The sequence below is a fragment of the Gopherus evgoodei genome, chromosome 2, assembly GCF_007399415.2.
Source record: "Gopherus evgoodei ecotype Sinaloan lineage chromosome 2, rGopEvg1_v1.p, whole genome shotgun sequence".
Lineage (NCBI taxonomy): Eukaryota > Metazoa > Chordata > Testudines > Testudinidae > Gopherus > Gopherus evgoodei.
In genome coordinates, this window is record NC_044323.1 from 13,275,712 (window position 1) to 13,335,613 (window position 59,902).

Genomic DNA, 59,902 nt, shown 5'->3' on the forward strand with positions numbered 1-59,902 from the left:
AATTCGGTAAGGAGCTCAGTTGCTCTAATGATGGGAGGCATTTAGATGTGAATGAGTCTGACCCATGTCATGGCTGCGGTCATTCACTTTTCTATAAAATGAATACGAAGGGCCTGGTTTTCCACGGCCTTGCCCCTTATTTGGTCATCCAAGGTCCACTGGAAAGACTCTCATGGACTTAAAAGTGCTTTGGCTTGGCCCTTTCTGATTGGGCAGCATTTTGCACCCACACTGCACTCACTTCACACCACAAAGGGCAAGGCTCCACAAAGGGCAAGGCAGTGGAGAATCGGGCCCGACAACACCGTTATGGCAATACAGAGTGTACAATTATTTCCTTTACCCTGTCTTCAAAGAAAAGAGCTGACCTGGCTCCCCAATTACCCAGCATCCTTTCTCCAGTACTTTTCAGGCTCTCGGGCATTCCTGCAGGTGTTTCCTGCCAGCATTAACTTTTAAAAATATCCCCCCAATCCCTCCTTTGTTAATGGTTCCAGCAGTAAGTCTCAACGATTGTTCCTGTTAAAGTGGCCCTGCAAGAGCCTTGGAATGCAGTGTTTTCAGATGTGATTAGGGAAGGAAATTTGTCAGCTTCTTCCTTTCTAGCTCTGCTTTATTGCCATTTAACAGAAAAGCCATCTCTCCAGATAACCACTTGGTAAATTTATTTCCTTAACACAGCATAATAGGTATTTGCTTTAGAGCTTAGTTTGAATACAGTGCTAGAGACAGAGAAAGTAGCTCAGTGGGGCTGCAGCTAGTTTGAGGCCTTAACACAATGGTTGGGGAGTGGGTGTTATTTTCACTAACAAGTCCCAGGGAAAGAACACTTTTATTTTGTTTAGCACCCAGAGCTTGCCTGGTGCTGTTGTCAATTGCTGCTATCAGTTGTTGACCAATACTCAGAAGCTGGGGAGTAGAGCACAGCTGTGCTCCACTGGTTCTTAGGTGGCAGCTTTAACTTAGGCGGGGCCAGGAGTGGTGTAGCTCAACCCAGAGAAGTAGGAAGCTAGGACCCTGACAGCCGCCGTGACTGACATACTCCCTCTCCTGTGCTGTGCAGATCTTGGTGCAGGAGAGAATTGTCGTCACTGTTTTAAATTTGCAAGGCTTGTGGATGGAACAAATGGGGTGAACTACCCTAAGTGGGAGGATCAGGTGCATCCTCTATACTTCTTTCCATCCTTCTTCTATCAGCCACATTATCCTCTAATGGAACAAATTAGCAAGGGATGCGGTGGGTTCGCCATTGCTTGGCGTCATTAAATCCAGATTGGATACCTTCCCAGAACATACACTGTATTTCAACCACAAGTTGTTGGGCTTGCTGCAGGAACAGTGGGTGAAATTCAGTGGCCTCTGTTATGCAGGTGGTCAGTCGAGATGATGGGTTTGTACATAACTGTGTCATGGTCTGCTAGTGGGACTACTAGCCACTACTGTAATACAAATGAAAAATAATACATCGGCCCTTCTGAAATCAACCAAACACATACAGAAGAGACTAATTTGTACGGTCAATGATTCTGTCTCTCTAACCAAAAAGTTAGTGACTACGTTAACAAAGTCACTCCAACTTTCTTGCTGTTTTCTTCTTCAACTTGTACCTTGTGGACTGGGAAGGGTGTGACCTACCAACAGGAGCGGCGCCAGGGTTTCTGGCGCCCTAGGCAGAATTCGGGGGGCGGCATTTTGTGTGCTCCCCCGGGGCGTGCGGGAGCTTCTGGTTCCGCTCCCATCGCTCCGCCAAAGAAGGACCCTCCGCCGAAATGCCGCAGGTGACAGTGGCAGTCATTGAGCTGCTCAATTGCCTGCCGCTGTTTTCCGCGGCACGTTGGCAGAAGGTCCTTCTTCGGCGGCGCGACAGGAGCGGAACCAGAAGCTCCTGTGCGCTCCATGGGGAGGGCACAAAATGCTGCCCCCCTGAATCCTGGCACCCTAGGCAACTGCCTCGGGTTGCCTAATGGAAGCGCCAGCCCTGCCTACCAAACCATTCATGAGAACTGGCCAGTAATATACATGCACCTGACCTCCTTCAGGAATGTCATTGATCTCACCCCACTAGTCGGGCCCGAGGACATTGGGGAAGCATCCTCAGGTTTGATGTAAGGTGATGAGTCATCCCTGACCTAGAGCCTGATTAAGCCACATGCGGTGATGAGTCATCCCTGTGCCAGGCTCCAGCCAATTCACAAGCCAGGAGCTGGTGTGGTGCCTATCAGCACAGGTATGTGAGCCCCATAGGAGAAACAGCAGCCCGGTCTGCCCAGTGGCACTTCAGGGCTCAGAACTCTCCCCTGTCTGACAGTGATGACAGACTCCACAGGCCTTGTCCTGGTCCAGCCCAGCCTGGACTTCAGCCTTGTTCCCGGTCCTGCTGCAGAACTGCTCTTCCACCAACTTAGCTCCCAGCCCTATTCTTGGCTTATTTACTCCTGACTCTGGCTCATATTCTGATTTTGGTTCCTGGCCCGGCTGCCACTGCACCAACCACTAGGCCTGACCCTCCACGTCTCGGTCTCTGATAGAACTCCCACTGGAGTCAAGGGGTCTGCTGTCTGCCTGAGGGGGAGTTACATGAGTGCATAGGTGTGCATGTGGCGGTCTTGCCATTGCAACCTGTGTAAAAGTGATGCTCTCTGATCTCCATGGCCTTCGTGTCCCTCAGTGCAAACAGGTAATGTGCTTCAGGAAGTTTGAGACCATCCTGCTGCATCTTCTCATCCTGCTGATGACGCGGTGCTGTCCTGCCCTGCCCTCTTCTTCCCGCTGTCAGTCCGATGTTTAGCCTGCGTTAGATTTCCCTTTAAGATTTCATAACGTCCAGCTGTATTTGAGGTGAAAATATGTTGTCTAAAAAAAGTAATTCACTGAGAGGCACTGGCAGGAAATCATTTTCTGAACCACCACACAGTTTTAATCAGAGGACCATGCTGTATCCAATCAAGGGAGGATTTAGGAAGGAGGGAGGGAGGAGGGGTTCTAGTGTGGCATTCCCAAGGGAGCTGTAAATCCAAGCTCTGCTGCAGGAAGACAGGATATCATGGGCTTCACATTCTACCCAAACCTAATTTGCACTAGAATTACATGGGCATTACTAATGTATCCAGTAACTCAAATTGATTAGCTTGCTATTAGTAAGAGCAATGTGCTCATTTGGTAGCTGTGGTTTCCTTTAGAGCAGGCGTATAGTAGGCTTAGATATAATATAGTAGGGACTGGTGCCTTGTTTAAAATATGCATGTTGTAATAAAGAGGGCCACATTCTGAGAGCTGAAGGACCATGCAATGGGAGCTGCCAACACCCTGCTACTTTTAGCACATTAGCCTGAACTGTGTGTGTTACCTCCAGTGCAAAAAATTGACCTGAGTGGCCCAGTCCTGCTCGTGTTGAAGTTTTACTACAGACTGCAGTGGCAGCGGAATCAGGCCCAAAGTCTGTTTTCATTAATGACTGTTATTACTTGAACCTCCTGCCATCTAGCCATTTGCTATTACTAGGCTGTGCACCATGGACACTCAGAGCTTGTGCCTTGGCTATATTAGACCATGGAGAACATTTTCAGAAATGCCTAATTTTCAAAAATGCTGTGGAAAACATTTTCAAAAAAGCCCAAGTCCCATTTTCAGAAGTGGCTTTGGCAATTTGAAAGGCAATAAAAGAGAGGCTCCTAAGGCCCACCAGATCCCCAAAGGCATAGGGGTGTCTGACTTCCGTTGATTTCAATGTGAACTGCAGGCTGAAATACCTTGCAGATCTGGGCCTAAGTCACTTTGGACAATGGAACATAGGCTATGTCTACACTGCAAGTGGTACAGTGGTGCAGCTCTAGCTTCATAGTGAACATGCTTCCTACAGCAACGGAAGGAGTTTTTCCATGACTGTAGTAAATCTGCCTCCTTGGGAGGCAGTAGTTGGGTGACAGAAGAATTCTTCTATCGACCTAGCGGTGTGTAAACTGGGGCTTAGGTCAGTTTAACGACGTCTCTATGGGGCGTGAACTTTTCACGCACACCCCCGAGTGACATAACTTAAGTTTTCGGTGTAAACCAGGCCTCAGGCTCCTAAGTCAATTAGATGCTTTTGGAAACGTTATCTTTTGGATATGTTTGGAATCAGCCCCAATTCCAGCACTTGTGGCCCTTGCACCCTGCAGGTATAGACAAGGAAAGCTGCTGGTCCCAACAGGTCTGATAACTGCTTGGAGTCAGGGTAAGCACATCGCTAAGGCTAAGATTTTGTCACAGTATCTTTAGTAAAAGTCAGGGACAGGTCATGGGCAATAAAGAAAAATTCATGGAAGCCGTGACCTGTCCCTGACTTTTACTGAAAATATCCATGACAAAATGGAGAGCTGCTGGGCAGCTGCTGGGGCCAGCTGGGAACTCTGGGAGCCCCCAGTGCCTGGGGGGCTTGGAGGTCCAGGGTCCCTCTCCACCCACAGCTCAGAGCTGCAGGGTGTCCCGCTGCCCAAGGTGGCAGGGAGCTGCAGGGGGCCTAGCTAGGAGCTGTGAGGTGTCGTCGTCCATCTCCGCAGTGGCTCAGAGCCCCCTACTGCCCGTGGTGGTTGGGAGCTATGGGGTACCTCCTGCCGCTGCGGTGTCCCTCCAACCCGTGGCATCCAGGAACTAAGGGGTCTCCCCCCCACCCCCGCCCGCAGTGGCTCAGAACTCAGGCGGGCTCCCAGTTGCAGCTCCCAGCTGCCACAGGCTGACGTCACGGAGGTCTTTGGAAGTTACGGATTCCCACATCAGGGAGCTCCACCTATAACTCAAAGCTCATGTGCGTGTGGGTCATCAGCAGAGATTAAACCTTGGAGCTGTGGATCTTAAAGTATGTTGCTCTGCTGACTGAACAGAAACCTAGCTTTGTTAGCCATATGCTGTAGCAGATTCAGGCCTGTAAGGGGACGTGATCTACGGGTAAGATGATATTTTACGCCAGCTGAGGAGCTGGCCTCTGAACTTTACACCTTGAGCTATTCGTGAGTCAGGTATAAAGTTGTGTCCTCACTAACACAAGTATGTTACTGACAAATGTGCTTTGCTAGGAACTGGACAGGTTAAGAGTTCCTCCAAGCGTGAAATTACATGTCCACAGCTCTTAAGATGAGCCAGGGAACAACATCAGTGCCCTCAATCCTCAATCTTCTACATGGAGACAAGATACTGGACTACATGGGCCTCTGCTCTGATCCATAAGGCAATTTTTATGGTGCCTGCCCATCCATAACCTGTCCCTTCCTGCTGACATTTGGGGCAGGTACAGAGGACCCTCCAATGGTGCACAGGGAATGAAGAGACACCTCCCACCTGCCTGACTACTCTGCCCACTGACTGCCATGGGCCCCCTGTGAAAGCGCTAAGGGTTGCAGAAGGTCCTTGAGCTGGCTCTGACGTAGGTTGCGTTTTAGTCTAACAGAACAGCTGATGGTGGAGGGACACAGTTTGGCTGCCTGGACTCTAGCACTGCCATGGGCTAGGTCAGATTTTTGCCTAGCTTTCACTACTTCACATTTCATGCTTTTAGCCTGGTTTGCACTTTGCAATTTTTTTGTGTAATCAAAAGTTTCAACCTATTTATATAGTCAACTTGTTCAGTTTCAGCTTGGGTTGCATTTCATTACACTTTAATTTTACTGGTGTAAATCAGGAAATGGATTTGCAGCCACTTTATGGTATGAGCACGTCTAACTTTTCTGTAGCACATGCTAGCCAGAGATTTCTAATAGCTTCTCAAAGGAAGGAAAGTATCTTTTTATTTGTATTTATTTATTTATTTGTATATTGTGAGCAGTGAAGTGATTTGCTCAAGATCACACACAGCAAGTCCCTGGCAGAGCTCAAGTCTCCTGCCACTGCACCACACTGCTTTTGGATCCATACAGAGTTTGGGCCAGTGCCTCAGCTGAATAGCTGGTATAAATGGGAGCTTCAGTAGAGTTATGCTACTTCATACCAGCTTATGATCTGGCCTAATGAATGGAGCCTCCCACTGCTCCTGGGAAGCAGAGAAGTCTTCTGCTCCCCATCCCCACAGTTCTCACTACCTGTTTGTGTTTTGGGATGGCTTGGTGTGTCTGAGCTGCAGGCTTTGGCTTCATTTGACCTGGCTAGGTGAGTGGAAGACGGAGGCAGGCTGGCAGGTGCTGGTCAGATTCTATAAGGTATTTTACTCCAGATGGATGCATCTGCACACAGTGAGTGAGGATTCAAGACTGTTAGCAGTACGGCAGAGGACCCAGGGCAAGACCAAGTGCTCTAGCACAGGCCTGCACAACTCATAAAGCGTTGAGGGCCATATTACTCCAAAGAAAACAGCTGAGGGCCAAAACCCCCTCTGGCCCCACCGAAACCGTCCCCCTGTGCCGCCCAGCCCCCCCAAAATACAACACCTCCCCCCAATGCCACCTACCCCATGGAAACATCCCCCTCCCCAGTGCTGCCTGCGCCGCAGAAACAAACACTCCTTCCCCAGCGCTGCCCAACCAAAACAGCGGTATTGACCCTTGGTAATATGTTATTGTGAGCCCCTAAGGTAGTATAATTAAGGTAAAAGAAAAATGTCTTTTTGCTAGAAATAGAGTAAGATCTTCCCCCCACTTTGTAATCAATTGCCCTGTTCAATGAATGAGGTGTGAATGAGGAAGGAGTGGAAGGCAGGCACCTCCAGACAGCTGCAACCTTTGGAGCGGGGCTGGGAGCCAGACCAGATCAGTAGAACAGGTCAGCCACCAATTTGCCACTTGCCTCCTCAGCCCCCTTCCCCCGGCTTGCCCACTCACCCCTCGCCACTGCCCACTGACTCGCCTCCTCAGCCCCCATCCCACCAGCTCACCTACTCACCCCCTGCCACTGCCCGCCCGCTCGCCTCCTCAGCCCCCCTTCCTCACCTGCCGCTTGCCTACTCACCCCCCGCGGGCCACAGTGAGCCCATGCAGGCCACATGTTGTGCAGGCCTGCTCTAGCAGGTTGACTGGCTTGTTTGACTTTCTCCCAGCTCTCTAGCTACAATGAAGCCCAAGTTTGCTGCACATTACAACTTGCTGAAAGAGGCATTAGCAGGAATTTGGAATGGCCTTTACTCCCTCCTGCTTTGGAAATGATTTGTACAATAGTTCCTCTCTATGTTTGGCTAACAGTCCATGTCCCATTTCTTAAATAACATTAGACACGCATCATTCAAGATCCTTTTGCTGCTTTGCTCCTTGTCTGTGGAAGGCACGGTCAGTGAAAGGGCGAATGCCAGCCGTTGTGCCTCTCCAACTAGCGTGTACAAAGCCGTTTCATTCAGCTTTTTGAAGTGATTATTTTGGGACTATTATGTGGCCATAGCTGCTGCTTTTACACTCGGTGGGTGGGAAAATGCCCATACAAGGCGGCATGAAGGGCATAATGCAACATGTGTTTGAGTTGCTGCCCTATTTCACTATATGGGAACGCAGGGTTTTACTTATATATACAGTGAACACCAACGCTATATACTTAACCCAGAGCATCAAAATACACACTTCAGATATTTTTAGGTATGTACTCTGAGCCACTGTTTGAATCCAACGTATGGCAACAGCAGATAGTCCATTAATTGCACGGGCCATTAGTGAACAAATGAGACCTGGCTCCTCCAGAACTGTGTAGGTGGGGCTGATTGGACAGACCTGAAGCACAGAAATGAACATTTCCTACATTCCTGCTGATTACTGATCTGCATGGCTGTGTGACTGCAGAAGCCCATTCAAAAATAACAGCAAAATTGCTCCTCACTTCCCCACTGAGTTAGGTCACCCGCAGAGCACTTTGGGGTTTATATATAATTCCTATACAGCTCCACTGCCAGGCAACAAACACTGGGGCAGATAGACAGAACTGACACTTCTGGTTTTTTAAACACACAGGCTTAAATGGGGCAAATCACTTCACTTTTCTGCGCTTTTGGTTCCTCTCCCAGCTTTTGTCTGCCTTATCTTCAGGCCAGGGACTGTCCCTTACCATGTATTTGCATAGCACATAGCTCAGTGGGACTGATCTCAACTGGTCTCTTGTCACTACTGTAATACAAATCTCAGCTGGGATATGGACTATCACCACAGTCAGCTAATGCCTAGAAAAATAAAAAACAGTTTTAAAAACATCTCCCAGTACATTGCACGGACAGATACAAATTAACAGCATTACAAAGTATTCACATAGTATAGAACATCCTCATCTGCAATTACACTCATAAAGAAGCAGAATCTGGACTTGGCTTAGAGCCAGACATACAAAATGAAGACATCAACCCCACTGGTAAATCTAGTACAGGTATGTCATTTCCACAACCCTTTTCATCTGGGAAGGTCACGGGTTTGCACTGTGCACAGCTGTCTAGTGTAATAAATGAAATCATAATTCTTTAAAAAGGGGTTCTAGTAGCATTACAAGCAGCAACGGCAGTTGTTAGCATGGGGGAAACAAAGCCCAAGTGTCTTTGTTGTTATTTACAGCTATTTCAGTTGAATCCTCCATAAAACATTCAGCCCCTTAAAGTTTACATGCAACTGGAACAGACAGAAGCCAAATATCTATTATAGAGTTCAACTGCCCCCTAAAGGCCAAATATCAGAACTGCATTTACATTTCATACCACTGACAAAATGAACACAAATGAAAGTGAAATGATGGTGGATTGCGGTTCATGCCAGTAAGTAGCACTGAATCCAAAAGGAGAAGGTACAGCACCGAGAGGACCACTTGAGAACAAGAGTTTCTCCTTTTACTAGTCTCTGCATATTAGCAAATGAAAACACATTGTTTACCAACTCGCACACTCTGAATCAACGCCAGAGAATGCAGGAGAACAGCAGGTCAGGATCAGGAAATGATTGTATCAGATTGCAAATGGTGTAGAATCTAGATGTCACCACTCTACAACTCTCTTACTTTAGCCTTAGAGGCCAAAACACTGGGACACCCAAAGCAAACCAATGCTAGCACTTTTCACCCCCGGTTTCTATCACAATTAGCCATTTTATAACCTCTCCAATGAGAACTGGGCATTTTGGTAGACCTGGATGATGGCGAAGGCTGGAAAACAAATCTGTATTGTACAGAAACTCTAGTTAAGACATCAGCATTTAACAGTCTAATCATGAGGAATTTTGCCACTAACTCTGCTGTACATGGCCCAGAGCATATCAGGTAGTTATTTATGCTTAGAAATAAACAAGCCAGGAGATGTCATCATTTGTGCTGTATTTTCTTTTTCACTTGGAAATCCCTATGACAGTGAGAGACTATAAATAAGCTTTGTTACAGTGGCCAAAGTTATTACCTCAATTTGGGAAACAAGCAAAGTAAATGCCTATGATTGTATTCTTTGGTTTGTACCAGACAGGGATGTGTTTTTGCTCGGCCAGAACTAGCTATTTACCCAGGGCCTTATGGTCCCCTGTCCTGCATGCTTCAGTGGGGAATCTAAGAGCAGCAACTGCACTCAGATGGAGTTGAAAATCCTAGGAGCAGATTCCACATGGTGAGCCCTTTGACCAGAAAAGTGCTAAGTGGGCCCTGCAGAAATTCAAGGGGGTATGTAAGACCAGGAGTAAGTGCTGAAATAGAGTGGATGCTCTGTGCAGCTTGCTCCCATAAGAAAGTATGTGCTACAGCTATGCTACTTGTTAGGAATGAAATTAAACCACACTCTGTCCCTGAATTCGTACTTCCACTTCACACACCCGCCAGGTAGGGGTGAATAATAATGAATAGGAGCCTGGATCCACAAAAATAACAGACACCTCCTGCTACTAGTAGGTGCTTCTCTATTACCCATTAGATAGGGTAAGTGCAGATTTACATTTATACTGAAACAAAAATGAGTGAGCGGCCTATCCTGACGGGTGGAGCAAACTGCTTCCTCCAGAAAGAACCCTCCTTTACACACAGCTGTGAGGCCTCTGCCTTTCCTGTGGCTCTATTTTGATGGTAAGACCCATCCTGAACCCTGATCACCGCAGTTCAGGTAGGTCTGTCTAGCTACTCCCCTTATCAATGGAATCCAATATCCTGCTGGGCTGTGTGTTTCCAAGGCCCCTAAGGGGATTCCAGGCCAGGCACTCTGCTGCCTCTTGGACCTGGAGAGGTGAGGTGTGGTAGCTTGTTGTGTTGTGAGGCACTATGCATTTCGTTATACTTAACAAAATGAATGGGAGAAATTTTGGCCTCACTGAAGTCAGTGAGAGATTTACTGATTAGTAAAAGAAAAAATTCACATCAGCATTTCTTTAATTAAAAAAACAAAACAAAAAAACCCCACCTCACAGTAACACCATTTATTCTACAGCTTTGTATTAAAATACATGTGTAGGGTCAGTTACATTTAGACAGATTCCAGTTATACTCCCAAGGTGTCCACTGTCTATTTTTATAATATTCCTAGAAGGGATTCCATGCAGACCCCAATTCTGACGTCTGGTTTAGAAAATAGTACAAAGCCTTTTTCAGAGGCCCTATAATCCAGTCATGCCAGGAAAGGGTCATTTTCATTTCCCACACAGTACTGTAGCAAATCATACATACATCATGTTACAAGAGAATGAACGTTACCCTGAAGGCAAACTTCTAACTGTTTCCACATTTTTTTTTAAATGGCCAAATCATGAAATCCAAACGGAGTGTGCGCACGTGCCTCCTTTCTGAGAGTATAACATTCCAAATATATTTTCTCAACCAGCTCTCCCTTCTCTAGCTTCCATTTGCTTTTGCTGCACTAGTTCTTCCTCCTTCTTCTTGTAAAGCTTCATTAGATATTCATCAGGCTCAATTCCTGTCTCCCTTAACTCTGACATGACCTTTTCCAGCCTGTGCAGTGTTCTGGCACTGTGAACTTTCCGGGCGGTGATGTACAACGTGAACTCATCAAACCCTATCAGTTTACAGGTGTCTACATCACAGATATTTTTAACATCTTTGGTTTTGTCCACTTGGGGGAAGAAAACCAATCCTGACATTTTCTCCAGGTCTTCAATATGCACTTGAAATTCAGGTAGTTGGTGACTGAAGCCTATGGGATCGTTGGGCACCACAAAAGCGCCCAGCACCAGGGGCTCCGAGGACATTCTGCTTCGCCTGGCGAGAATCACCTTGTAGAGATGTGATGGCACAGCCACATCGCCCTGGCCGATTACCTAACAACAAAACAGTTACATTAGAGATACACGTCTGAATCAGAAATTAGGCCTAATCCTACTACATCTGAAAACGAGCTACGATCAGCACACAATGCATAGCTAAGCACCAAGGAGATCATGAAAGCTATACTGGACTACAGTATGCTCCCTCTGTATCAATTGCTTTGTAACTCTCAACACAGCCCCATCCTCACTGGTGAGCAGAGACACAGAAACATGGCAGAGAACACACTGGAGGAAGCTACACGGACATTTGGTTGTTTGAAGATTTTTTCCAGAACATTGTATTGGTCCCTCTCATCCTGACATCCCAATGCAAACCCTGTACAACTGATTTTCCATTACACTTAAAAACAAAGAGGATTCTAACTTGTATAGGACTGCAGAGGCAACAAACATCTACAGAAGCTGATGATCTGTATTCCCGACTGTGCAGATTATTTCCTTTTTACCATCAGCCATGCTGAGTGGATTATTTTTAAAGTGAGGATTGGATCTCATATACTGTATATGAAACATCAAAAATCTAGGATACAGCATTAGTAAGTACCCCATTTATACAACAATACAATTCAATTAATGTAACACAAGCCAGCAAAGCAAAAGGAGAAAGGATCAAATCAGGACTTACATTTCCACTCGCCAGAACTATCTGGTATGCCTGGAATAGTTTCTTTGCTTTCATGCAGCACTGCTGCTGAGCTCTGTCATGCCCCTTTGCCAACATTCTCCATACGATCTGCTCATAGACGTCGATGTTTCTACAGCTGTTCCTTAGGTGTGCTTGCACAACCTCTTCTCCCCATAGGCCAGAGGTGGGCAAACTACGGCCCGCAGGCCACATCCAGCCCGCGGGACCATCCTGCCTGGCCCATGAGCTCCTAGATGCGGAGGCTAGTCCCCAGCCCATCCTGCTGTCCCCCTCCCCAGCAGCTTCAGCTTGCTGTGCTGCCAGCACTCTGGGCAGCAGGGATGCGAGCTCCTGCTGGGGGGGTTGAATACGGGGGGGTTGAATAAGGGGCAGGAGGTCCCGGGGGGCAGTCAGGGGACAGGGAGCAGTTGGACTGTCAGAGGGCGGGGGTTTGGATTAGGATTGGGGCAGTCAGGGGACAGGGGGATTGGATGGGGAGTTAGATAGGAGATAGGGTCCTCGGGGGGCAGTTGGGGTGGGGGTCCCAGGACAGGGCAGTCAGGGGACAAGGAGCAGGGTAGGTTCTGAGGGCGGCAGTCAGGGGGCGGGAAGAGGGAGGGGGCGGATGAGGGAAGGGGCCAGGCTGCTTAGGGAGGCACAGCCTTCCCTACCCAGCCCTCCATACAGTTTGGGAACCCAGTATGGCCCTCGGGCCAAAAAGTTGGGCCACCCCTGCCATAGTCCCAGGAGAGCCAATACTTCTTGCCTGCTCCAGGCAGAAGTGTGTCTAGTAGCTCTCCGCTCATACAGCCAGCACGGCGGTACAGCCAAATGCAAATAGCAAAGGTGTGCGCGGAGGTGGGCTCACTAAGGTGAGCAATCAGGAAAACGCATTTCAAAAAACACGTGGGGAGTTTTAAAGAGCGCCGGGGTGAGCTTCTGCTGTCTGTGACCTCAGGGCTCTGAATTCATTTGAAGCCTGTAACATGTTCACACACATCCATACACAGAGGGCTACCCTTACAGCTGAGAGCCCTTCCTGTGCCACATATCCAGCTGGCAGGAGACGCAGTCAGTGAGGGACTGAATGTTCCCATTGCCAGGAAAATGAACTATTCAAATAAATTACGTTCAGGTGGGCATTTTACTAGGACCCTTTTCTTTGCTATGATGTTTATCTGGCATGTGGACAGAACACACAGTCAGTCAAGAAAGTACAGCATGGCTTATGTCTAGCAGATTTGAGTTCTGTTTAACCCTTTGTATATCATTATATTTTAAAAATACAATTACAATGGCAAACAAGAAAATGAGGTAGATTATTTAACATGAACTATGAAGATGTCTGTGTGTATGCACAAAATCCAGAAGTGAAACACTGTATTCTTGGTTTACAATATTTGCAAAAACAAAGACACTGGCAGTACATTTTCATTTCTTTATATCTTTGTGGCATGGCTGATTTTTTTTGGGTCATATTTTATCTATCTATCTATTTCACTCCTGTGATTGATCCAATTAATTACAAGCATTTTTAAGTCGAGGTAATGGCTGAAATATACTTTGGCTTGGCGGATATTCAGTATAATTCAGTTACAGAATAATCATCATCTCAATATATTTTAGTGGGATAATATTGAGCACTTTTGCGCAAGATAATACATTTTTAAAACCCAAACTTGCCAATGGCTACTGAAGTAGTCAAAGTTCAGTTCAGTCTGTTCCAATATTTAACTCATTTAGGTTTTTGCTAGCACTATGGTGGTGGATTCTTTTAGTGTTTGAAACAGTTCTTCACATCCTGTTGTAATAATTAAAACCCTTAAAGCCCAGTGAGTTAGAAAGAAACCACCCTGCCCTTAGGAGAAAGGAAATGGAAATCATAACTACAGAGTTTTCCTTTTGGGTGCAGTTACTTGGCAACAACTTCATGGCTCCTCTCTCTGTATCTCTCCATACAGATCGTGATCTCAATTTTCTTTAGTTTACATTATCAATATTATCATAACAGCAAGCATTCCTCTCCTCTTTAGAGGGTTTCCTAATGGTAACAACTTAGCAGCAGGTGAAGACATACTGCAGTCTACAAGTAATCTTCCCTTTGCCCCCAACCCTTTCCCAAATAAAACCCGCCCTATGCAGATAACTCAGGAAGACAGCGCCAGGAAAAGCAATCCCCAAAATACCTTACACTAAATTCCCTTTCAATGAGGACAGATGTCTTGATCCTAGAGAGTCGGAGCTCTTAAGCTTCAAATCGCTTTGCATTTAGCATTTAGAGTCCGTGAAGCCAGACTGACACCTCCCAGGCATGAAGAGCTTAATCAAAAGTGATTGATGTGCAGGTAATTTTAAAATCTACATTAAAAATTACCACTACCCCCAACCCCAGTGCTTTATCTGATAGATTCAAATTGAACTGTAAAATGAACAGTGTTGTTCATTCTAGGTGAAATTCAATCCTCTGCAGGAAGTGACCGGCATGAGGCCTATGCACTGCTTTGTGGGTTCCACGGAAACTGAAGTGGTACACAGACTATGTGCTAGCCCTGTGCATCGGTGTGAATTTCACCCACCGTGAATAAAACACTGTTCCAATGCTTTTTTCCCCATGACAGGTTTCAGCACAGTCCAAAACAGTCCTCTTATGCTATCCAGAATAGGTGTAAAGCTTCTATCCCAGTCCCTTCCAGCAGTTTGTAAGCACTCTTTTTTAGGGACACTTGTGGGGAGGGGATGCATGTCTTTGCAAATATGTTTCTTTATAAGAAAAGTCTTGTGGAGAATAAAGCCTATACTGACCATACACTCTTGTATTGCAGGTACTACTGGCAGCAAAAGTGACCCAACAGTGAATGCTACAATGACAGAGTGTGACTCTTGGAGTGAGCCATAATGGCAATGTTAATACACGGGTTTAATTCAACATGCACACAATACATGACTTTTCATGATGGCTGATACTAGTGGTATTTGCTCGTAAAATGCTGCGCACGTATACTGCATTGTATAATAAAAATGATCTGTTGAAAAACATAGCCACAAGAAGAATCTTACCTATCTCCATCATTACCCGGTTCTGCACAAGTACCTGCCCTGTCATACACACTATTACTTGCCTTTATATGAAAGAGGCTGTAAAAGAATACTGTGTATGATTCTATAGGTTGCCCAATACACATACGCACAGCTGAATAGTCAGCAAGTGGGGTAAAGTATGGTTCTGCAGAGAGAGTAAAGTTTGAACAGGAATAACAGAAAAGCACATGATCAGTTCATTTTCTATTGCCACCCTGTGGAGTGTCTTGTGTAACTGCGGCAACAGTCAGAAGCACAAGGCAAGTCTACACTACAAAGTTAAGTCGATTTAATGTAAGTCGACATCAAGCCTCCACATTAAGTCAATCATGTGTGTCCACACCACGCTCACTGTCTCAGTGGAGTACGTACTCACTAGCAGCGCTTGCATCGATGCGCAGAGCAGTGCACTGTGGGTAGCAATGGGGTTTGAGGAAGGGCTTGCAAAGCCTCATGGAACCAAAACATTGTTGCGGAGGGTGAGGGGGGAATGACAACATGGCTTTGGCCTCCCATGATGCACTTTCCTCCCTCCCCTGATATCAATGGCAAATGACGCATGGTTTTTTTGCACCTTTTTTCAAAGGTTTTAGCAGCACATACGCAATAGCCTGAGAAGCACGGACCCTGCTCAGCTGTGTGCTCTTGTGAGCATTATAAACACCTCGCACCTTATCCTCAGTATTTCCAGAGCCAAGACAGGTGACGCAGCGTGGAACATTGCAATGTCACGCACGCAGCCGTGCTGCAAGCCATAGAACAAAACAATTCCCACGTGCTACTGGCAGGTGTGCATCAACTGAACACGGTGAAGCGCCGTTTCTGGTCCAGAAAACAAGCAGTGACTGGTGGGATGATGAGCAGTGGCTGCAGAACTTTTGAATGTGGAAGGCCACCTTCCAGGAACTTTGCGCAGAGCTTTCTGCAGCCCCAAAGTGCAACAACACTAAAATGAGAGCTGCTCTGACAGTGAAGAAGCGAGTGGCGATCGCTCTATGGAAGCTTGCGATGCCAGACTGTTACCGGTCTGTGGTGAATCAATTCAGAGTTGGTAAATCCACTGTAGGAGCTGCTGTGATCCAAGTGTACGGGGCCATTAATCAACTTCTGCTAGGAAGGGTAGTGACTCTGGGCAATGTACAGGACACAGATGATGGTTTTGCTGCGATGGGGTTTCCTAACTGCAGTGGGGCAACAGATGGCACATATATACCTATCTTGGCACCAGACCAGCGCTCCAAAGAGTACATAAACTTTTCAATTATGTTGCAAGTGCTGGTGGATCACAGGGGGTGTTTCAGCAACATTAATGCGAGATGGTCAGGAAAGATGCATGAGAGCATCTTTAAGAAAACAGGTTTGTTCAGAAAGCTGCAAGCAGGGACTTTTTTTCCAGACCACAAAATAACCATTGATGACACTGAAATACCAGTCGTGATCCCGGGAAACCAAGCCTGCCCCATGCTCCCATGGCTCATGAGGTCGTACATTGGTCATCTGGACAGCAGTAAGGAGTGGTTCAACAATAGTGTGAGCAAGTGCAGAATGGTGGTGGAATGCGCCTTTGAATGTTTAAAGGGTCGCTGGTGCAGTTTGCTTACCAGGTTAGACCACAGTGAAAGCAATATCCCCATTGTTATTGTGCATGCTGTGTGCTCCAAAATATCTATGAGACAAAGGGAAAAAAGTTCTGCTGGGGTCGAGGCAGATAGGTTGGCAGCTAATTCTGAGCAGCAAGATACCAGGACAATAAGAGCACATCAAGGGGCTCTGCACACCCATTTCAGTAAAGAGCCACGGTAATGTGTGCCGCTTATCTGCATTGTGCCTTCCCAAACCATCCCCTCCATTACATGGGTTTCCCTGTAACCCCCCATTCCCCATGACTGGAATCAGTAAAGAACATTTCTTTCTTGAAATGTTTACTTTTATTTTACACACACAAAAACTGAAATAACAGAAAAATAAGTGAACCTTGGGCAAATGGGCTTATAAAATTGGGAGGGGAGAAAAAAAGTCAGCTTGATTTTGAAAGCACGGTCTTCTTGACCACCAAAGGTCTCAGAATGGGTGCCTTCTGCTTCTTGTACCCACCCACAGGGTTGAGTGGAAGGGATACTGAACTTCCTGCTTTCTCCCCCACTCCCCAGAATGTTTGGGGGAGCAGGGCGATTCTTGCAGGCAGTTCTGCAGGGGTTGCAGAGGAAGTCTAGCTTCAAGCTGCTTTTCTTGAAGCTCAAATCAGACGCCTCAATATGTCTGACTGGTCCTTCATAATCTTCAGCATCTCCTCCTGCATGGCACGCTCATGCTCCTGGGATGCTCTCCTGCTCTCCACATCTATGTCCAGTTTCTCAGAGAGTGAAATCCTCCATTCTCCAGGCTCCTTCTCAGCTGTCCTGGAGGTATTCATTATCTCGCTGAGCATGTCATCCCATGTACTCTTTTTCTGCCTTTTAATCTCTGAAAGCCTCTCTCCCGGTGTGGAGGATGTGCTGAAGGACAAGATTTCCTTTGTAAAGCATGCAAAGCACAAGGCAACCATTGTCAGCGCATACCCTCAGTCTAGTGCAAAGTTGCTATTTAAAGAAAACCCTCCCCTTATTACACTTCAGTGCAAGCCAGAACATAATCAGAAGTCCTGGCTATTCAATGAGTCAGTTTGCTTTTCCAGCCATGGTGAGTATAGCCCTGTGGCATGGGCGACAGGCCTTGTGCTGCAACTTCTGACATACCCACATTGGGAGCACAGCTGGACAATGCCCCCTTCCCCAGCAACAGGGACCACCATTAAGACTCCCAAATTGCTGTCTTTTTTCCAGGCAGATGTAAGGGGGTGCATCCCCCCCTTCCCTTAACACTGCTGGTACGACACTCCAATCCATGTCAACCAAAGCCATGGCACTTTAGGGAAAGCGTGGAAGAGGGACCCAGAATTCCCTGGGGGGAGGTGTGGGGGTGGATCAAATACTCTACTGTTTGCACTATGACCACTTGTAATGAGAACTTCCCCCGTTTCCCCTAGGTGACCCTATGTGATATCAGTCTCCTAAGGGTAACAGAGGCGGTAAGGGAGCAGATGCTGCAAGCACCTGGGTACAGAACTAGTCCTTATGCTGCGTACCACAGTGATGCCAGCAATGACACCACTGTAGTGGTGGGGGAAAGTGATCTACCATGGTGGAAGAAATAAGCCAGCCCTTCCCAGAAACCTTCTGTTAAGTTTCCTAGAGATCTCCATGGAGGATTCCAGGGCCATCTCTGTGCATGTCAACAGGCTTTTCTGGGGAGCGCACTCTGCGTAGCTGGAGTAGCCACCGGGAAGCAGATACCCACTGCACCTCATTTTTTGTTCAGATTAAACATAAAATATAATAGCATGTAACCCCTACACTTTGATTGGAAATGTGTACTCACCAGAGGTGCCTTCCCAGCATCATGCTCGGCCACTACTCTGTCCTGTGACTCGCTGGGCCCGGGGCTAAAAACAGCTCCTGGCTGTCGGGGAGAATGGATTCATCACTCGCCTGTCTCCCATTCTCCTCCTCTTCCAGAATGTCCTCCTCATTGTTGCCTGCAGTGGCCCAATACTCAGACTCCTGGAAGGTGTCCACGCTGCATTGGGGGTAGTGTTGGGGTTGCTGTTCAGAATTGCATGCAGCTCATTGTAAAAGTGGCATGTCTGTAGGGCAGACCCAGAACTGTTCGCCTCTCTTGTCTTCTGATATGCTTGCCAAAGTTCTTTTATTTTTATGCTGCACTGCTGCGTGTCCCTGGTGTAGCCCTTCTCCCCCATGCCCTGTGCGATCTTTGCATAGACGTCAGCATTTCTTTTGCAGCATTTCTGTGCAGATTCTTTTCCCCACACAGCAATAAGATCAACCACCTCCTGTGTACTCCAGGCTGGAGCACATCTGGGGCATTGAGTTTCCATGATCAGCTGTTCTGGACAGCACTCCACGCTCATCAAACAGGAAATGGGAATTCAAAAGTTCCTGGGCTTTACCAGGGGAGGGGCTGTTTCATGTGTACCTGGCTGCTGTGCAGTGGAGCTGAAAACGATCTCCAGAGCGGTCACAGCAGAGCATTTTGAGGCACCTCCTTGAGGCCAATTAAGTTGAATTACACAATGTTGTATCTACACTGCCTCTCTGTTGATACATCAAGATTGACTCAAGCACTATGCCACTCATGGAGGTCGAGTACAGAAGTCGATGTTACAGGTGACTTAGATCTGTGGCAGGAACCTGGTAGTGTAGACTCATACATTATTAAGTCAACTTAAGGTATCTTCTGTCGACCTAAGTTTGTAGTGTAGACCAGGCCACAGTGATCTACAATATTTTAACTTGTCACATTCCTCTACTTGCATCCCTGAGTCAGATAGCATATTCCCCGATTGTAACTCAACAGAAAACAGTTTAAGATTATCCATGTGTACATGTCTTCTTTGATTTATGCTAGTCTTTCCACAGGCAGAGGATGATCTTTTAACAATCACCATTTGCAACAGCGATCTGTCCTGGATGGAAAACAGCAGTAGCTCTTTTATGGTATTTGTGACTAATAATAATTCAGAACTAATACAAATCAGGAAACACAGCAGTGTTTTGAGTGTCTGTTTCTGTTCACATGCTTCCACACCTTATGGGGTCCTGTTAAGATTAAAGAACTGAACAGCGCATGAGATTGCCTCAGCCTTGAACGCTTACAGGTCTCATCTTCTCCAAAAGTTGATCCAAGAAGCTTGTGAATCACAGTTTGTTTTTTTTAATCAACTCTCATAACCAAAAATGCTGTTGTATATATCCGACTAAAATTCTCTTTTTTAAACCTTCACAGTATTCACGTTTCCCTCATTATTGGGAATAGCAATCTCAAATTTCCCATCTCATTTCTCTTTGTTGCTCCTATTAGTTTTGCTATCAACACTGATTAATAAAAATGTTCACTGACCCATGGCACTCTTTGGAGTTTCCTATCACATTCACTTTTGCCCTGGATTTTCAATATTCTTGCTGTTTCACCAGCAAAAGATTAGTTGGTATGACTGAGATGGCACTGTCCCACGCTGATGCATTATTAGACCTGTTTTCAACACAAAGGCTTGTTGTTTTCACAAGACTTTGAAATTCCTAACAGCTACAATCACTGGAGTACCATATTTGGATTCCACAAATGACTGTGCAAAACTTACATTTGTATGATAACTAAGGCTGGACATTTGTCACGACTGTCATGAATATCCTAGTTTTTAAAATGCCAGTGACTCTTGACATTTGGGCATATTCACATACAAACAAGTGAATGTGCCAGTGAACAGTTTTACAGACTTAATGAAGAGAGCACAGGAGACGAGTAAAAATCAGGGGATCAGTACCCATACTTCTTCACAAAAAGGAGCAGAATGGGACTCAGCCTGTCTACTTCGATAGGAAGGATGGTCCTGTGATCCAGTCACTGCATTGGGACTTAGTAGACCTGGGTGTTGTTCCTGAGTTCTGCTTTTGGTGTGATCTTGGCCAAGTTACGTAATCATTCAGTGCCTCATTTTCCCATTTGTAATAATTCAGGTGTCTTGTGAAGCTAAATTCATTCATATTTCTCAGATGTTCAGACACTAGGCTGAAGAGGGCCATAGAAAACTTATAAATAAGTTAAATGTATCTGTCTTCGGTATCTGATACTGATAGGGTTAACAAAAAGAAATCTGCACTTTTATGAGGAGGATAAGGGGAGTTGAATAGGTGTAGTAGTGAAGTACCCAAGAGGTTATTATGAAGAATATTTAAGAGACCTGATTCTGCTAACTGCTACAAAGCATGTCCATGACTTAATCACCGTTTTTGCTGCGATTTCCATGACTTGTCACATGGTTACAATATCAGAGGGGTAGCCGTGTTAGCCTGGATCTGTAAAAGCAGCAAAGAGTCCTGTGGCACCTTATAGACTAACAGATGTTTTGGAGCATGAACTCCAAATGCCTCCGATGAAGTGAGTATTCACCCACGAAAGCTCATGCTCCAAAATGTCTGTTAGTCTATAAGGTGCCACAGGACTCTCTGCTGCTTTTATGGTTACCATGATACCTTGGTGACTTTCACCCTCACTTACTACGACAAACCTGCAGCCTGAGACAAATGAGTAGGATCCTGCCTTAAAATTTTATCAGGTCAGAGCAGGGCCGGCCCACAACATTTTGGCATCTGAGGTGGGGAGCTCAAACGACACTCCCATCCCCCCTCGCTTGGGCCAAAGCTGTGAAAGGTCTCAATTCTACCTTCTTCCTGTTCTACTCCTCTCATGGTACTGCTCTGCTGCCTACCCCAATAAAGGAGAACTAACAACTTAAAATGCCTTGTTCAAAAAATTTAAGTAACACTTAACTTTCAAACGTCTGAACAGTAAATGTAACTTTTCTTGTCTGCATAGTAAACACTGGCATTTTTATCTGTTTGAATAATCCAAGTGATGCTTTCCGTGCCTTCTTGGTTGCAAAGATTTGAACTGCTTCCTGAAGATCCACAGTCTGGGCCACCTCATGCTCTATCGAGATAGTTGCAAAGCCGACCAGCTTCTCCTGTGTCATTGTGGCTGCAGATGTTTTTTTATTAACTTCAGCTTGGAGAAGCTGTGTTCTCCACTGGCAACTGTTACAGGAAGTGTTAGAAGTATGTGCAGAGCAACAAAAGCATTTGGAAAGAGGGTGGTCATCTTATTTGTGCACATATATTTCAGAACAGCCTTTGGAGTTGATCTTGCTGAAATGTATCTTGAAAGGGCTTTCAGTTCATCACCTAAATCACTCGCATCAAAGTCGTGCACATCATCATGTGTTAACACTGTCTCTAGTGCCCTGCATTGCTGGTGTAGGTCATCTTCAGGTATAGTAAGGAGTTTTGGAACATCATACAACATCCCAAATATATTGCTGTGTTCCTTGAGCTGCATGAAACTTTCTTCAACTGACTGTATTGCACGATCTAGCACCTGGTTAAAGAATTCAACTTTGAATTGTTGTTTGGGGGTCTCTTATGGGATTATCCTGTGCCTCGTAATCAAAATGTCATCTTCTTCGGTGACTCTTGTATTCTTGAATGGGTGGGAAAATAGCTTCAGTGTGAAGTTCCTCTGCCAACTTCTGTGCCCTCTTCAGAACATTCTGAAATCCCTCATCTGACCGGTAACACTGTAGGTATGACTTTGCTTTGTCCAGTTGTTCCATTGCTCTAGATATAGCAAGATCAACACCTTGGAGTCTCTTGCTTACAACATTTATTTCAAACAGTATGTCATGCCACTGCACTAAGCCACACAGAAATTTGAAGTTATGTATGTTTCTGGTGATTCCATTTCCCATTGCCATTGTTCTCCCGCGAAAAGTTCCTGTCATAGCATTATCCTCCATAATGGCAACTATGGCATCATCTATCTTTCCTATTTGGTGTTTGATAGGCTTTGTCGTCTCGACTCGACTTTCCCATCGTGTGGCACTCAGTGGTTTCAGTGTCAGAGAGGATGTTCCCAGATGCTGCTTCAAAATTTGCCATTGATGAGTGGATGCTGAGAAAAATACATAGATGCTTTGAATTACAATAAAATATTCAGCAGCCTCACTAGAAGCTGATGCTGCATCACTGACCATCAAGTTCAATTAATGAGAACTGCATGGGACAAAAAAAGCTTGAGGGTTTAACTCTCAGATCCGTGTCTGCAATCCTCTGTTCTTTCCTCTCATGGTGGCACCATTATCATAGCCCTGATCTCTCATGTCAGCTATTGCAATTCCCATATCTTCCAGCTTTTTAAGAAGCACATTTGTCATATCAGCTCCTGTAGTATCATCAATGTCAATAAATTCTAGGAAATGCTCTCTGACAGTCACCACTGCAGGGACATTTTCACTAGGTTCTGTTGTTGTTACAAAATGCACTATTGAAGTCATTTGTTCCATATGGCTGATGTCAGGTGTGCAGTCCAGAATAACAGAATAATATCTTGTTGACTTCAGATCTGCCACAATCTCCTGTTTGACTTTTGTTGCCAGTAACTGTATGATCTCATTTTGAATTGTTTTTCCAAGGTAGTAGTGCGTGTACATTTCTTGAGTGGTGACTCTTCTTAGATGCTCCTGGAGTGCAGCATCAAACTCAGCCATCAGCTCCACAGTTTTAAGGAAATTTCCACTGTTTGGCACATACAGCTGATCTGAAGTGCCACACAGTGCTAGGTTTTGGGTAGCAAGCATTCTCATAATAGCAATGAGCCTTTTCAGAACATTTTGCCAGTAAAGAGACTCTGATGCAATCTTCTCTTGATGCTGATCATCTATGATGGCCTTTAACCTCAGTTTCATCTCATGCTCTTTCCACCTATGAAAAGCTCTCTGGTGATTTGCTGTCTTCTCATGGCATACCAGATTTCTAGTCAGATTTGTCCAGTCCTTTGTTCCTGTAGAACCCAATGTGGCTGGAATATTAGACTGGAAGAGTTTGCAACAAAAACAGTATGCAGCATTCTGGGGTTTTGAGTACATAAGCCATGGCCTCTCCACTTTTGCACCATTGGGGATTTCACACCAGTAATGTGATGGATAGAAACTTCTATTTTCATTGTCTTTGGGAAACGACGTTTTTCACTTGCTGTGGCGCATGAAGTACATGGAGGTCCCTCAGGCTACTGCTCAAGTGGGTCCACAGTCCTGGATCATCTACACTTGAGGAACTAAACTCAGAAGCAGCTGTTTCTTGTGCCTCCATCACACTCTGATCTACACTTTTCTTCAGGAATGTGCATGGTTACATCCATTTGAGATGGAGATATGGATGCTGCAGTAGCTGTCAGGTCACCTGCACTCTGACTAACCGGAAGATCAGGCATCTCCTCACCACTCACATCCTCACTGGGGCTGGAAGGCTCACCATGAACGTTTGTGTCTATGTATCTCAGGAGAGCTCCTTCCTGCTTAGATAGAAAAGCTTCCTTTGCCCTTTCTTTTTCTGAATGTTGCCCCAGAAGGGTGTTTTCTTCTTTCACTCATGACTGCTGTTCTGTGCCAGCTATAGTGGCTCTCAATACTCAATTGAAGGGGACAAATAAGTAGGCTGGTAGCAGGGCCTGAGTGAGGGAAGATATCAGCGTCTCAAGGGCCTAACCGGCTCCTACTACTTCAGTTGACTGCCTGTTCTACTCAAGTGGGTTCAGGGAAGCAGCAGGAAACAGGAAGCTCCCTGAGAAGCTGGTGTTAATCAGTCCAGGCTCCTGGGGGTGTTAGTGAGGTACATAAGGAGGCTCCTCCTCCCTCTCCCTGCAGCTCCTGCTGGTTTCTGTTATTGCCTCTCACCTTTTCTCCTGCCTGCCTGTTATGTCTCTTGTGCCTTCCTTTCTCCAGCACAGCACTCCACAATCTCTGTGCATCTAGAGCAGAGAGAATATATATGCACCAGCAGCAGACACAATTTTCTACACTCTGGGTCCTAGTGGCATCCACCCCTACAGTCTGGCACCTGAAGCGGCCGCCTCAGTTCGCCTCATGGTAAGGCCAGCCCTGGGTCAGAGTTAGAACAGGAGGCAAGAAAAGGGATTCTCTCCCAAGATATAAGCTGCCCCTTTCTTTCTTAAGAGTACTCAAACAGGTTTATCCATTTTGCGCTCATGTCAATGCAGAGGGTTTGTGTTACTTACTACTTTTATTTGTTTCAGGAGAACTAGGATGAAGCTGAACCTTTAACGTCCAACTACTCTACAGAACACAGGTATTCCAACATACAGGTACACCAGCAAGCACTTATTGCATTTCAATTCTGAGTTTAAATTTCTCTCAACCATTACAGATTGCTTTATTGCTGCAAGGTCTAGGGAGCATGGTGATTTATGAGCCTCTCCACAAGTCCATAATAACATGAGCTGAAAAGCAACAAGAATACGCAGCTCCACTATGGTTCTTTAAAATGACTATGTCTACACTACAAAGATAAGTCAACCTATGTTAGGTTGACTTACAGCCACTGCATTAATTACTGCAGTGGCTGATGTCCACATTACTCTCCTTCTCTCAGTGGTGTGTGCCCTCACCAGGAGTGCTTCCACTGGCTGAAGAGAGGCAGTGTGGGGGACTGAGAGTCAGGGATCTCAGCTGTTCCCTGGGGCTTCTTGCTTCCCCACTCCCAGCCAGGTGGGGCTCCTCATCCCTGCACTCCCAGCCAGGAATGGGGTGGCAGCCACATGTCGATTCTTGTCTCTGCACTCCCTGCTGGGAGCGGGGAAGCCATCCAAGGCTTCTCGCATCCAGCAAGGAGATCCGCACCCAGAGTCCAGTCAGCTGCTGTGCTCCTAGTGGGGAGTGGGGAGATAGGACACCAGGGGACAGCAGGGCTCCCAGTGAGGAGCCTGGGTGGCAGCCTGGCTTGGAGCAGAGACTGGGCAGCAGTGTGGCTCTAGAGCCGACTTTTTAGTCAATTTCACGGCTCCACTGGAGCATTTCTGGAGCCGTGAAACTGACAAGGAGAGCCAATGGTTGATGTAGGGAATGCAGTGTCTACACTAACTCTGCTTTGCCCTAACTACACTGACATAAGCCCTACACCTCTCACTGAGGTGGTTTTATGTCAGCATAGCAGGGGAGTTATATCAGCGGGAGGAGCATTTCAATGTGTACACCTCCAGCGTTTTGTCAAAAAAAGCTGACTTTTGTCAACAAAAGTGAGTAATGCAGACAAGGCCTTAGTCTTCTCTTTTCACAATGCTGTCAACTCTTTCCCATGTTCCACTATCATTTGGGTGTGTATACCAGACTCTGCCTCTTCTTGAACACATTATTTGGCCACACCCCTGTACATGGAAGCCTCTGTTCTCAGCAGCACAGTATGTTGGCAATTAGCACAACAGAGCCCTCTTAGCCCAAATCCTTTTATGGTTGCAGCTCGTTTTAAAGTGTGTACCTGTTTTCCCTAGCGTGGCACTGGAATGACATCATCTTATTTCCCCTTGCTCTCACATCGACCATCTTCTCTCTGTGCTTTTTTAAATAAATGATGGGTAAGGTTTCACCTACTTTTCTTTGAAGTCCTATAAGCTTTTCCCCAAGGCCACAAGAGCTTACCAATGCTCATGCTAAAACCATTCCAAATTTTAGAATGGATTCAAACAGGACAGAGAGAGGCAGGGACAGGAGTTAAACTAAAAAGATAAAGAAAATATATACCTTGCATTTCCCAAATAACAACAGCTTATGAATTTCTCAACATACAATGGAAAAAATCATTCTTGTACTGTGTAAGCAAGATTACCCAACTCCTGCATAGGTGCATCAGGACCTGCCCAATGTGAGGACTGGGTGCAAATCAGGAAACAAAAGGGAGGGTCCTGGGTAACCCTGCCTCGTCTCAGCAGCAGCCAGCAGACACTGTACCCACTGCATTTCTGAGGGTATTTGCATTTGTTTCAGGAACAATCCTCTCAGGACTCCCACAGGCATGAAGCACCTCCACACCAGCCCCAATACAGGACACAGGAGAACCCTCTGCAAGCTTTTTAAAAGGATACGTACTTGCAGTTTTAAACACAAGCTTTACTGTATTTTTATTCTATATCTAACTCAATTAAAAGGGCTATTGCTGCCCAGTGAATTCAAGAACAGAAAGCAAGTCTCCTCCAATAAGGTAGTAATATATTTGCATGAAAAGCAATGATGATGTTTGAAAAGTTGCACTGTGCCATCTAGTGACAAGAAAATGCAAAACCACTCTAAACAAAATTAGCAAAAGGCAGTGGGCTTTCATTACAGGGACCTCCAGCTCTGAGGTCGCAATTACCTGAGATTTCTGCAGGACATGGTCAATAGAAATCAAATTCCATCAGGACTTAGCTGCCAGTACACATTAACCAGTCCTGCACACTTTCTCTGCCTCAGGCAATATTGTCAAATACATTAAAACAATATCTACAGACATTTCCTCTACACTACAGTAACCCTTTCCTCTCTGTGTGTGTTTTGAAGCTCTCTCCATATAACAACTATGGGGCAGCAGGAAATCCATAATCCAGTATCTCTTGGAAACAGAGTTAACTCTGCTGCTACTTAAGTCTACACTCCCATCAAGGTCCAGGAATAGCAAAATTAAGAGGTCAGTTAAATCTCCAGGTCATCTGCAATGCTGTCCCTTGAATCTTCAGACACATCCTCCCTCTTGCTCTAGATTCAGCCTGTGGCCTGCTCTGGTCCAGTGCCTCAGAGAAGACACTTGATCTGCTTTACTGATAACTTCAGGGACAATGCTGACCAGGCCCATTAGACGTCTTGCTTTAGATAACATCATTCCTATTGATATTACCGCAGGATTAACTCAGTAGAGCTTTATTATAATTTGATCCAGGATTCCTTATAGAAACAGGCTTTCTGGAATCCTCCTTGCTGTTAGTGCACTTTTTCCTGGCCTTGATTTTCCTGAACATCGCTTCTGCTCTTCATTCCAGTCCCACTGTCCTTCTGCATTTGTGTTGCTATTGGCCCTGTTAGAGCATTAATTCTGTTCTTACAGCCCAAGTTTCCCTGGTTGACAGGGCTCTGTCACATGCCACTATGAGGGAGTGAGGAGTCTGAATACAGTCCTGTTCCAAGGGCTCTTTTTATTTTACTTGTAACGTATTCAGCATTTGTTTTTCCTGAGGATGTGAACAGTAATACAGAAAAGATACACATGCAGAAAAACTATGCTAAAGAAATGTTACAGTTAAGGGGGAGAGAAACCCACCTTGGAATAGCCAATAGCTTGATTCAGAGTAGGAACCTGGGTCTCCTACATCCCAATCTCTTTCTCAATCTCTCCAGCTGGAGTGGTTCCACTTGGTATAAATAACTGAATAAGCATTGAGTCACAGAGAGAGAGGGGGACCAACACTATAGCTTGGTTTTGACGAAACATTTTCCAATGAAAAAATGTGTTGCTGAAAATTTCGGAATCAGCTCCACATAATTCAGCCTCCTTGAACATATATAGTATAATACAGGCTTTAATAAATGATCGCATACTATTTTTTCCACAGAAATTGTGCCTCATTCGGTGTTAGGCAATCTAAATATAGTCGTCACTACAACTTCCCCTATAACAACTTTAATATGTTTAAAAAAAAATAAAATACAGAAAGCCTTCCAGATGTGTGCATTGCTAAATGAAAGCAACAATAGGAGCCTATCTTGTAACCTCTGTCTTCCTTTTTACCTCCCCAGTGTTTAAATTATTTTCATTAGTACATCATATCCAAATTTAGGGGCTGAGGGAACTATGCACATTTACACCAGCTGAGATCCTGGCCCTTAGATCATAGGGGTAAGAACTGTGTCTGCTACTTGTCTCTATAGTACTGAGCATATCTAGAGTGCGAATAATGGTACCAAAGTTTGCTTCCTTCTGTATTGCAGGTTCTTTTCCCTTGTAATGCCTAGATTAAAAGAGATTGAAGAACTTCTCAAAGGTTTTTATTAAACATCTTTACATCACCATCACACACTTGAAGAGGTGCTGTTAGGGTTTTAACCACCCACTTCTCAGTTGCTGGTGTGGATGACAGCTGTGCACCCCATCTCATATTGTTGATTTCTGCCTCGTGTTAAGAAAATGTATTAATTCCATTAAATCAACATCTTTAAACATTAAACAAAAGAGAAATACTTCCAGTAATTATTACATACTTTGTTAAAAAAAGCATCAAGCAAAATGTCTTCTCTGAAACAAACAAGATCTCAATTGTGCTTTCTCTGGACAATTGCTGGAAAAATTTGTTATGAGTTAGTATGATTTCATTGTGAGCAAAGGGTGGAGAGACGAGTGTGATGCAATAAAATTATTGTACAAGTCATATTTAAAACTAACAATCTGCCAACCGAGGAAAACCACTAAACTGACATTCAATGGAAAATAGCAATATATAAAACAAGACAATGTCATTTTGATTTGCTCTGGACAAAGATGAAAAACCTGCATCTGCCTCTCCAGTGACACAGAACAGATTCTTCCTGTTGGCATTCTATTTTACATTTATATATATACACACTCTGCAAATGTATCTCTCAAATACCAAGCACAATCATCAATCTATCCTTTGCGATAAAAGTGTCCACTGGAGGCAGATGAGCTGACAGAACTTATCTTGGGATACAGCAAGTTCAGCCAATAGATAGAACAACATCGGCATATAAGGAGTTTGAGGTTAATTCCCTTTCTGGAATTAAACAACAAATGGTACAGCAGTCCAAGCAGGAACTGGGAACAATGCCATGACTGCTGCTCTGACTTTCCTCTAGAGCAGGGGTTCCCAAACTTGGTTAGCAGCTTGTTCAGGGTAAGCCCCAGGCAGGCCACAAGATGCTTTGTCTACCTGGAGCGTCAGCAGGTACGGCCGCTTGCAGCTCCCAGTGGCCATGGTTCACTGTTCCTGGCCAATGGGCGTGGCGGGAAGTGATGGCCTGGCCTGCACTGCTTCCTGCAGCTCCCATTGGCTGGGAACGGTAAACTGCAGCCACTGGGAGCTGTGAGGGGACATACCCGCGGATGCTCAGGTAAACAAGGCATCTCGCAGCCCGCCAGGGGCTTACCCTGAACAAGCCAAAGTTTGGGAACCACTGCTCTATAGTAATCAAAAATAATGTTTTGGGAATATCCATGATGAGAAAATCACCAGCCTTGCCACCAGTGGGTCTATATTTCGCTATTTGAATAGCCAAGAACAAGAAAACACAGACTGAAGAGTGGATCAGGAAATAGATTAATGCATACATGTAAATTTTAATACTTACACATCTTTTGTTTCACAAAAGAAAACACTAGAGGAGCATAAAGATATGAGTAGTCCAGCCACAGCATTTACATTGTTAGATCCTCAGTACGTAATTTCACTGCTTGAGTCTACAGTACAGTGTGTCTCTTTAAACAACAACTTCAAAAGAATGACACTTTCCCACGTCATCCGCATCAAACAAACAATGAGATTAGAGGCTGGTTGTGGATTACAGAACCTTCCATTTCTAGGTCACTGGTCTGAACACAATGCAGGGTACTCACCAGTAGCAAATTCTTTGGGTTCCTGGTTTTAGAGGTGAAATCTTGGCCTATGAAGTCAATGGCAAAACTCCCATTGACTTCCCAGGGGCCAGATTTCACTCCAGATATTTATTTTAATGAACTTTTATGTGTGATTTGGCAAATTACGCCCCCTGTTTTAGGAGAGAGAATTAGTTTTTACTGGTGAACAAAAAATTCCTACGCTCCAAAGTCTTGCTCCCCAAGGGACAAACTCCTAGTTAGAACAGAAGAGTGTCTACTGCAAACAATATACAAAATGACAAAAACTCAGGAATTTTAGATATTTTCAGTGTATATTTTATATACAGTAAGGGAATGAATCCTTTAAAAGAACCTGAACACAAGTGACTTTGCCCATATGCTACAAAGCACATTTGCAAATAGCAAGTTCTTCCTAGTAAGAGTCTATGAGTCCTTTCTCAAATTTCAAAGAGAATCAGGCGCCAACAAGCACCTAACATTCATGCTACTGCAAATAACCAAACAAATACACAGCTGAGTGGTTGCAAGTTGAAAAGACTACACGTTCCTTTAAACAACCTTGAGAAGCAGCAGAACTACAGCCACATTGTAACCACATTAGGTTGAAATTTAGCTTGTTTTCTGTTATATTCTACCCCCTTTCATTTTCATGAAATTTAATAGTGATTCTTTCTAAAATTCACAAACACATTCAAAACGCCAGCTAAAATAAACTATCATCCATATACATAATTAAAGATTTAAAGTTGAAATAACTCAAATAGTAAAACTAATTAAATTATTCCCATCCTTGAACTAAATATACACGAGTTTGGGAATATAATACAGAAATTCATGACAAAGTGTTAAATTGCAAAGGAATCTATCCACTCTGTCTCATTCTGGAAAAAGGTAATTTACTAAACAGGGTTTATAAATGCGACCATCACTTTGCCATTTCCTATCCCAGACTCTCATAAGATCGAACTTCACCTCATAGCTTGTAGTAAGACCAAAACTGATACAACATTCAAGAAAGATGTGAGTTGTCATCAAAACCCAGGGATGATGAAGATGTCTTGGCACCAGACTAGAACAAAATGATATGGCAATCAAAGCCGCAGGGACACATTGCGCTACTGTGTTATTCAATAATAGTATGCTGGTATCAAGTTACTTTTAATAAAGGCAGTAAGATACAGAGACTGGTCTTATTTTTACCTGTGGAGTGCTAAAATTAATGTTTCAAAACTGATACCCAGAGTTAGAGTGATTTGTTTTTTTTAAATATACCCTTCCTTTTCAACTGGGAGGAGACACTGTTCCTCCAAAGACACAATTTAGAAAATGCTGACTAAAATTCAACATAGTGGAAACAACTGCTAGACTCTGAACAATTCTACAGCTTGCTGGAAAATCATTGTCATTTTAAAAATATTCTCAGGGTCCATCCTCTGGTTCTTCTTCGAGTGATTGCTCACATCCATTCCAGTTAGGTATGCGCGCCGCGCATGCACGTTCGTCGGAAACTTTTTACCCTAGCAACTCCAGTGGGCCGGCAGGTTGCCCCCTAGAGTGGCGCCGCCATGGCACCTGATATATACCCCTGCCGGCCCACCCGCTCCTCAGTTCCTTCTTACCGCCGTGTCGGTCGTTGGAACTGTGGAGCGCGGCATTGCTGTCCTCCACGTCCCTAGCTCTCCTTGTTCTACGGTTGATAGTTAGTAGTTAAGTGTAGTTAGTTATATAGTTAATAGTGTAAATAATATTGTAGATATTCGTTAGCCGGTTTGGGCCGTAGCCCTTCCCGGCACCCGGCACCGGGCTCATGCCTGGTTCGCCGGGCTTCAAGCAATGTGCGGCCTGTAAGAAGCCGATGCCGACCAGCGACCCTCACGACACGTGTCTAAAGTGCCTGGGGGAATCACACAGGTCGGACAAGTGCCGCATTTGCAAGGCTTTTAAGCCTAGAACAAAGAAGGAGAGAGACCAGAGACTTAGGACTCTCCTCATGGAAGCGGCACTCGACCCGGCAGCTTCGCAGGCCGTCATCTCGACACCGGCACCGGATCGCGTCGGCACCGGAAAGACTCCCCGGTACCGACCTTCCCCGGCACCGGGTGCAGAAGCAAGACCCTCGAAGTCTGCAACTCAATCCAGGCAGACTCGAGTGGAGCGCCCGGCACCGACATCTGCCGCGGCGCTACCGGCACCGTCGACTCCGGGCCCGGAGGGTCCATCGAGTCCGGTCCCACCGAGCTCCCCCATAAGATCTGGGGTTGAGCTGTTGGTCCCATCGACGCCAGAGACCTTCGCCTCGGCACGGGACCTCATTGCCCTGACTTGAGTCAACTCAGCCTCCACCCCCGGTACCTCCGGTGCGGGTAGCGTCCAGGGGCAAACCTATGATGACGGCGCCGTCTCGGGACTCACGCTCGCTGTCGAGGTCCCGACACCATGGTCGCTCAAGATCCCGCTGCCGCTCGCAGTCCCAGCACCGCTCCCCTCGGCGGTACCGGTCGTACTCGCGGCACCGATCGGCCTCCAGACGGTCACGGGCTGGTTCCAGCCGCCAATACCGGCACGAGGACTCTAGGAGCCAGTCCCGCCATAGATCAGCGCACCGGTCGACCTCCCGGCACCGAGCTGGTGGCAGGTCCCGGTCGACCTCCCGACACCGCGTCGGTGGAAGGTCCTGGTCCCGATCCCGGCACCGAGGCAGCGGCCGGTACCGGTCCCGATCCCGGCACCGAGGCAGCGGCCGGTACCGGTCCCGATCCCGGCACCGAGTCCAAGACAGACCCCGGTCCCGATCCCGGCACCAGTATGACTCCTGGTACCGGTCCCCGGCACCGAGAACATCTTCGGCGCCAGGACGCAGAGACTCTTACCAGCTGCGGTCGGCCCCTCCATGGCCTTCCAGACAGCCGTCAGTGTCATCGCAGGCGGACAGTGTATACGCGCTGGGCACTGACAGACAAGCGTCCCTTTTTCAAGACCCTCCGCAACAAGACCAGGGTCCCCAGCAGTGGGGGTTCTGGACACCCTGGGCGTACCATCAAGCCCAGGGCCCCCAACAGCTTCCTCCTAGGCCTGCAACGGCAGAGCACAGGGCACCGGAGGTGTCGTTGTCTCGCCCCCCTCCCTTCCCGGACGGGGAGGACGGGTCAAAGCAACAGGACCCTGATCTCCCTCCTGAGCCAGAGGTGAGGGCTGAGGCGGACCCCCCACTGGACACTCTCTTGCCAGGGGTCTCCTCATCGTCTTCTCCCGATGAGGCGGTGGCTGGCACTTCCTCTAATAGCCCTCCTCCGCTAGATCTCAGGGCACATCAGGACCTCCTCAGGCGCGTAGCACAGAATCTGAGCCTGCAAGCTGAGGAGGTCTCTGAGATCGAGGACCCCGTTGTCAGCATCCTCTCCTCCGATGCTCCCACCAGGGTCGCCCTACCCTTCATTCGGACGATCCAGGCCAACGCCAATACGATCTGGCAATCGCTGGCCTCCATCCCCCTACTGCACGGGGCGTTGAAAGGAAGTACATGGCCCCCTCCAAGGGCTATGAGTACCTTCATATTCACCCGACACCATGTTCCCTGGTGGTACAGTCGGTGAACGAGAGGGAGCGTCACGGACAGGAAGCCCCCAAATCCAAGGAGGCCAGGCGTATGGACCTCCTCGGCCGCAAGGTTTATTCGGCTGGGGCCCTTCAGCTCAGGGTTTCCAATCAGCAAGCCCTTCTTAGCCGCTACACATTTAACTCTTGGGTGGCAGCGGATAAGTTCAAAGAGCTGCTGCCACAAGAGGCGCGTCAAGAATTTGCGGCGATTCTTGACGAGGGCAAGAAGGTTGCACGAACCTCGTTGCAGGCCTCCTTGGACGCTGCAGACTCGGCTGCCCGTACCCTCGCCTCGGGGGTGACGATGCGCCGCATCTCCTGGCTTCAGGTTTCTGGCCTTCCACCGGAGCTCCAATACACCATCCAGGACCTACCGTTCGAAGGCCAGGGCCTGTTCTCGGAGAAGACAGACCCCAAACTGAAAAGTCTTAAGGACAATCGGGTCATTATGCGCTCCCTTGGTATGCACACGCCTGGGACACAACGCAGACCCTTCCGGCCGCAGCAACAGCAGCAGCGTCGGCCACAGCGGCAGGACCTTAATAGGCGCCGTGGCAGAAATGGCAGGCGCAGGCCGTCGGGCAATCAAGGGGGGCAAAACCAAAACTCCTCTAAAGCCCCACCTGGACCCAAACCTTCGTTTTGAAGATGCGCCCGAGGGCGTAATACCAGTATCCCCCATGGATCCTTCCCCCCCGTTTTCCAACCGCCTTTCGTTTTTCCTCCAGGCGTGGTCCCGGATAACATCCGACCGCTGGGTCCTACGCACGGTGCAGACGGAATACCGTCTGCAGTTTGTATTATTTCCTCCCTCCCGCCCCCCATCCTCGTCCCTCTTCAGGGACCCCTCTCACGAGCAATTCCTCCGCCAGGAGGTACAGACGCTCCTCAACAAAGGAGCTATAGAGGCGGTTCCGGAGAACGAGAAGGGCAAGGGGTTTTATTCCCGCTACTTTCTGATCCCCAAGGCCAAGGGAGGCCTCAGGCCTATCCTCGACCTGCGAGAGCTCAACAAATATCTAGTGAAGCTGAAGTTCCGCATGGTATCCCTGGGGACCATTATCCCATCCCTGGATCCTGGAGACTGGTATGCCGCCCTCGACATGCAGGACGCTTATTTTCATATTGCCATATGGCCACACCACAGACGTTTCCTTCGGTTCGTGGTCGGCCGCCTTCACTACCAATTTGCGGTCCTCCCATTTGGCCTTTCTACGGCTCCGAGAGTATTCACAAAATGCATGGCCGTCGTTGTGGCACATCTTCGGCGCAGTCGCATTCACGTGTTCCCTTACCTCGACGATTGGTTATTTCGGGGCACGTCGGAGCTGCAGGTCTGCAGCCATGTCCGCAGGATCACCGGCCTGTTTGCTACCTTGGGCCTCATGATCAACGTGGACAAGTCCACCCTGCTCCCCTCGCAGAGGGTGGAGTTCATTGGGGCCGTCCTGGACTCCACCGTGGCCAGGGCCCTTCTGCCGTTGCCGAGGTTCCAGTCGTTGTCGGCGATCGTTCAGCGCTTGCTGGCAGCCCCCCTGACATCGATACGGACATGTCTAACCCTGTTAGGCCATATGGCAGCCTGCACATTTGTGACCGGGTATGCACAGCTCCGCATGAGGCCCCTCCAGTCTTGGCTCATTGCGCATTACTGGCCGGCAAGGCAGTCACTAGACATGCTGATCACAATCCCCCAGGGGGTGTTGGATTCTCTCAGTTGGTGGCTAGACCAGTCCGTCATGTGTGCGGGGCTCCTATTCCACCCACCCCAGCCCTCGGTGTCCCTAACGACGGATGCCTCAGATCTCGGCTGGGGGGCCCACCTCGGAACCCTGAGGACACAGGGCCTGTGGTCCCCACAGGAGGTGGAGCTACACATCAACAGGCGGGAGTTGAGAGCGGTCCGCCTTGCTTGTCAAACGTTCTGTCACCAGCTTCGGGGTCGTTGTGTCGCGGTATTTACCGACAACACGACGACCATGTACTATATCAACAAGCAGGGTGGCACCAGATCCTCTCTCCTATGTCACAAGGCGATGCGACTCTGGGACTTTTGTATAGCCCACTCCATTCACTTCACGGCTTCCTTCCTCCCCGGAGTACGGAACACGCTGGCGGACCGCCTGAGCAGATCCTTCCTCGCGCACGAATGGTCCCTCCGCCCGCACGTCGCCCTCTCGATTTTCCAGAGGTGGGGTTGTCCCGCGTGGACCTCTTCGCGTCCAGGGGGAACAGGAAATGCCAGGCGTTCTGCTCCTTTCAGGACCGGGAACCCGGGTCTATAGCGGACGCCTTCCTTATTCCGTGGACGACCCACTTGTTCTACACGTTCCCCCCGTTCCCGTTGGTCCACAGGGTCCTTCTGAAGGTGCACAGGGACAGGGCCCGCGTGATCATGGTAGCCCCGGCGTGGCCCAGGCAACATTGGTACCCCATGTTGCTGGACCTGGCCATAGCCGACCCAGTTCCCCTGCCCCTTCACCCGGACCTGATCACCCAGGACCATGGAACTCTCTGTCACCCGGACCTCCAGTCGCTGCACCTAGCAGCATGGCTCCTGCGTGGCTGACCAGTTCTGAGTTGCGGTGCTCCACCCCAGTACGTGAGGTACTCTTGGGCAGCAGGAAGCCTTCCACTAGAGCGACATACTCAGCCAAGTGGAAGCGTTTCTCCGGTTGGTGCGTGGAGAAGGGTCTCCTCCCGATGGAAGTTTCGGTGGCCAATATTATGGACTATATTTGGTCCCTTAAGCAACAGGGCCTGGCGATATCGTCCCTGCGGGTCCACCTGGCGGCTATCTCCACCTTTCACCCGGGTGGGGATGGCCGCTCCGTTTTCTCTCACCCGATGGTGACTAGATTCCTTAAGGGGCTGGAACGTCTATACCCTAACGTCCGACCCCCTGCCCCTACCTGGGATCTTAACCTGGTGTTGTCTCGGCTCATGGGGCCCCCCTTTGAGCCGTTAGCTACTTGCTCCCTGCTCTATCTTTCTTGGAAGACTGCCTTTTTAGTAGCTATTACCTCAGCTAGACGGGTGTCGGAACTCCGGGCTCTCATGGTAGATCCCCCGTATACAGTCTTCCATAAAGATAAGGTACAGCTGAGACCGCACCCTGCCTTTCTCCCCAAGGTGGTCTCAGCCTTCCACGTCAACCAGGAGATCTTCCTCCCAGTTTTTTCCCGAAACCTCATTCTTCACGCAGGGAGCAACAACTCCACTCGCTTGATGTCCGTCGGGCTCTCGCGTTTTATGTGGAGAGGACCAAACCGTTCCGCAAATCCCCCCAGCTTTTCGTGGCAGTAGCGGACCGCATTAAGGGGCTTCCCATTTCCTCGCAGAGGTTATCCTCGTGGGTAACGTCCTGTATCAGGACCTGCTATGACTTGGCTCACGTTCCTACGGGCCGTGTGACTGCGCACTCGACCAGGGCGCAGGCGTCGTCGCTGGCTTTCCTTGCCCGTGTGCCCATCCAGGAAATCTGTCGGGCAGCGACCTGGTCATCGGTCCACACCTTTGCTTCCCACTACGCTCTGGTCCAGCAGTCCAGAGAGGATGCGGCCTTCGGATCTGCAGTGCTCCATGCCGCTACTTCTCACTCCGACCCCACCGCCTAGGTATGACTTGGGATTCACCTAACTGGAATGGATGTGAGCAATCACTCGAAGAAGAAAAGACGGTTACTCATCTTTGTAACTGTTGTTCTTCGAGATGTGTTGCTCACATCCATTCCACACCCGCCCTCCTTCCCCACTGTCGGAGTAGCCGGCAAGAAGGAACTGAGGAGCGGGTGGGCCGGCAGGGGTATATATCAGGTGCCATGGCGGCGCCACTCTAGGGGGCGACCTGCCGGCCCATTGGAGTTGCTAGGGTAAAAAGTTTCCGACGAACGTGCACGCGCGGCGCGCACACCTAACTGGAATGGATGTGAGCAACACATCTCGAAGAACAACAGTTACAAAGGTGAGTAACCGTCTTATCCCAGTTGATTGCTAATTCTTTGTAATCCAAGATAATAATCTTTTTTAAAGGATAAACAATTGAAACTAAACTATCATGATAATCAAAGTGAAGCAAAGTCTAGTGGGCTATGCACAAGCCTGGACTCCAGAATATTCTAATCCTAGCTTTGCTGCTGACTTGCTGCGTGGCCTTGGTCAAGTCCCTTAACCACTCTCAGTTTCTCCATTTGTAAAATGAGGACAGCAATTACCTACCTCACAAGGGTATTGCAATGATTAAAGGTTGTACATCTTTATCTCTGACAATGAAAATTATGAATTATTATTATTTATTTGCATTATGCTAGCACCCAAAGACCTTAGGCAGGATTAAGGCCTCATCATGCTGGTGCTGTACAGTCAAAGATAGTCCCTGCTCTGAATTTACACATGTACTTACCTTTAAGAATAAGAGCAGGTTGGTCAAGCAAAGGGGTGGGGGGGCTACCAGTCAACTCAGTAGCATTTCTCAGTCTCTTGGCTTGTAATGCAATAACTTCTGAAGACCTTGTCCAAAACTTCAATGAACATTTTATGCATCAATTGGTGTAATAAAAAATAAGTGGTGACAGGGAGGGAGGACACAGATTACAGTGATAAGGCTGCATCCAAAGCCTATTGAATTTAACTGCAGCCTGTCAGCTGATTTCACTGATTTTTAGATCAAGCTTTAGGGCTGAGATTTTAAATGCTGGTGAAGGGATTTAGACAACTAATTGCTGTTAAAATTAATGGGAACAGGGCACCCAAAACCGTTCCGTGGCTTTGAAACCCCCACACTGTGTTAGCATTGTGATGGTTCAGAGATGTGTAATTTTAAAGACTATATAAATAAATGATTAAATAGATACATATACAGCAGCAAACCCCACTGGCCCTCTACCTAGCAGTTATCTTGCATTATAGAAGCACTAAGTACAGTTTTAATACAGCTTTACAAAGAAGCATTTAAATACCCTCTATTTCCTGAACAAAATGAAGGATTTTATAACAGGATTCATTGCAGCACGACTTCAGAGCGTAGGCAAGCTACAACAGTGCTAATGTCTATTCCAACATTTTGCAAGTGCTACAAAGGAGTTTAACTTTGTTTTAACCAAACTGCAAGACAATTATATTTATTTGTTTCTGTTTTATGTAAAGATACTGTTAACAGTGACATTCAATTTAGTGTGTAACAACAGCACAGGTACCTACCTGATAGGTAACTCTTTTCTTTCCATCATCCCCTGTCTGAGGCAAGGTCAAAGGTCCAGAAACTATCCAAACATCCTCAAATCTCTCTGTCAGCTCCCGACAATACATTTCCATTCTGCGAAGATATCCCTCAGGTCAGGAAATGCCAGTGGGGGAAACTTTCATTTTTTTTTTTTTTTTTAAATTATGCCTAGATCATAGAGGGCAAGACAAACTACTCTCAAACAGTTTTGGGCGCATTTTCAAAAATATGGGCCCAAGCTGCATGCCAAAAAATGAGTAAATGTATGCATAAGTTGAAGCTGTCGTCCCATCTCCTTCATTCAACCCCCATTGGTTAATTTACAATTGGTCATGCATTTTCTGCACACATTTGAGACCTTAGATCGGCAGTTTTATCACATTCCCTCAAAACTCAAATTCTCCATTCCTTTCCATTACTGAGTTCTTGATCACTTTGAATAAATAAGAATTTTTGGGGGGCTGCATCCTCTCTCATTTCAAAAGGGTTTTTTTTTATATTATTTTTTGTTTGCTCCTCCATATGTTAGAGGAATTATAGTCCTTCAACATACCGCCAAATATTTTTGTAAAACATATAATTAGAGATTTTTGTAATCTGCATTCAGAATCTTAAATGTCAAATTGCAAGTGTTCCAGGCATTTTCTCACATGCATTGATGCCTATTGCAGTCTACAAGCCCCTTCTTGCTCTTCTGTGTAAAACTGATTAGGAACAATGTAACCCTGCCTTTGGGAAAGGTATCAAACCAAAGTGCATGTTTTTGGAGTTCAGAAAAATACTTAAATGAACGTAGTTTGGAGGATGAAAAGTCTGTCCAGGTGAACAGCTTGCCAAGTCATGCCTAGTTTTCATAAAATGGAACTGATTACAGCCACTCTTTATATGGTTCCTACAGGTCACAGCCGCTGCTTACGTCAAAACAATCACTGTGGGGACCTCTACTGAAGAGGAGAGGGGAGTTGTGTCACATTTGGTTTGCAAGTCTCACTTTGGTCACCTTTGAAATAGTCAAATTTCCAAACAGTTATTTCATATACTTGGGTTGGGTGGGAGAGAGAGAGGAAGAAATTGACGGGATAAATTAGAAAAGAAGCATAGTATTGAGAGAGATTTCTTGGTGGGGAGAAGTAAGGAGACACAGAAAATAGAGGTGGCAGATAAAATGTAAAAAAGAGAGAGAGAGATAAGGGTATTGAAAGGAGAAAATGAAAAAAGAATACAGACCCTGAAAGTCAACACTAGAAATAATCAATTATAGGAAAGAGGAGAAAGGAAAAGAGAAGTGAACCAGGAAGGGACAGAAGAGAAGAGAAGTGAAACAAAAGCTAGAAACATAGTACATTTCATCCTTACAATTGCATCACATAGAAAGCTGACTGGCAATATGAACTGAATAAATAACACAGAGTAGTTTTATTCCTTTAAATTGGAGGGGGCATGGCACTGGGGGAGGAGGGGAGTGGTAACAGTGATATTTAATTCTGCTTAGTAGGCTAAGACCTTGGGGCTGTAGGTGCCTGATGCAATTTTCAGGCTCTCCCCATGATCTCCTGATTAGCTAGAGTTCTCAGCTAAGAGGAGTAACAGGAGCTCCCGACCCTAAACTGGCACGTGCCTAGCTTTAGCATCAGTGAAAACTTAAGCCCAATTTCCTGAGGCATTAAAACAACTGAATAACTCTTAAAATGTCATAGTGCATTATTTATCCATAAAATCATATAACCTTACTGAATGCCTCATATGCTTTTATATATATTCCTGTAAAAGTAGAGAGCAGCGTTTGCAAGAATGAAGAATAAAGGAAAAGAGTCATTATGAACAGTTAATACACATCATCCAGTTCCATCACCTCAAAGATGCGATGCTGCCAGTCTTCACAAGTGAAGATTTCGGCTGGTTGTTACTTGGATGCATGTACTCCTGTCAGGCCTTGAGGTCTCAAACCTGTAGCCATGGGAGTGCTGGGGGGGGAGTCATACTCCAGTCTTCCACCTGGCAACTTTCAGACAGGGACCAGGGTTGATGAAGCCCAACTGGGGCACAAGCCATGCCCCTATGCTCTGACTGGGAGAGCTCCAAGTCTCCTGATTGGGCCACAGCCCCTCTATACGCCAGAGGAGAAAAAGGGAAATTTTTCTCCGGTAGTAGGAAGAGGGCCTGAAATATAAGCCCTTTTATTAGAAGCCTAGTATGAGGCCTGAGGCCTAAACTAAAGTAGTGGTCAAAGCTTTGCTGCTATAAAGCAAAGTTAAGTTGTGATGAAAAGGCAAGGCCTGCTCACAGAGGCTAATATTGCAGAAAAGACGGTTACTCACCTTTGTAACTGTTGTTCTTCGAGATGTGTTGCTCACATCCATTCCAGTTAGGTGTGCGCGCCGCGCGTGCACGTTCGTCGGAAACTTTTTACCCTAGCAACTCCAGTGGGCCGGCAGGTCGCCCCCTGGAGTGGCGCCGCCATGGCGCCCAATATATATCCCTGCCGGCCCGCCCGCTCCTCAGTTCCTTCTTGCCGGCTACTCCGACAGTGGGGAAGGAGGGCGGGTGTGGAATGGATGTGAGCAACACATCTCGAAGAACAACAGTTACAAAGATGAGTAACCGTCTTTTCTTCTTCGAGTGATTGCTCACATCCATTCCAGTTAGGTGACTCCCAAGCCATACCTAGGCGGTGGGGTCGGAGTGAGAAGTCGCGGCACGGAGCACTGCAGTTCCGAAGGCCGCATCCTCCCTCGACTGCTGGACCAGGGCGTAGTGGGAAGCAAAGGTGTGGACCGATGACCAGGTCGCTGCCCGACAGATTTCCTGGATGGGCACGCGGGCGAGGAAAGCCAGCGACGACGCCTGCGCCCTGGTAGAATGCGCAGTCACACGGCCCGTAGGGACATGGGCCAAGTCATAACAGGTCCTGATACAGGACGTAACCCAAGAGGATACCCTCTGGGAGGAGATAGGAAGCCCTTTCATACGATCTGCTACCGCCACGAAAAGCTGGGGGGATTTTCGGAAGGGCTTAGTTCTCTCTATGTAGAACGCGAGAGCCCTACGGACATCCAGCGAGTGGAGCTGCTGCTCCCTGCCTGAGGAGTGAGGTTTTGGGAAAAAAACCGGAAGGAAAATCTCTTGGTTGACGTGGAAGGCTGAGACCACCTTGGGCAGAAAAGCAGGGTGTGGTCTCAGCTGCACCTTGTCCTTGTGGAAGACCGTATATGGGGGGTCTACCACAAGAGCTCGGAGCTCCGACACCCGTCTAGCTGAGGTGATAGCCACTAGAAAGGCAGTTTTCCAAGAGAGGTAGAGCAGGGAGCAAGTAGCTAACGGCTCAAAGGGGGGCCCCATGAGCCGGGACAACACCAGGTTAAGATCCCAGGTTGGAGCAGGGGGACGGACGTTAGGGAATAAACGTTCCAGCCCTTTCAGGAATCTCGACACCGTCGGGTGAGAAAAAACGGAGCGACCGTCCGCACCCGGGTGAAAGGTGGAGATAGCTGCTAGGTGGACTCGCAATGACGATAAGGCCAGACCTTGCCCTTTGAGGGACCAAACGTAGTCTAAGATTTCGGTTATCGAAACTTCCATAGGGCGGAGATTTCTCTCTACGCACCAACAGGAGAAGCGCTTCCATTTCGCCGAATATGTGGCTCTTGTGGACGGTTTCCTGCTGCTCAAGAGCACCTCTTTCACAGGCGTGGAGCAGCGCAGCTCGGAACCAGTCAGCCACGCAGGAGCCACGCCGCTAGGTGCAGCGACTGCAGGTCTGGGTGACAGAGGGTCCCGTGGTCCTGGGTAATCAGGTCCGGATGAAGGGGCAGGGGAACTGGGTCGGCTATGGCCAAGTCCAGCAGCACGGTGTACCAGTGCTGCCTGGGCCATGCCGGGGCCACCATGATCACGAGAGCCCTGTCTCTGCGCACCTTCAGGAGGACCTTGTGGACCAGAGGGAACGGGGGAAACGCATAGTACAGGTGGGTTGACCACTGGATGAGGAAGGCATCCGCTATCGACCCCGGCTCCCTGCCCTGAAAGGAGCAGAACGCTTGGCACTTCCTGTTCCCCTTGGACGCGAAGAGGTCCACCCGGGGATAACCCCACCTCCGGAAAATGGAGAGAGCGACGTCCGGGCGAAGGGACCACTCGTGTGACAGGAAGGATCTGCTCAATCGATCCGCCAGCGTGTTCCGTACTCCAGGGAGGAAGGAAGCCCTGAGGTGAATGGAGTGGGCTACGCAAAAGTCCCAGAGTCGTATCGCCTCGTGGCACAGGGAGGAGGACCTGGTGCCGCCCTGCTTGTTGATATAGTACATGGTCGTCGTGTTGTCCGTGAACACGGCGGCACAACGACCCTGAAGCTGATGACAGAACGCTTGACAAGCAAGGCGGACCGCTCTCAACTCCCGCATGTTGATGTGTAGCCCCACCTCCTCCTGGGACCACAGGCCCTGTGTCCGCAGGGCCCCTAGGTGGGCCCCCCAGCCTAGATCTGAGGCATCCGTTGTCAGGGATACCGAGGGCTGAGAGGGGTGGAAGGGAAGACCCGCACATAATACGGACTGGTCTAACCACCAGCCGAGAGAATCTAAGACCTTCTGGGGGATTGTGACTAACATGTCTAACGGTTGCCTTGCCGGCCTGTAATGACTGATAAGCCACAGCTGGAGAGGCCTCATGTGGAGCCGAGCGTAGTCGGTCACAAAGGTGCACGCCGCCATGTGGCCTAACAGGGTTAGACATGTCCTCACTGACGTCAATGGGGCTGACCGCAAACGTTGAACGATCGCCGCCATGGTCTGAAACCGTTGCAGAGGCAGGGAGGCCCTGCCCACAGTGGCGTCCAGGACGGCCCCGATAAATTCCACCTTCTGCGTGGGCCTCAGGGTGGATTTGTCTGTGTTTATCAAGAGGCCCAGACTTGCAAACATGCCGGTGATCACGCGGACATGGCTGTTGACTTGCTGTTCCGACGTGCCCCGAATCAACCAGTCGTCCAGATAAGGGAACACGTGGACACGGTTGCGCCGAAGATGCGCCACGACAACTGCCATGCATTTTGTAAACACCCTCGGGGCCGTGGACAGGCCGAATGGGAGGACTGCAAACTGATAATGAAGAGCCCCACAACGAAGCGGAGAAAGCGTCTGTGGCGTGGCCAAATGGCAATGTGGAAATACGCGTCCTACATGTCGAGGGCGGCGTACCAGTCTCCCGGATCCAGGGATGGAATAATGGTCCCCAGGGATACCATGCGGAACTTCAACTTCACGAGGTATTTGTTGAGTTCTCGCAGGTCGAGGATAGGCCTGAGGCCCCCCTTGGCCTTGGGGATCAGAAAGTAGCGGGAATAAAACCCCTTGCCTTTCTCGTTTTCCGGAACCGCCTCTATAGCTCCTTTGCTGAGGAGCGTCTGCACCTCCTGCCGAAGGAATTGCTCGTGAGAGGGGTCCCTGAAGAGGGACGAGGAAGGAGGGCGGGAAGGAGGAAATGAAACAAACTGCAGGCGGTATCCCGTCTGCACCATGCTCAAGACCCAGCGGTCCGATGTTATTTGGGACCACGCCGGGAGGAAAAACGAAAGGCGGTTGGAAAACGGGGGGGAAGGATCCATAGGGGAAACTGTTACCGCGCCCTCGGGCGCACCTTCAAAATGAAGGCTTAGGACCAGGCGGGGGTTTTGAGGAGCCTTGGTTCTGCCCCCCTTGGTTCCCCGACTGTCTGCGCCTTCCGTTCCTGCCGCGGCGCCTGTAAAGGTCCTGCCGCTGGCGGAACTGGGAAAACGGCCTACGTTGCTGCTGTTGTTGCGACCTAAAGGGTCTACGCTGCGTCACGGGGGTGTGCATCCCGAGGGACCGCATAATAACCCGGTTGTCTTTTAGACTCTTGAGTCTGGGGTCTGTCTTATCAGAAAACAGGCCCTGGCCTTCGAAAGGAAGGTCCTGTATGGTATGCTGGAGCTCCGGCGGAAGTCCGGAAACCTGCAGCCAGGAGATGCGACGCATCGTAACTCCTGACGCGAGGGTACGGGCAGCCGAGTCCGCAGCGTCCAAGGAGGCTTGTAAGGCCATGCGTGCGACCTTCTTGCCGTCGTCCAAGATGGCCGTAAACTCTTGGCGAGCATCCTGTGGCAGCAGCTCCTTAAATTTGTCCACTGCCACCCAGGAATTAAAGGCATATCTGCTCAGCAGGGCCTGCTGGTTGGAGACCCTGAGCTGCAGCGCCCCAGCCGAATACACCTTACGGCCAAGGAGGTCCATCCGCCTGGCTTCTCTGGATTTGGGGGCTGGAGCCTCCTGGCCGTGACGCTCCCTATCGTTCACTGATTGCACCACCAGTGAACCCGGAGTCGGGTGTACATGGAGATATTCGTATCCCCTAGAAGGGGCCATGTACTTCCTCTCGACTCCTTTCGCTGTCGGAGGGATGGAGGCCGGGGACTGCCAGATGGTATTGGCGTTGGCCTGGATGGTCCGTATGAAGGGCAGGGCGACCCTGGTGGGAGCATCAGAAGAGAGGATGGTTACAATTGGATCCTCTATCTCCGAGACCTCCTCTGCCTGCAGACTCAGATTTTGAGCCAAGCGCCTGAGGAGGTCTTGGTGCGCCCTGAGATCCAGCGGGGGGGGACTGTTGGAGGAGGTACCCGCCACCACCTCATCCGGGGAGGAGGAAGATGAGACCCCAGGCACGAGAGTGTCTAACTGAGGGTCTTCCTCAGCCCTCGCCTCTGCCTCCGGAGCCGCAGCGGAGTCCTGCTGCTTGGACCCTTCCTCCCCTTCCGGGGAGGGAGGGGGGCGAGACAACGAGGCTTCAGGGGCCCTACGCTCCGCAGTCGCCGGTCTAGCAGGGAGCTGCTGGGGGCCCTGGGCCTGATGGTATGCCCAGGGTGTCCAGAATCCCCACTGTTGTGGGCCTTGGTCCTGCAGCGGCGGATCACCGAACAGCGCCGCCTGCCTGTCGGTGCCCAGCGCATACCCGCTGTCCGTCTGGGAAGATACGGACGGCTGTCTCGAGGGCCATGGTGGGGCCGACCCTGGATGGTAAGGGTCTGCGCGGGCCGGCACGGAGGATCGTCTCGGTGCCGGGGACCGGTGCCGGGAGTCATATCGGTGCCGGGATCGGGATCGGGACCGGGATCTGTCACGGTGCCAGGATCCTGATCGGTACCGGGCGCCGCTTCGGTGCCGGGACCTGCCACCAGCGCGGTGCCGGGAGGTCGACCGGGACCTGCCACCAGCTCGGTGCCGGGAGGTCGACCGAGACCGGGACCTGCCACCAGCTCGGTGCCGGGAGGTCGACCGGTGCGGCGAGTAGCGTCGGGACCCGCTCCTGGAATCGCGGTGCCGGTGTCGACGACTGGAGCCTGACCGCGACCGTCTCGATGCCGACCGGTGCCGCGAGTGCGACCGGTACCGCTGAGGGGAGCGGTGCCGGGACTGCGAGCGGCGTCGGGATCTGGAGCGCCCAAGACGTCGGGACCTGGATCGTGAACGACTGTCTCTGGGCGGTGCCGATATCATGGGCTTGCCTCTGGACACGACCCGCACCGGAGGTACCGGGGGTGGCAGCCGAGTGGGCTCAGTCAGGGCAATAAGGTCCCGAGCCGAGGCGAAGGTCTCCGGTGTGGACGGGACCACTATCTCAACCCCAGATCTCATGGGGGAGCTCGGCGGTACCGGACTCAAAGGACCTGCCGGGCCCGGAGTCAACGGTGCTGACGGTGCCGGCGGCGCCACGGCCGATGTCGAGGCCGGGCGCTCTAGCCGGGTCTTCCTGGCCGGAGTATCAGACTTCGACGGCCTTGGCTCTGACTCCAGTGCCGGAGAGGGTCGGTGCCGAGGAGTCTTCTCGGTGCCGGAGCGATCCGGTGCCGGTGCCGATACCACGGCCTGCGAAGCCGTCGGGTCAAGTGCCGCCTCCATTAGGAGAGTTCGGAGCCTTTGATCCCTCTCCTTCTTTGTCCTCGGCTTAAAGGCCTTACAGATGCGGCACTTGTCAGATCTGTGCGATTCCCCGAGGCACTTCAGGCACGCTTCGTGGGGATCGCTGGTAGGCATGGGCTTCTTGCAGGCCGCACACTGCTTGAAGCCCGGCGAAACAGGCATGAGCCTGGCGCCGGGTGCCGGGAAGGGCTAAGCCCCCGGCAAAGAACTACTTAGCAACTATTTAACTTAACTATCTGCTTAACAAACTAATTAACAACTATAATGGAACTAGAGATGAACGATAGATAAACGATAGAGAACTAGGAGAGCTAGGGACGTGGAGGACAGCTATGCCGCGCTCCACAGTTCCAACGACCGACACGGCGGTAAGAAGGAACTGAGGAGCGGGCGGGCCGGCAGGGATATATATTGGGCGCCATGGCGGCGCCACTCCAGGGGGCGACCTGCCGGCCCACTGGAGTTGCTAGGGTAAAAAGTTTCCGACGAACGTGCACGCGCGGCGCGCACACCTAACTGGAATGGATGTGAGCAATCACTCGAAGAAGAAACAGATATTCCAAAGAAGTGCTAGGCACAGGCCATGCATGTAAACACATTCCAGAAGGGTGGTACCAGAACACCCCAATACTAGCACATTCCCCAAAGATAACAGGAGCATGCTGACCCATCTTAAAGATAAGGTCAGAATAACAACATGATGGATAGAGATGTTTTGATCAAAACAACAGGTACAAGGTGATGGGCGGTAACTAGCTACATCAGAAGATGTCAATTAACTACATCAGAGTGGCAATATTAACCTGTTTGTACTGATGGATACAATGGAGTCTCAGGAGGAGTGTCTTTGGCCAGCCTAGAGGGCAGTGGAAAGTCCTGTCACTGATTGAGCTGCATCCATTGCCATGGGCATACATGTGCTAGTGTAACTATAGACATTGATCCAGGGAGCTAGGACCGTTCTTCATTCACAATAAACCTGGCTGCCTGCCTTCGTACCTTAACGTATCTAGTGGTCATTGGGTGGTTCGCTCAAGGTCTGCTGCAGAGCTGGGACAGCATACAAGGAGAACACACACACACACAGCCAAACATCTAACATCACTTACAACTGGACTTCACCCTGCCACAGACTGTCGGTTTGGCATTTACCTGTTCTTGACCTCCTGGTATCCTGACTCAGCCTGAATCTTGGTAACTGCCTCCTGCCCTCTGGTTTGTCTCTGAATTCTCATCTCCTGGTATTCCAACCTGGCCTGATTCCTGGTAATTGGCTCCTGGCCCCTCGGCCCATGCCTAACGTTAATCCCTAGGCCAGGCCACCCGCACCCCGGTCTTGACAGCTTGTACAGACCCCTGTAACCCACAGGAGTGGGTCCCCTGTGAGAGGAATGGATCCAGCAGCCCAGCCACTGCCTCCGAATCACTGGACTCACCAGAATGGGCCACCTGCCTTAATGTGGCTAACCAAGTCCTGCAAGATTGGGTTGAACAGCTGACCTGACTCTTGATCCCTGCCCTCCAGTTTGTCTCTCAATTCTGATCTCTTGGAGTTCCACCCCAGCTTGAGTCCTGGTAACTGGCTCCTAATGTTAACCCCTAGGATAAGTAATTATATTCACCTACCTAAATCCCTCCTACAATTACCATTGGATAATGCACCAAAATGATTGCAAATAGCTCTTGGCACTGCCTTTTCTCCTGGAGGAGGCTGCAGTATGTATATGCAGTATTCTTGCATATGGCTTGCAAAGAGCTTAGGGATCCTTTGCTCTATATATGTAAGATATTATTAGTGTTTTACCACTGACTTTAACTTTGTCTTCATCTTACACTTAGTCTATCCAAAAATAACATCTCACCTGTTCCAGAATCCAGCATTATTCTTATAATTCTGGGGCACAATGTTGGACAAGAAAAATGTTTCAGCCATAGCTTGCTGTATAAAGAAAGAAAATGGCGCCATGTTATTGAAATGCTATTGAGATGGGCTGAAAACAAAGCCAAAATTTAGGAGAGTTTGGAATCAGAACCCATATCTAGATCCAGACTTCACAGATGGACATTATTTACATAACGGGTAAAATCAAAATCCTAGATCAGAGCACCACCGAAGTATTGGGGCAGAAGTAGAGATGGAAAATTGGGATATGATCTTTGCAGCTCAGGCCCATCTATCATTCTACAGAAACATTCACATGTGTATCCATTTTTGGAGCCTGCAGACAAACAAAATAATACTTACGCATAACATTGAATGACAGTATGGAATTAAAGGGGCAATAGTTTGTAATTAGTTTGGGAGTAGCTGGCTGCCTTTTCTGAAGGGGAGGGAAATTTGCACTTATGGTTCTTATTTCCCAGATTGGTTCAATATGTTTTTGCCTTTATTTGTCAGGAAAGGTTTTACTTTGCCAACATTTTACAATTTAAAAAAGATATAGGATGCAGCTGGTGGAATGGTCATCAAGACCCTGACCATGCAAAGGCTTATGCACCTGTTTAACTTTACAAATTGTGAGCACAGTTAAGTAGGTGCATAAACATTTCAGGATAGAGGCCCAAATAATTCCAGAGTAGTAATCTTGGCCTTCTTCTGGTCCTATACATTTATAAATATGTGAAAAAACATGAAAGTAAAATCTTAGGCTCTTATTCTGCATCATATTATTTCATTTCATTTTTAAGTGCTCTTTCAGATTCTCCTGATTCATAGAAGGTAAGGATCTGGCAGCAATATTTAGAACAAAGCTTAGTACAGGTAGTGGTTGTACGGTGAAATATTCCAGTTAACATATCTAACCCTATTTAAATCCTGGGCTTCATTGTACAAGCTGCTAAACATGTTGAAATAGCTGGAAGAACCGACAAAGTCCATCAGTGACCCTTCCACTATAAGTAAAATGACCAGTGCATTAATCTACTATATAACAGTGCTGCCATCACCCTGCTCCATAGCATATTACATTTCAGGACAGGAATGCACTTTCAGTCTGCTTCCTAAATAGCAAATCATCTATATTATAGAACAAAATCAAACTAGGACCAGATAGAATCAAGGATGCTTTGTTAGTCAATGGATTAAGGGACCAATATTTTGGCATGCTTATGTTACAACTTCATAGATCAGGTAAGAAAAAACACTTTATGTAGACTTTAAGAGGACATCTAAGGCAAATGGTAAGGCAGTCCCTTAATGCACTGGTTTTCAGACTTTTTTCTGAGGACCCAGTTGAAGAAAATTATTGATGCCCATGACCCAACGGAACTGGGGATGAGAGGTTTGGGGTACGGGAGGGGCACAGGGTTCGGGCAGAGGATTGGGGTGCGGGGTTGAGGTCTGCGGGGTAGGGCCGGGAATGAGGGGTTCAGAGTGTGGGAGGAGGCTCTGGCTTGGGGCACAGGGTTGGAGTGCGGGAGGGGATCAGGGCTCTGGGCTGGGGCCAGGGTTGAAGGGTTTCAGGTGCAGGAGTGGTTTCAGGTTTGGAGAGGCTAAGGGCTGGGGCAAGGTCTTACCTCCAGCGGCTCCCGGTCAGCGGTGCTGCCTGGGTGCGGAGGCAGGCTTCCTGCCTGTCCTGGCACCACGGACCGCACTGCACCCTGGAAGTGGCCAGCAGCAGGTCCAGCTCCTAGGTGGAGGCACACAAGCAGCTTCGTGCAACTCTCACTCTCACCCACAGGCACCACCACCCCCCAGTGCTCACTGGCTAGTTCCCAGCCAATGGGAGTGGGGAGCCAGTGCTCGGGGCAGGGGCAGCGCGTGGTGACCTGTGGCCCCCCTGCCTAGAAGCCGGACACCCTGCTGGCAGCTTCCAGGGTGCAGCGCGATGTCAGAATAGGTAGGCACTAGCCTGCCTTAGCTAGGCAGCACCGCCAATGGGACTTTTAATGTCCTGGTCGGCAGTGCTGACCACAGCGACCCAGTGTCTGACATACCAGGACCCAGTACTGGGTCGCGACTCGAACTTGGAGAAACTCTGCTTTAATTCACTTCATACACAGAATTAGAAAGGGAACAGACATTTAATCCATCTCAATTATTCCCCTGCCAGCGCAGGTCAGCTCTTTACAGTATGTTTGCTAGTGATTTGTCCATCAAGGTTTAAATATCTCAGTACTTGTTGGCTAAGAGGACAGTGCTGCTTTCCTCCACTCATTTACTAACTAAGAATCAGAAGAGACCTTTAAGGTGTGATAGGTAAATCATTCCCATGTTACAGATAGAGAAGCCAGGGCATAGAAAGTTGTGAGTTGCTCAGTTTCACACGGCAAGTCTACAGCACAATCAGGATGAAAACCCAGAACTCCTGATTCCATATCTTGTCCCTCAACAAGTAGGCCATGCTTCCTCTCAAAAACACCCCCATTACAAATAAATTTTAGATCACTCTCCCACTGACAGACATACATTAAGAAGGATTCTTACTGTTGAATATTTGTTATCTCCTGCTGGTGCCATATGTCCTCGTGACCACCCACTCCCAAGGTAGTCTTCATTGACAGCACTAAACATGAGAGGGATACTAGGATCTGGTCTGAATTTGCAGTGCCTTCGATCTGCGTTGCCTGAGGAACAGTATACTAAATAGTTAGGTTATTAGCGAAACATCATCATTACAGAATAAAAAAAGAGCTGTTTCCCAATGTGCCTTCCCAAACTGCTTACATTTCAGGATTCTACACGTGATCTGAGTATTATTTTCCACCTCAACTTTGACAGAACTATGTCTTAATCAGGGAAGCAATCAGACATATATCAAAATTGCATGTCTCAAGCTGTTTAATTTCAATTGGCTGGTTAGTTTGATTCTGATACTTTGGACAACATTTTAACATGTCAGATGGTTACAGACACTTGAATACAATTGTAAAATTACTGCTTTCATCTTTTATGAACTAGTGAAGTCAATGGGACTACTTTTAGTCAGTTCAAAGTGCTCTCAGCATCATGTCTGTAGTTTTGAAAGCTACCCTGAAGATTGTGACTGAGATATAGCCAAAGGGATGCTACTTATTTTGCAGTTATACAGGTACCTTTGTTACCAATAAAAACTTGCAATATTAAAACGTAATAATTCTATAAATTTAAATTAAGACGGTTGTATATTATTTGCATTTCATTCAGATGGTGAAAACAGTTTAGTGGAACTGAAGCAACGTAAGTAACGGGTTACAAAGAGTATGTGTTACATACTGAGAAACATATGTAATACAATGTGTTACATTAATTATTTGATTTTGCTCAGTTGATCCCACTTGATTCAACTTTCCCAAAAATGTTATTTCAGGGCTACATATTACATACTCCTATTTTTCTGGCACTTTCTATATTATCTAAATCTCTCACAGAGCTATTCTGATTAATTCAGCCTGATCCTGTGCAAAGACAAACATGGGGTAGATTCTCAACTGGTGTAAACTGTGATAGCTCCATTGAATAGAGCTAAAACAATTTACAGTAGCTGAAGATTTGCCCCAGGATCACCTTGAAGAACTTGAGTAATCCCACTGCCTCCAATGGGATGTTCCAGTGAGTGAAGTTAAGCATGTTTGCAGATGGGTGTGGCGTTGGGGCCTTAGTTTATGTAGTTTCATTTTACATTGGCAGCCTCACAGTCATTAACTTCACCTTTTAAGACTCACTTCTGCAAGGTCACCTACAAAAAATGAGTGTTTCAGATGTACACACAGCCGCTGAATCACCAGCCATGTGTCTGTGTAAACTGTACAATCACCTCAGCCTGTACCTGTAACTCTTGTCCTTCCTGACCCCTCCCCTTCAAGCTGTATGGAATATACTCAAACCGTCACATCTGTCATGTAAGCCCCGATCCTGCAGAGAAATCCTTCAATGTGATCCCTTCTGCCAGCTCACAGTCCCACTAAGGAAAATGCGACTCAGAACAGGCACAAGGACTTACACTGGCAGATTCCTTTTACAGTTCTAGGGTCATTAATCCAGCACTTCCATGTAGCCTCACTGACTTTGGTGAGACTGAGCGGGCATAAGGATCCACCTCCACAGAGCCCATTGCAGGATTGGTATTTTCTGTGACGTGCCTATCCCACTTGTGGATGCCATCAAAATAAACAAACACACACATACATACCCAGTGTCTTGTGTTTTGAAATATGTTCAATCACCCATCTAGGCACCCGTTTTGCCTGATCATAAGACAGTGCATGATTTGTGTAACATCTGGTCTCTGTTCCAGCTACAGGGAATCCATACTGTTCCAGCAGAGACTCTTCCACTGGTTCTAAGGGGGGAACAAACAAAAAGTGACCCTCAGATGACACAGGGATTAGAAACAAAAGAGGGAGGGGAATGTCTCTCAGGTTTTCTATACATAGTATTGAATAACTCTCTATTTGAGTTGAACTGAAAACATATTTAAGACCAAAAAAAAGACACTTAAAAAAATAACTCATGTCCACCAGAGACACGTCCATGCTTGACACCAAACTTACGTTAAGTGTCTGGCTGGTGAGTCTTGCCCACATGCTCAGGGTTTAGCTGACTGCCATATTTGGGGTCGGGAAGGAATTTTCCTCCAGGGCAGATTGGCAGAGGCCCTGAGGGGTTTTCGCCTTCCTCTGCAGCATGGGGCACGGGTCACTTGCTGGAGAATTCTCTGCACCTTGAAGTTTTTAAACTATGATTTGAGGACTTCAGTGGTTCAGACATAGGTTAAGGGTTTGTTGAGGGAGTGGGTGGGTGAGATTCTGCGGCCTGTGTTGTGCAGGAGCTCAGACTAGACGATCATGATTTTCCCTTCTGACCTTAAAAGTCTATGACATTTAGAGTGTAAACCTGTAAGGATAACCCCCGCAATGAAGCCGGGGGGTTTGCTCTGGGGCTCTTCTGTGGCATTTCGGCAGCAAGGGGTCCGTTGGTGCCACGGAAGCCCCGGGGCGGATCCCCGCTGCCGAAGTGCCGCCAAAGCCCCGGACCACCGCCGGGTATTCAAATCAGGCCCCGCAGTTAATAAAGCCGGCCCTGAGTTTGGATGCCAGCATCATCAATGCTGTCCGCATCACATGGCTTGCTGTGCTCATCACAATCTTTGCCAAACCAGAGGTGAGCCATTTCCCCCTGAATGGACCTATGACAACGAGGGGCTGCTGAATCAGTACCCTCAGCCAGGAGGGACACCAACCACAGCTGGAGCTGGATGCACCCAGGCCACAGAAGTCAGGGATGCTTTGTGCTCCCACATTATGGACTTGCACGAGCCAATGATGTGATGGGGAAGAAGCTCATTGATTGTGAGAGGGTTTCAGTGCTGGGGAGGATGGGGGGATGATTGCCACGCAATGTTCTTATGAATGACATGACAACTTATCAAATGGGGGGTTGATTTAAATATGGATTGATATAGCTAACTGTATTGAGGAACAGGGTTTGCATATTAATTTCTAATTGTCCTTGATCATGTGCTCACCTTTATTATTTGAAATACACTCCGTAGAATGTGATGCCGTGACAGCAATAAGCTTTCTTTGATAAAAAGCTTTATTTATAAATACGTATTTAACTGCCCACTGCCCCTTCACCCACCACCAGGCAGGCCAGCTGCCTATTACCACACCAAAACACAAGTAACAACAGAACCTCCTGCTGTTGTATGTCCTCCAGTCCCCCATTCTCTTTTCCCTTCTTTCCCCGTTTGTTGCACTGGGGGAGGTAGTGGAGGTATTGACAGGGGAGGGGGGAAATAGAGAGGACTGCATGGGGCAAAGCTGCCCTGCCCAGCTATGCCTGAGGCCCAATTGCACGGGACACCAATCATGGAGTTTTCCACACTGTTTCTGGACAACATCTTAAGGTACCCGGAGAGGACTCAGGCTATAGTGTGAGTGATGCAGCAAGAACCAGCACTCTTGCAGCCGTTAGTGATATCAGCCGTTCAAACAGTTCTTTCTGCTTAACTATGTCTTCCACCCTTAGGCCTGGTCTACGCTACGCGTTTATACTGAATTTAGCAGCGTTAAACCGATTTAACGCTGCACCCGTCCACATAATGAGGCTCTTTATATCGATATAAAGGGCTCTTAATACCGGTTTCTGTACTCCTCCCTGACGAGGGGAGTAGCACTGAAATCGGTATTGCCATGTCAGATTAGGGTTAGTGTGGCTGCAAATCGACGATATTGGCCTCCAGACACTATCCCACAGTGCATCATTGTGACCGCTCTGGACAGCAATCTGAACTCGGATGCACTGGCCAAGCAGACAGGAAAAGCCCCGCAAACTTTTGAATTTAATTTCCTGTTTGCCCAGCTTGGAGCACCGCTCAGCATAGGTGACCATGCAGTCCCAAATCCAAAAAGAGCTCCAGCATGGACCGTATGGCAGATACTGGATCTGATCGCTGTATGAGGAGAGAAATCTGTTCTATCACAGCTCCGCTCCAAAAGACGAAATGCCAAAGCATTTGAAAACATCTCCAAGGCTATGATAGACAGAGGCCACAGCAGGGACTCAACACAGTGCTGTGTGACAAGCGTAACAGAAAGCCAAAGAATCAAATGGATGCTCATGGAGGGAGGGAGGGAGGGAGGGAGGGAGGACTGAGGACTCCAGCTATCCCACAGTTCCCGCAGTCTCGGAAAAGTATTTGCATTCTTGGCTGAGCTCCCAGTGTCTGAAGGGTCAAAAACATTGTCACGGGTGGTTCAGGGTATATGTCGTCAATTTCCTCCCCCCCATGAAAGAAAAGGGGAAAAAATCGTTTCTCGCTTTTTTTCAATGTCACTGTATGTCTACTGGATGCTGCTGGCAGATGCGGCGCTGCAACGCTCAACAGCAGCATCCCCTCCTTTCCCTTCCCTGATGGCAGACGGTGCAATAGGCTTGGTAACTGTCTCTGCTACCTTGCAAAGGCAAATAAATGCTGCTGTGTAGCACTGCAGTACCGCCTCTGTCAGTAGCATCCAGTACACATACGGTGACAGTGACAAAAGGCAAAACAGGCTCCATGGTTGCCATGCTATGGTGCCTGCCAGGGCAATCCAGGGAAAAAGGGTGCTAAATGATGGTCTGCCATTGCTTTCACAGAGGAAGGAATGAGTGACGACATTTACCCAGAATCACTTGCGACACTGTTTTTGCCCCATCATGCATTGGGATCTCAACCCAGAATTCCAATGGGCGGGGGAGACTGCAGGAACTATGGATAGCTACCCACAGTGCAACGCTCCAGAAATCGACGCTAGCCTTGGTACATGGCCGCACACCGCCGAATTAATGTGCTTAATGTGGCAACATGCACTCGACTTTATATAATCTGTTTCCAGATACTGGTTTCTGTAAAATCGGAATAATCCCGTAGTCTAGACATACCCTTAGTTGCCTTGCATGTTCCAGGAACTGCAAAGCAAATGCCTGCTCCTGTGCTGAAACCCTGTTCTCAAGCTGTGCAGCCAGCCTGAACCTTTCTGCTTGCCTCTTCCCATGCCTTTCCTCTAACTTGGGGTACTGATGAGGTGAGAGGGGGTTGGTCTAGTGGGCAGGGCAGTGAGGAGGGTTTTGGGGTGCTGATGAGGTGAGGGGAGGGTGCTGTAGGGGAGCAGGGCAGTGATAAGGGTTTGGGGTGCAGACGAGGCACAGGGAGGGCAGTCTCAGGAGGCAGAGCTGTGAGGAGGGTTTGGGGTGCTGATGAGGCGAGGGTGGGAAGGTGGGTGGGGAGAGGGCAGCGAGCAGGGTTTGGGGTGCTGATGAGGCAAGGGGAGGTCGGTCTACGGGGGTACGGCAGTGAGGAGGGCTTGGGGTGCTGATGAGGAGAGGGGGGCCGGTTTGGGGGGGCAGGACAGTGAGGAGGGTTTGGGGTGCTGATGAGGTGAGGGGAGATTGATCTATGGGGGCAGGACAGTAAGGAGGGTTTGGGGTGCTGATGAGGCGGGGGGGGGCCAGTCTAGGGGGGACAGGGCAGTGAGGACAGTTTGTGGTGCTGATTGGGTGAGGGGGACCAGTCTGGGGGGGCAGGGCAGTGAGGAGGGTTTGGGGTGCTGATGAGGCGAGGGGGGGTCAGTCTGTGGGGGCAGGGCAGTGAGGAGGGTTTGGGGTGCTGAGGTGAGGGAGGGCCGGTTCGGGGGGGGCAGGGCAGTGAGGCGGGTTTGGGGTGCTGATGAGGCGAGGGGCGCCGGTCCGGGGGGCAGGGCAGTGAGGAGGGTTTGGGGTGCTGATGAGGTGAGGGGGGCCAGTCTGGGGTGAGCAGGGCAGTGAGGAGGGTTTGGGGTGCTGATGAGGCGAGGGGGGGCAGATCTGGGGGGCAGGGCAGTGAGAAGGGTTTGGGGTACTGATGAGGCGAGGGGGGGGCGGTCTAGGGGGGGCTGGGCAGTGAGGAGGGTTTGGGGTGCTGATGAGGCGAGGGGGGGCGGTCTAGGGGGGACCAGGCAGTGAGGAGGGTTTGGGGTACTGATGAGGCGAGGGGGGCCGGTCCGGGGGGGCAGGGCAGTGAGGAGGGTTTGGGGTGCTGATGAGGTGAGAGGGGGCAGATCTAGGGGGGGCAGGGCAGGGCAGTGAGGAGGGTTTGGGGTGCTGATGAGGCGAGGGGGGGTGGTCGAGGGGGGGCCGGGCAGTGAGGAGGGTTTGGGGTGCTGATGAGGCGAGGGGGACCAGTCTAGGGGGGCAGGGCAGTGAGGAGGGTTTGGGGTTCTGATGAGGCGAGGGGGGCTGATCTAGGGGGGCAGGGCAGTGAGAAGGGTTTGGGGTGCTGAGGCGGCGAGGGGGGTCAGATCGGGGGGGCGGGCAGTGAGAAGGATTTGGGGTGCTGATGAGGCGAGGGGGGGCAGGGCAGTGAGGAGGGTTTGGGGTGCTGATGAGGCGAGGGGGGCCGGTCTAGGGGGACAGGGCAGTGAGGAGGGTTTGGGGTGCTGATGAGGCGAGGGGGGGTAGATCGGGGGGGGCGGGCAGTGAGGAGGGTTTGGGGTGCTGAGGCGGCGAGGGGGGGCAGATCGGGGGGCGGGCAGTGAGGAGGGTTTGGGGTGCTGATGAGGCGAGGGGGGCCAGTCTGGGGTGAGCAGGGCAGTGAGGAGGGTTTGGGGTTCTGATGAGGCGAGGGGGGCTGGTCTAGGGGGGCAGGGCAGTGAGGAGGGTTTGGGGTGCTGATGAGGCGAGGGGGGGCAGTGAGGAGGGTTTAGGGTGCTGATGAGGCGAGGGGGGGCAGTGAGGAGGGTCTGGGGTGCTGAGGCGGCGGGGGGGCAGATCGGGGGGGCGGGCAGTGAGGAGGGTTTGGGGGGCTGAGGCGGCGGGGGGGCAGGTTTAGGGGGGGCAGGGCAGTGAGGAGGGTTTGGGGGGCTGATGAGGCGAGGGGGGGCTGGTCTAGGGGGGCAGGGCAGTGAGGAGGATTTGGGGTGCTGAGGTGGCGAGGGGGGGCAGATTGGGGGGGCGGGCAGTGAGGAGGGTTTGGGGTGCTGAGGCGGCGAGGGGGAGCATATGGGGGGGCGGGCAGTGAGGAGGGTTTGGGGTGCTGAGGCGGCGGGGGGGCAGATCGGGGGGGGCGGGCAGTGAGGAGGGTTTGGGGGGCTGAGGCGGCGGGGGGGCAGATCGGGGGGGCAGGCAGTGAGGAGGGTTTGGGGGGCTGAGGCGGCGGGGGGGGCAGTGAGGAGGGTTTGGGGTGCTGAGGTGGCGAGGGGGGGCTGGTCTGGGGGGCAGGGCAGTGAGGAGGGTTTGGGGTGCTGATGAGGCGAGGGGGGGTGGTCTAGGGGGGGCTGGGCAGTGAGGAGGGTTTGGGGTGCTGATGAGGCGAGGGGGGGCGGTCTAGGGGGGACCAGGCAGTGAGGAGGGTTTGGGGGGCTGATGAGGCGGGGGGGGCTGGTCCGGGGGGGCAGGACAGTGAGGAGGGTTTGGGGGGCTGATGAGGCGGGGGGGCTGCTCTAGGGGGGCAGGGCAGTGAGGAGGGTTTGGGGTGCTGATGAGGCGAGGGGGGGCGGTCTAGGGGGGACCAGGCAGTGAGGAGGGTTTGGGGGGCTGATGAGGCGGGGGGGGCTGCTCTAGGGGGGCAGGGCAGTGAGGAGGGTTTGGGGTGCTGATGAGGCGAGGGGGGGCAGTGAGGAGGGTTTGGGGTGCTGAGGCGGCGAGGGGGGCCGGTCTGGGGGGGCAGGGCAGTGAGGAGGGTTTGGGGTGCTGAGGCAAGGGGGGGCAGATCGGGGGGACGGGCAGTGAGGAGGGTTTGGGGTGCTGAGGCGGCGAGGGGGGGTAGATCGGGGGGGCGGGCAGTGAGGAGGGTTTGGGGTGCTGATGAGGCGAGGGGGGCAGTGAGGAGGGTTTGGGGTGCTGATGAGGCAAGGGGGGCCGGTCTAGGGGGGCAGGGCAGTGAGGAGGGTTTGGGGTGCTGAGGCGGCGAGGGGGGGTAGATCGGGGGGGCGGGCAGTGAGGAGGGTTTGGGGTGCTGAGGCGGCGAGGGGGGGTAGATCGGGGGGGCGGGCAGTGAGGAGGGTTTGGGGTGCTGAGGCGGCGAGGGGGGCCGGTCTGGGGGGGCAGGGCAGTGGGGGAAGGGCTCTGGGGCTAGCGGGGCGGGCACTCCCAGGGCAGAGCCTGCGGCGCTGCGCGCGGGCACTTCCTCCCCGCACCCCGCTCTTACCCTGCGGCCGCTCCCGCGGGGCCGCCGGCGCGGGGCCGGGCTGGCTGCGGAGGAGCCGCAGCGCGGCCAGGCCGGAGGCGGCGGCGCCCAGCGCGGCCCCGCAGACGAAGCCGCCTAGGAAGCGGCGCTTGGCGAATCGGGCGCCCGGAGTCCCCGCCATGGCCCGGCGGAGGGAAGGAGGCGGCGGCTCCAGCTCAGCGCTGTCCGCACAGAGCCCCCTGCCGGCCGGCCGGGGAGAGCAGCGGAGCCGCCCGGCCAGCCCCGGCCCCGGCCCCAGCCTGCCGGGAACCGCTGCGCCAGGGACCGGGCGTGAGGCCCGGGGCTCCCCACTAGCCCCAGTAAAGGCCCCTCGGTTTGCAGCCTAAGCCCGCTTCTTTTTTCCCTAAAATCTGCTGTGTGTAGGGAAGGGCTCTAGCCTGTTATGCATGAGGTCCGTGATGATCGCAAGGGTTGCTTCTGGCCTTGGACTATGTTATTCTAATCTGCACCCGACCCTTGCTGCTACCCGGAGCAGAGGCAATTTCTGTTCCCTAAAAGAGGCTTCTGCTGATAAGTTTAGTCTTTAGCGGAGATGGGTAACGCCGTGAGACCAAGGAAAAATTATGCTTAAGAAAAAATGAGGAAAAGC

General features: G+C 49.4%; 1 protein-coding gene across 1 annotated transcript; it reads right to left on the bottom strand.

The window, feature by feature from the left end:
* Positions 1 to 10,292: 10,292 nt before the first annotated feature.
* On the bottom strand, positions 10,293 to 59,434 carry EXOG (exo/endonuclease G). The gene is made up of 6 exons (XM_030550012.1): positions 59,275 to 59,434; positions 52,798 to 52,947; positions 51,114 to 51,253; positions 48,550 to 48,626; positions 38,732 to 38,846; positions 10,293 to 11,162 (listed from the first exon to the last, which is right to left on the bottom strand). The coding sequence occupies exons 1-6, from the start codon at positions 59,432 to 59,434 to the stop codon at positions 10,701 to 10,703; spliced, it is 1,104 nt and encodes a 367-aa protein (XP_030405872.1). The 3' UTR covers positions 10,293 to 10,700.
* Between the last annotated feature and the right edge of the window lie 468 nt (positions 59,435 to 59,902).

Bases quoted from the DNA above. Each gene is read 5' to 3' on its own strand.
- EXOG (XM_030550012.1), bottom strand. From the start codon at position 59,434: ATGGCGGGGACTCCGGGCGCCCGATTCGCCAAGCGCCGCTTCCTAGGC. The intron at 51,254-52,797 runs GTATGTATGTGT...ACTGTTCCTCAG, and splicing joins TTCAAAACACAAGACACTGG to GCAACGCAGATCGAAGGCAC. The intron at 11,163-38,731 runs GTAGGTACCTGT...TTTTGTTGTTAG, and splicing joins AGAAAAGAGTTACCTATCAG to GTAATCGGCCAGGGCGATGT.